The sequence below is a fragment of the Nuphar pumila genome, chromosome 2 (assembly GCF_984573655.1).
Source record: "Nuphar pumila chromosome 2, dmNupPumi1.hap1.1, whole genome shotgun sequence".
NCBI lineage: Eukaryota > Viridiplantae > Streptophyta > Magnoliopsida > Nymphaeales > Nymphaeaceae > Nuphar > Nuphar pumila.
The window spans coordinates 112,088,260-112,157,021 of NC_143250.1; the positions used below are offsets into that span (position 1 = coordinate 112,088,260).

At 36.7% G+C, this 68,762-nt stretch overlaps 1 protein-coding gene across 6 annotated transcripts; it reads right to left on the reverse strand.

Annotated features, from left to right (window-relative positions):
• Nucleotides 1-571: 571 nt before the first annotated feature.
• Nucleotides 572-46,047, reverse strand: LOC149846761 (oxysterol-binding protein-related protein 1C-like). Of its 6 annotated transcripts, none has more exons than XM_089996546.1 (11): nt 45,086-46,047; nt 43,805-44,161; nt 41,116-41,215; nt 16,174-16,622; nt 14,298-14,453; nt 7,121-7,288; nt 6,898-7,038; nt 6,230-6,454; nt 6,015-6,128; nt 5,660-5,681; nt 572-1,056 (listed from the first exon to the last, which is right to left on the reverse strand). In XM_089996546.1, exons 1-11 carry the CDS (start codon nt 45,668-45,670, stop codon nt 977-979), a joined length of 2,397 nt encoding a protein of 798 aa, XP_089852672.1. In that variant the 5' UTR covers nt 45,671-46,047; the 3' UTR covers nt 572-976. The 6 variants fall into 6 exon arrangements, 4 of the variants coding, with proteins under 4 accessions (XP_089852672.1, XP_089852671.1, XP_089852668.1 ...); XR_016430314.1 differs by lacking the exon at nt 572-1,056 and adding an exon at nt 4,891-5,120 and having other exon boundaries at nt 5,427-5,681; XM_089996545.1 differs by lacking the exon at nt 572-1,056 and having other exon boundaries at nt 5,104-5,681; nt 16,174-16,581; nt 41,116-41,211.
• Nucleotides 46,048-68,762: the final 22,715 nt, after the last annotated feature.

Below are 68,762 nucleotides of genomic sequence, written 5' to 3' on the forward strand. Positions count from 1 at the left end.
GGAATCAAGTTTAGACAAGCCGAGCCCCAGCTAGCCCAGCTAATTGTGCAGCCCTAACCACACGTGTGGGTAGTAATACTCATACAACTGGCAATGTACTCACGTCAGGTGTTGATGTACGTTGGATCAACTAGAACTCTTTAGTGGACATTGTTCCATCTCAGAATTATCTTATAAATTCTGTTGTACACATCATACTTGGTATGCCGTATGGAAAAGGCCATTGAAAGCCTGTGCATCCAACTGTAGCTGCGGTCCATCTCAAGCTCCTGTGATTGTTGGTCAGGACCAATGTTGTTAGTATCGGTGCGTATCGGTCTGTATTGGCAGATATTGTATCACTTCTGAATCGGTTATTTTTTAATAAATGCAAAAATTACTATAAATTAAATTGTTAATATTTTAAAATATTATTTTAATAGTTTTAACACATATCACATTCTGATTGACATGTAATGTTTTTTTTTTGGTCGATACAGAACAATTCGTATCGGTATCAGCCTATACAGCTGAATCATTGGCCAAACGATTCAAGGCCGATACTACAACATTGGTCAGGACCATTAGGACCATTGCAAATAAAGGACTCATCTACGGGACAATCACTTTATTGTAGGAACAGTGCATCATTGCAAGGCTGCGTGAAAAGGAAAAATCCACAAGTTACCCATCTTATGGTTCGTACCCAAGGGGAGAGAACAGTGATCACTGATCACGGTTACAAGGACTAAAAGCGTATAAACTGTTGAGGGTCCCTGTTGGTTTATTCTTTGCCTGTACTTGGGCACATGGTCGAGGCAGAGGCTGTTTTTTTTTTTTTTTTGATAAGGAACCTTCACCGAGAACCGAGTCACTTAATGGGCTTGCTCCCCTGTGAGATAAACTACAGGTGGGGTCCGACACCCCAAGCCCTTATGGAGTCCACCAATTAAAGGCACCCTTACACCCGGTGAGAATTGAACCTAGGGTGAAGGGTTCAGCACCTCCCCAGGCCCTCTGCCGCTAGGCAACCCGAGTAGGTGTGGCCGAGGCTGCCTGTTAAAACCCCAAATCTCTCTCTCTCTCTCTCTCACACACACACACACGTGCGCACACACACATACTGCATAATATTACTAGACTAGAGGCATGCTAATCTGATGGTCCCGTTTAGAATCTGGTATCTGGGATGGGAAGTGAGGCCCTTTCTCCTTTGTATTTATTTAGACTAAAGAATGGATTTGGCAGCTGCCGCTTCTTCAAATGCATAAAAGCACATGATTCCATCCCAGCTACCTGATGCCAAACAGGGCCTCATTGCTTACACACCAAACACTTACTATGCATTTCATGGGTGGTTAGTATTTGCTATCGCCGCAACGGGGTACAAACACTTTTATTCTTTTGTTATTTTTCAAAGGAAAATTTACAAATACCTTCAAACACAGGCTTAAACTTTGAAATTTTACAAATATAGGCTTGAGAAAACAATTCACAAACACCTGCCTACCTTAACCTAGTCGGTTTTACGATGGCAAAGCACGGTTAGTCATAAAAAATTGCTAAATTACTCTTCCCTCTCTTTTTGCCCATCAAACAAATTTTAAAGAACCCCATGTATTTCAAAATTGGGTTTCTTCCCAACCTCCTGCACATCGACTCCCTGGGGCTGGAGCTCGTTCCTCTGCCAGCTTTTCGTCATCAAATCAACAGCCATGCTAATCTGATTGTCCATTCCCCGCGCGCGCAAACACACACACACTCTCTCTCTCTCTCTCATATTTGGTGGCCGTGTGATTTTGGTTCTATGGATAAGTGAAGATGCGAGAGAATCGTTTACGGTGGTTTGGACATATTCGGCGAAGGCCTAATGATGCTCCAGTTAGAAGGTTGGAGAAATGGGAAAATATATTAGTTAAAAGAGGTCGGGGTAGGCCTAGGAAGACTTGGATGGAGATGATAGGAAAGGATATGAATGCTTTGAACCTCACCGAGGACATGGCATTGGATAGAAATGATTGGAGGAAAAGGATTCATGTGGAAGACCCAAAATGAATTTCTTTTTTTGTTCATATGGCTGACCCCAATTGTTTTGGGATGAAGGTGTAGTTGTTGTTGTTGGATAAGTGAAGATTTGTGCATCAAGTTCTTTCATGCTTTTTTTCTTATTCAGCTTCTACTTTGTTACTACGTGATTCTGTGTTTTGGTTGACTGAGGCTTTTCTTCGGTTTGTTGCATGCTTTGCTTGTTGGAAATGCTGTAAGGGACAAGAAGAACCGAATGATTCCCAAGTCTCCTGCCCGTAAAGAATGAGAAGAGTTGAGGAAACTTATTCAAGATGTCATCATTGCCATGGCGATGTCATCATTGCCATGGCGATGTCCTCTCTAACATCAATCACATCCTCTTCTACCTTGTTACCAAGAAGGCTGACAAGGCAAACAAGGCACAGGAATAAAAAGCAAAATCACAAATTCTTTTACTATCTAATAATGGAATTACGTTTCTTTCTTCACAAACAGTGCAGTAAGAGTCAATCATCGGTTTTGGCATCTTCTTCAACAAAAGTGCTGATATTGTTCCTCTATTGATCAAGAATTTCAATCTTCAGGAAGTATCTCAATTTATTCAAATGAATGATTTGAACACCTATTAATTCTAACAACTGATTGCAAAGTTTATCATTTGGACCTTTCAATTCATAAATGAGGATCTCAAACCTATCAATGAGGATATTCCTGATACTTACATAGAAAAAAATGACAGACTAAAAGAGAAGTGGCTTGGACAAAAATAAATGGTGACTTAGACAATCTTGTTTGTCTATCAAGAATTTCTTTCTTTTAAAAATATCATAAAATCCAAAAAGAAAGGTTTCAATTCATTTAAATGAACAAATTGAACACCTATAAATTGTAACAACTGATCACTCAGACCTTTCAATTCATATATCCAAATCTCAGACCTAGATCATCTAAAGGGATTCCCATATTTTCTCTACTTGTGAAGGGTTCATATCAAAATTGAAATTTACCTTACAAACACATTCCATAGAAACCTACCATGGAAATATTAACCAAACAAGTTAAATAATCAAAAGTAGCAAATGATTCCATATGAAGAATTCAAAAGCAATCATTAGCACAAACCTTGATTGCTCACTTGACAAAGCCATTAAAAGAGTGCCACTGATGGTTCACTTGTGGTCAGCCCAAGAAAAGAGAGAAAAAGAGAAAGAGAGGAACGACAAGCACTAGATATCTTTCTGGTGATTGAAGACCGATGCGGGGGGTGGGCATGAGCTCTGGAAGGGGTTGCCCGTTTAGTGAACAGGAAGAAGAAACCCTCATTTTGAACTTCTACGTACATGGTAAAAGAAAAAATAAGGAACATGGGTAATCTGGTACTTTATACGACTAACCATAGTTTGAGCGTGGCAAACAACCAAGTTAAGAAAAGCAGGTGTTTGTGAATTACTTTTCTAATTCAGGCAGGTATTTTACAAATCTCAAAAGCTAAGCATGCACAAAAGTTAGACAGGTACTTGTAAATTTTTCTTTTTAAAAAATCTAACATTATAGATGCCATCTAAGTGTTTGTTTAGTAAAAATCGGCACTTGGATTCAGTGGTGGAGCCAGAAGTTTTTCGTTGGGTGGGCAGACTTCGGGTCTCGAGGACAATGCTATGGTCTTGAAGGACGATCTATTTATTCGGACCAGTGGCGGAGCCAGAATTTTTTCGCCCACCCATCGTCAGAAGAAATTTTGGTTGTGCGTGGTAGATCTGACATGCTGCCTCCCTGGCCGGAGAAGGCGATTGCCATCAAGTTGATGATACCATCTGGTTTCATAATTCTGAGGGCCTTCATGGCATCAGCCTGCCCGTGGCCAGGCTATAACAACACACTTTCAATCCCTCTTTTCCTCCATTTAGTGAAGCAAGCATAGTGTTTTGCATGGCACCCATAACCACATTTAGGTTCCAGTCATCCATATCGCCATTCCTGTCATTAGGACCTCACCGATGCAAGTTGTTTTCATCAAATTGGACCCTGTGTATGTGATCTACATCATCCATTTAGTGAAGATCGACATTTGAATAGACAAAATCCAACTAATGTGCAGGACTTTTTGCTGATTCAAAAATCAATAACCATTAATAAAAACATGATTTTTTTTTGTTAAACACTCAAAATAAATTGAAAATCATGTTTTTTTTGTTACAGAACACTATCAAAAGATTGATTTCTATTAAATCAACAGTGTTGAACCCATCGATAGGGCCAGATTGATCAAAACAACTTAGTACCAATGAGATCCCAGAGGGAGTTATGACCACAACGGATGATACAGGGATTAGTGGAGCCGGCTTCCCCATAAATGTAGGTTACACGGTTTCACAAAGAACAAATAACAAAAGAAGAAGCTGGGAAAAAACACAGATCTTTGTTGAATATTCACAAGAGAGAACTCCAACTCCCACGAACTAATAACCCTTCTCTTCTGCGGTTTTTACACGATTCAATAAGGTGAAAAAAATTAAGGGAAAAGATTAGCACTACCATCGTCAGAAGAAAACACACATAGACACATATCCTTTCTTTAACATCGTCAGAAGAATTTTTTTTTTCCTGTTTCCAATTCTGGGGTGGGCGACCGCCCACCCTGGCTCTGCCAGTGCTTGGATTGGTCGATTATGACACACGTCCATGATTCAAGAAAGCTTTAGAAATCAATATATCAAAATGTATAATATCTTCATGACACCTAAAATCATGTTTTTAAATCACACCCGCGACCAGAATGCCAATACACTAGTTTCTATACATCATGCCGAATCCACCTATGAAGTCCACTTTATCAAAACAACCTGTGCAATACAGAGGTGTTTGTACATCATGTTACCATGATCAAATATTAACCCTTTACATTACATTTTGATGCAAAATATATCTATTACGATTTAATGAGCTTGTACAAGCCAAACACTTGTTAGTGTTCATCTTGCTCAACCAAGCTCAAAGCTGAACCGCCGGTAGCTTGTCTCATTCACCTGATAAAGCTCTAAACATGCCTGATCCCAACTTAGAACAAACCACTGAAGATCCATGGTAAGAAAGATCTGCTCGTGGTAATGCACCTACCAACGCTTCATTTATGAACAAATTTCAGTCATACACCACAGTTGCTGACAAGAAATGAAAGCGACTCACTTCCCATAACTTTAAGGGCATCTTTTTCACCAAAAAATAATAAGAATGAGCTGAAGCACTGTAAACCAACTATTTCCTCTGAAAGAAAAGGCCACTAATGTCCATATATATATATATATATATATATATATATATATATATATAGAGAGAGAGAGAGAGAGAGAGAGGGAGAGAGAGAGAGAGAGAGAGAGAGAGAGAGAGAGAGAGTTGCACTCCGCACGGCAGAAGCTCACATGGTAACCAGCACGGTCTTGCGGGCAAAAGCCGCATTAATGACCCCAAGGAACCCTGACGCCTCAGAAATTGGAGGAAAGGCGTCACTCAATCAGCTGATGGTCCACTATGACCTGTCCAAATATGTCCGGACAGTTCTCCCAACGACCACTTTCCCTAGCCTCCCAGTACCCACCAATGTATCTATAAGTGTCGGTGCCCTTGTCCTTTGCAAACCACATTGGCTTCCAACCTCTCTCCTGCATCTTCCTTGCCTGACACACACAACCCACCAAGAAAACAACAGGACATTAACATTTTTGAAACACCCTGACCCCCACAAATCCGCCTCGTGACAAACATAACACCTTTACAACACAACAGATAAACAATTATTGAAAGATGATCGCCTTCCAGACTAGCAAAGGAGGATATCATGCTTATTCCTCCCACTATATGCCAGCATGGGAGATGATGGTTCTGGGCCTTGCGGCAGTCGGTCAAGCCCCCACACAGAGTTGTGACTGCCCGGAGGGCAGCAGCTTGCCATTATTTTTGGCCACCAAGACAGCAGTACTCTAAATGAACTAAAATTTCGTGCTATTCACCTGCCGCTGCCGCTGCTCTAACCTAAGCTTCTCTGCATTTGCTGACTCGTACTCGCCATTCTCCAAACATCTTTGGTCAGGTCTAAGCCTTGAATCTGTCGGAGGCAGTTTTTCCTGTTCATGAAGGAATCAACAGCAGATGCATGCTCGATCAGTGTTCATCTGGTTCACAGGAATTCACAGGATGAACAGAGAATAGGCATCACAAACAGTACCTTTAGTCCTGGAGTGAGCTCATTCAACCTAATGGCGAAACGAGTTAAGTTATATCTAGTAGGAAACTCCGCTGGCTTGCTTCTCCTCCACAACAAGTGCGCTTCAGATAAGGGATCTTTGTTCTTCCCGGAGCAATCTCCTTTCACATAATGCATGCTCTCGTCCCATTTTCCAAATAGTGTAGCTACTGTTTTTCCATGCCTATCTTGAACAATTCCTTGGACCTGTCATTGAAATCATCTTGGTTGAAGCTCATGCTTCCTTAAAAGCAAAATCCTGCCAGTAATCAGACTAGCTACAGAATTCCATGCAATAATACAACATTTAACACATGAATCTTCAATGGCTAGTTTGAGAACGAAGACGACGGGAAAACCAGAAACATGGTTTCAATATACAGAATCAGAAAAATGGTGTCTTGGATTTGGTGATGAAATCACACTGCCTTAAGCTCGACTATAAGCACAACAGACGCAGTCGTAAAATGTTGGAAGGAATTTTGATGAATTTCAATTACGTGAATGAATAGTGCAGGTGTTAAAAAAAATGACTGAATAAGTTGCCCAATAATCAGTTAATTCCTTGTTTTCTGAAAAGAAGGCAACTTGCAGATAATTTTCATTAAAGATGACATTCATGGATCATGGAAGAAGCACCAGTCCCTCACCTGATGAGGGTTCCGATCTATGATGGACTGCTCCTTGAATTTTAGCTTACACGAAAACTCCCGGTTCCCTTGTATCCGCATAGTACCATAATGATCACAGTATAGCTTCCCCAAAATAAGGTTATAAATGGATGTCGTAACCTGAAATCATCAATATTAAATTTCAGCAACATGCACCTCAGATGAGAAAACATACGATTTTTTCACATGCCAAATCACATACCTTGCTCCAATGGAAAACCTCACCATCATCGAACTCCAAAGTTAATATACCAACAGGATCAAGCTGAATTGAACGGCCCCAAAATTTACTCTTGAGGTTACTGTCTCCCCAGAATTTCCATCCTCGACCGTCACAATGGCACGCGACGATCATGGGGTGATGACTTACCTGCAACAATAAGTTGATATGATGAATCATATACTCAAAGAGGAGAAAAATACAAGCCAATACAACCATTTAGAAGGATGAGAAAACCCCGAAAAGAATCTTTGGTTGTTATTCAGATCAAGGACCCATCACCCATGCCTTTAAGGCCATGGATAACTCAAACTAAAATTATTATAGCTTCAAAATTTACCACACTCCCTGTTGGCCTTTACTTGGCTGGATACTGTTGAGTCCGTGCAGTGAACACACACATGTTAGAGAATATGTTCAAACTCACAAGTTCTAGTATATATATATATATATATATATATATATATATATATATATCTTGGTTGTCAAAAGCAATGCCTAAGCGCCGCCTAGGCTTATGGATCAAGGCGGTAGGGCTCTGTTTTTCCACCTACACACATGTTAGAGAATATGTTCAAACTAACAAGTTCTAGTGTGTGTGTGTGTGTGTGTGTGTGTGTGTGTGTGTATAATTTTAGTACAAAAGTAGCGCCTAGGTAGGTGCAGGGCCAACACCTAGGCTTATGGGTCAAGGCGGTAGGGCCCTGTTTTTTCACCTAAGCTGCCTAGGTTGTCCCCGCCTAGGCCGCTGAAACATGGTTTTTATTTTTTTGTCTTTTTTATTTTTCTTCTTCCTCCCATCTCAAAAGCTTTCTTTTTTTCTCTCTCTCTTTCTCTTTTCTTTTACCTTTTTTTTCTCTTTTTTCTTCGCTTTTTCTTCCTCTTCTTTTTTTCCCCTTTTCTTTTTTCTTCTTCCTCCTCCTTCTCCCCCCACTCTTTTATTTCTCCCTTTTTCTTTTTTCATTCTTTTTTTATTTTTGTTGTTTATATGTATGTGTACAATTTTTTGTTGACGACACATATATAAAAATCTGCTTTTTCAGTTATCTATCTATCTCATAGTTTTAAAACAAAGTGACTCGTCACTCAGCTCGTCCATGACTGACTCGTCACTCGGCCGGGTCATGTTAACTATATAAAATATGTAATATATGTATATATTATGTATATTTTATAATATATCGTATATAATATGCATTATATGTTATTTTTATAATACGTTTAACATATACTTTTATTAATATGTATTTATGTATACTATACATAATATTTATATTATATTTCATATATATGTGAGTGCACCTTTGTGATTCCTATTTGGTGTCCTTAGTGACTTATGTGAGTGTGCTCTCTGTGGCTTGTGTTTGTGCTCTTAGACCTTGTGAAGTTCTCTTTGAGTTGGTGGTGATTTCATTACACAAATAACATGTTTGCCACTCACAGAAACCACATTAAAAGATTGTCAGCATATTACAAGAGGGGTATTACATTGATAAATCATATTTCATATTAGAAGTGAAATTTGAAGTGAAAAGAAGTAGCAGCACCATGTTTCTGTTCAGAAAAGTGAGAAAACTCTACCAGTTTGCACTAAATCACATTTATTTAAATAAAGAAGCTAACCATTCAACCAATATAGTTTGTGTAAAGAAAGAACCAGGAAAGAAATCCGGTGTCATTTGTTAAAGTATATATATATATATATATATATATATATATATATATATATATATATATATATATATATATATATATATATATATATATATATATATATATATATATATATATATATATATATATATATAAACTGAAATACCCAGTAAGGGTATTCCGGTCTTTTCACTGTAATTGGCATCAGCCATTTTTTTTTTCTTTTTTTACCTTTATTTTCTGTATTTTTTACCTTTTTACCTTTTTCGATTTTTGGGTCTTTTGGGGCAGCTCCAATATAGCTGTTGGAGCTGCTCCCAACAGTCATAAATATGACGGTTGGGAGCAGCCCAACAGCCATATTGGGCTGCTCCCATGTGGCTATTTCTCTATAAATTGGCCTCAAGGCCTTGGGTTGTATTATCCCCTCTAGAGTGAGGTTTCTTATTCAATAACAATCATTCTTGACCCTTGTGTCGGTGTTTTTGCTTATTCAATCAAGTGTAATGCTTGATTGAAGTGTGTTCTTACAAGTTCATAAGTGACTTTTGTTGGAGTTGATCTCTTTCATTACATGGTATCAAGGCTTTGGTGCTCGTGAGGCATAAGGTTATCTTCTCTAAAGGAGGATCGTGATAACACCAAAAAAGGGATCGTGGATTGCTACATCGGGAAGTGCACCACTTCATCCTTTGGGTATTATCCTTCTTATCTCTCTCTTGTTTTTTCTCATTCTTCTCTACTCTCGCTCATTATATTGGAATGGAGCATGAAAGGGAAGTAATGGTCTCCATTCCCGTACGCCTAAATGATACAAACTATGTGATGTAGGCATCCATAGTCAAGCACAAAATTTGGGAAAAAGGCCTATACGGTTTGGTGGATGGGTCCGAAAAGAACCAAAACTCATTCTCATCAAGATTGAGAATGGAAAAGAAGTGGCTCTCCAAGGAGAATAAATGTCTAGAGCTGTTTGTGACTATGAAAAGAAATGGAAAGAATGGAGGATGGGTCATTCTAAAATCATTGGATGGCTCATCAATAGTGTTGATATTCACAAATGTTCTAACTTAACGAAATTTAATTTCGGTAGTGACACATGAAAATATCTTAAAGACATGTATAGTCTTAAGGATATTGCTCACATTTGTAATGTTCAAAATAAAGTTAGAACTATGATTCAAGGAGATGAGCATTAGGGAATATTATAATGCTCTCTCTCTCTCTCCTTTGGAATGAATTGACTCTTCCTGAGCCAAAATGACATTGTCCTCAAGATGTAGAACTCAGTGAGAATCAAATTAAAACGAGCATTTCTACCAATTCATCAACCGGCTTAGACCCGAATTTAAAGGGACTCAGTCGGCCCTCCTTCATAGAAGAGGTGTACCATTCATAGTTGAAACTCTTGAGGAGTTAACTATGGAAGAAAATAGGTTGAAAAAGCCTTCCGCTTCAAAAAATGAAGAATCCGTACTTGCTATGTCAAAACCCGTCAATCATTTTAGAAGTTACAAACCTCCTCATTTTGTAAAAAAAGAGAATTGAAGAAATTCCAACTATGAAAGGAATGAGAAGAGGGGTGACCATGAATACAAAAGGATAAAAAAATTATTTGTTAGCATTCTTATGAGCCGGGACACATCAAGCATTTTTGCCCCCCCCCCCCCCAAAAAAAAAGAAAGAAGATCATAGAGACGATAAAAGAGTTGCTTCGGTTGAAGGCCATGAAGATGATGACTCCAAATGTATCGGTTCACTATCTTTGGCTCAACTAATGGAGGCACTACAACCAATGCTCAAAGGTCAAACTTCCTCTTTCTCAGGAGCGGCCGTATCTACAAACGGGGACTTTGGTAAGACTTCATGGATACTTGACTCCGGTGCCTCGTTTCATATGACTCCAAATGAGTCCATATTATCTTAATGTTATACTAACTCAAAAGATTTCTATGTTTCAACTGCCGATGAAATATCATTGAAAATCAAAAGTCTTAGAATTTTTAAAAATCAATCAAATTTTCAGATACCAAATATTCGAATAGTACCAAAATTGAATTTAAACCTTTTATCAGTTTTTCAAATTACGGATCATGGATATAAAGTTTTGCTTTCATCTAATGATTGTTTAATACAGGATCTCCAGTCCGAGAAGCCGATTGGGCGAGGCCATAGAAGTGATCTCTATATAATGGATAATCTTGAGCTATCAAAACTTAGTTTTTGTAATTTTGTGGAAAAGCAAGACATAGAAAATTGGCACAAAAGACTAGGGCATCTTAGCGTGTCCAAATTACAATTGTTTCCATTTTTCTCAAGTTATAAAGGAAAAGATTTTGTGTGTGAAGATTGCATTCTTGGAAAAATGAAATCCTTACCATTTAGACCAAGACATTTCATATCTAAAAATCTTTTTGAGTTAGTACATTCGGACGTATGGGGACCGGCTTCTGTGGTTTCTAAAAGAGGTGTATCTTATTATGTTATATTTGTGGATGACTATAGTAGACACTCTTGGATATTTTTTCTTAAACAAAAATCTGAAGTATTTGACTGTTTTAAAAAATTTCATTACTATATAAAGGCTCAATTTAAAACCAATATTTAAATCTTTAGAACTGACTCCGGAGAAGAGTTTGTATCAAAAGAATTCGAAAATTACCTTGGCTTACATGAAATTATCCATCAAAAATCCTATCCATATACTCCTCAACAAAACGGTCTAGCTGAAAGAAAGCATAGGCATATCATTGAGACAACGAGAATACTCTTTATCTCAAAAAATGTACCTAAAAGTTTTTGGGCCGAAGCCACCTTTACGACAGTCTATTTGATAAATAGAATGCCTTAAAAAACCATTGAAAATATTTCTCCAATTGAAAAATTATTTAAAGCATCACCTGATTATAGTAGGTTAAGAGTCTTTGGATGTAAGTGTTTCATTCTTACTAATAAAAATGACACTTTCTCCAAAAGCAATCCCTTGTGTTTTCTTATGCTATGCCGAAAACCAAAAGGGATACATATGCTATGACATTGAAAAAAATAAATTGTATGTTTCACGAAATGTCAAATTTCTTGAAAAAGAAAATGGTTTTACCCAAGAAAAAATCCAAGAGAGTTGTTATTATTCATTCCTTTTTTATCTTATCAATGAACGTGAAACATGTACTCATGATGTGCATAAGAGTGAAAATGAAGTTTTTAGTCATGAAGACATACCTTATGATAATGTACAAACTTATTCTTGACGTACAGAAGATCATCCACCATGTGCATTGGAAAAATATTCACAAAACCAAGATATGGATCCATCTAGTATTAGAAGATCCATAAGAATTTCAAATGCCCCTAGTAGATTTGTATCCTATGACTCCTTTGAGCTAAGGTACAGATCATGTCTTATGGTCATACATTCCTATATAGAACCAACTTCTTACTACGAATCCAAAAATCATCAAGAGTGGATTAACACAATGAATGACGAATTAAAAGCATTAGAAAAGGAAAAAACTTGGGAAATTCAAACATTACCCAAAGGTAGGAAAACCATAGGATGTAGATGGGTCTACAAAGTTAAAACTAGGAAATATATAAAGCTAGACTTGTATCCAAGGGCTACCGTCAAGAATATGGGATAGATTATGACGAGGCCTTTGCTCCAGTTGCTCAGATGACAACTGTCAGGACTCTGATTTCTATAGCCTCAATTAAAAAATGACCTATTTTTCAAATGGATGTAAAAAATGCCTTTTTAAATGGTGATCTGGATAAGGAAGTGTATATGGATCCTCCACCAGGCATAAGTTTAGCATATAAAAAAATTCTTCGGTTACGCAAAGCATTGTATAGTTTGAAACAAGCCCCAAAAGCTTGGTATGATAAATTCAGTACTGTGATGATAAAACTGAATTTTAAATATTGTTATACTGACACTGCATTGTTTGTTAAGTCTTCAAGTGCAGGAATAATGATATTACTACTTTACGTCGATGACATGATTATATCAAGAGGTGACAAACAGGGAGTAAATCAAATAAAAAATATCTTCAAAGACAATTTTGAAATGTCAGATCTTGGTTTTTTATGTTATTTTCTTGGAATAGAAGTGATTTACTCACCTCGTGGTTATTTTTTATCTCAGACAAAGTATGCAGCAGAAATCATAAAATGATTAGGACTTAAGGACGATAAACGAGTTGATACTCCAGAAGTTATAAATGCAAAAATGAAGATAGATGATGGAGAACCTCTGAAGGATCCTACTCCATAGAGACAAATGATTGGAGCCTTATCTTATCTATCCATTACTCGACCTGATTTTTCTCATGCTATTCATTCTGTTAGTCAGTTCCAGCATGATCCCACTACAGTACATATGAGTGTTGTAATGAGAATTATTAGATAGATTAAAAATTCTATCAATTATGGATTATTTCTATCATCCGCTTCCTCTTTAGAAGTCATTGCATGTTCTGTCTCTGATTGGGGAGGGGATGTAAATGACAGACACTCAACCACTGGTTATTGTGTTTTTGTAGGTGATTTTTTTATTTCATGGCGATGCAAAAAGCAACAGAAGGTGCCTCTCTCTTCCACGGAAGCTGAGTATCGTGTCATGGCAACAACCACATCTGAGTTGGTTTGGTTGAGACAACTTCTCGAAGATATAGGAGTTCATATCGTGGAACCATCAAAATTATGTTGTGACAACAAGAGCGTTGTATACATTGCAAGCAATCATACATTTCATGAGAGAACCAAACATATTGAAATGGATTGCCACTACGTTCGTGAAGAATTTTTGAGGAAGACCATCACATTGCCCTACGTTCCGTCCGAGTATCAACTAGCATATTTCTTCACCAAAGCGCTTCCATCTCCCCGATTCCACTTCCTTCTTGGCAAACTCTCGGTTGTGCCACCATGAGTTTGAGGGGGGTGTTAAAGTATATACTTATATTAAATTATATATATATATATATATATATATATATATATATATATATATGCTTGTAAACCGAAATACCCAGCAAGGGTATTTCGGTTTTTTCACTGTAATTGGCATCAGCCATTTTTTTTCCTTTTTATTTTACCTTTATTTTCTGTATTTTTTACCTTTTTCAATTTTTGGGGTTTTTGGGGCAGCTCCAATATAGCTGTTGGACCTGCTCCCAACAGTCATAAATATGACTGTTGGGAGCAGCCCAACAGCCATATTGGGCTGCTCCCATGTGGCTCTTTCTCTATAAATTGGCCTCAAGGCCTTGGGTTGTATTAGCCCCTCTAGAGTGAGGTTTCTTATTCAATAACAATCATTCTTGACCCTTGTGTGGGTGTTTTTGCTTATTCAATCAAGTGTAATGCTTGATTGAAGTGTGTTCTTACAAGTTCATAAGTGACTTTTGTTGGAGTTGATCTCTTTCATTACATCATTATCATTGCCTCAAACCAGAAGAATGACAAACCAAACATTCTGCATTCAAGCTGCTACAAATAATCATACCTTCTCAGAGAAGAAACAGAGTCCCTTGTCAGGATAGTCAGCTTCATATGTCTCTCCCAAAAGGGGATTAAACGGCTTGCAGTTTCTTCCTTCTGTAGAAGCATAACCGGACATTGCAAATGCTGCTACATTCAGGATCCTCATCAAACTATTCCCCTACACAAAATCATCAAATAAAACAAAGTGCTGATCATTGGCCAGTACCCATTGGGTGAAGAGAATCATCCAGTTCAATCAATAGAACAAGATAACAATCTTATATAACACACTTTCAGAAATAGTAATTGATATTTCGTAGAGTATAAAATTAATTCATGACTATGTTGTTGAGGAATGAAATATGTGTATTAGTAGACTTTGTGCTACCCTTCTGCTCTTGTATATATTATTATTTTAGAAGGGTATTCTTGTACTTAATCATGGGATCATGTAGTCAACTATTTTTGTCTTCTTGTGGGCAATGAGAGGTTGACTCCCATATATTGTTGTAAGTATTTTTCTTCATAACTTGACGAAAGTTTTCTTCTTCATTGCATCTTTTCTTTCTTCTCTATCTTGCTGACATATGTAATTAAAATCCATGTGACAGATGTGACCTATCTCAGAGGGGTCAATTCAACTTGTTTGAAACCAAGCATATTTCAATAAATCATCACTATGCACAAAATGTTTTTGTAAAACTTATCTATGAAGTTACCCACCTGCAAGATACATTTTGAAATTCATTCAACCCATTCCCAGTAATTTATACCAATGTAAAATCTGTTCACAATTTAGATTTTGATCAGAAATGCAGACAACAGCAAAATCATCAAGAATTTGTGACCAGAGATCAATAAATACATAAGAGATGACAATTTCAAATAAGAAACACCCGAGTCATGAGAAGCAAGCAGTTAGGCCCCAATAGGTGCAAGAGACAGTTAAAAGAGAAACATGAAAAAGCCAACTTCAATGATAGAAACCTATGCAAACAAATGAAAACACCAACTACAATGACTTTGACTTTAATATAAAAAAATCACGAGAAAGATAAGACAGCCTTTACGTGAGTAGGATGAAAGAGGAAATACTGTTCATGGAAACCTTATGAAGGAACTCCATATATAGTAGGAAATCCCAAAAGTCACGTGGAGTTTTGAAGGTTTGATCCCAAGTAACTGGGAAGCATAAACACCACAAATGAACAATAGATAAATAATAGATGGAAGCCAAAAATCTGAAATAACAGTAACCAAAACAAATTGCCACCACTAATTTGAATCAATTATCCATATCAGGAATCATAAATTCCAGGAAAACAAACAAAGATGATCTAAAAAACCAAAATAATGGCTACATTCTGAAAGTGAAAGCTTCCAACAAGAAAATCAAACTTACATAAAGATATTTCAACATAAAAATCTTAGGATGCATCAGATGCAATCCATGAATTTTTATGACAAAAATTGTAGTCCGAAGATAAGGACAATGAGATATTGCTATAACAAACGATAAATTATCATCTCAATTTCCTATGCTTATCATTGCCATATGCATCTCCTTCTCAACTAAGAAGTCAATGATGAGTTTACATCCAAAACTGACTGCATACCCATTTGGAACACTAAACAATGAAAAGAAAACTTGACTTCGGTTAAAGTTAACAACCAATCCAATAACTACCCAATCATGCAGGAATATGAAAAAGAACTTAGCAGTCTCTATTTCTGCAATTGCAAGGAAAACAAATAATGATATAAAATGGAAAAGATTGTCCAGCAAAAAAAGCATATGAACTAGACCAAGCAAATGAAAGAAAAAACACATTCCAAATTAAAAATTTTATTTCAATAAAAATTAATAAAAATATTCCTGTGTCTCATTTTTAACTTACCCTCTTACCCCATTCATAAGCTCGATCAATAAGATAAGAATACTCCAGATCTTCGAAACATTTCTGTAAAGAAGACAGGGGCTCATTGAAGTACACGGGAAGGCAAACCTTTGTAAGATCCTTCCCTATGTTGTCCTTAATCATTGACCAAAGGCTAACTCCCTTCTCCTTCTCAATGGGATCAGGCAATTTTTTTCGCCTCCTAACATGTGGATAATCAAATCCGACAGACTGCATGGAAGCATCGACAAAGTCATCAGAGTCAATCGGACAAAGTTCCTCTTCATCTGAATCACATGATGACCTTTGAAACTCGGATCCACTACTCTTAAAAGAACTTGAAGACAAAAAGTCACGCGTATCAAAGAATGCATTGTCTTCTTCATCTGTTTCTTCCTCTGCTGCATCCTGCCTTTCATTATCATCATCGGATTCAGTTATACTGCCCTCTGAAAAAACATCAATAGCAATAAGATCCTAAATATCTAATGACTTCTCAATGATATATGCGGTTAAGTTTAAGAAATCAAAAGGCATACAGATGCATTAACTTCTTAGAAGCAACCTTTATTTTGGTCCAAACACATAAGCTTGGCTTTGAACAAGTCAACTGAAGAGTCAAAATCTCAAAAAGTGCACAATAAAAGTTTTAAAAAACAACCAAAATCAGATGTAAGCCCAAACAAGTACATTCAAGACAACATAACCAGAAAGAATGTTCAGATTTCAAACTGATCTGATGCTCTGAAACAACTGAAGCCATGCCAAACTCAACCAAGTTACAGCAGTTAAGCAACCATTACTTGATCAATTTCACTTCATAACTTTATTCTACTATAACAAGCCATTGACACAAGCCCCAAGGGTTTGGTGTAGTGGGAGGGGGCCTTGGCTGCTAGGCAGCTGGTTAGGGTTCCATTCTCACAGACGTCAGCCCTTTGCATTATCAAGAGTAAGGGTATCATGGCCCTTGCTTATGCTGAAGCAAAGTGACCCCCTGGGAGCAACGGGTGCACCGTGGGATAACGACCGTAAGTATGGCAGGCATAGCCAGCATGACTAGGTCTCTGATCCTGGGGTTGGTTTTCCCGTCCCTCATGAAAAAAGAAAAATCCATTGACACAAGTACACAACAAATAGTTATGGGTATGGATAGCACAGATCCTGAATAAGATACCCTGCCATGGTGGTGGACCGGGGCGGGTGCAGGGGACAAGGTCTCCATCCCTGCACGGGTTTTGATTTTAACCTCCATCCCCGGTTCATTCCAGGTTTCATGTCCTCCATCCCCAGTCCTTTCGCCGCGGCTGCCTTATGCCGCTAAAGGAAGGAGAGGAGAGGAGAGAAATGAGAGCTTGTGCGACTCATTAAAGAAAGGAGAGATGAGATATTTGAGAAAGAGTTTTATGTTAGGGTTAGGAATATATATATATATATATATATTTTATAGTATGTATAAGGGTATAATAGTATTTTTCTTAATGGAGATTGGGGACGGGACGGGGCGGGGCAGGAGCAAGAGTAAGTCCATCCCCGCCTCCATCCCCACACAGGTTTTGATTTTAACCTCCATCCCCGGTCCATTCTCCGTTTCACGTCCTCCATCCCAAGTCCAAACGGGGCAAGGCGGGGCGGGGCCCCGTTTCCCCTCGGTCCACTGCCATCCCTATGGTGGTGGCAAAGGAAGTAACATAACCGTATAAAAGTGATTCATGTAGCGAGAAACTAAATACATACACTTGGGGTTCACATAGTTACAAATAATTTTTTAGATAGAGCCTATAGCAAGATCAACATAGATTCTCTATAAATTAGTCATGTACGACGAGTTGATTCTTGGCATCTGCAAACCACTATCACCAATATCAAAATATCGCGAGAAATACCGATATTTTAAGGTAGCCGATATTAAAGGGAATATCTCGTGATATTTTCAAAATATCGCAATATTATCATGGTATTTTTGGGAAAAACTCTTTTTTTTTTTAATTTTAAGTTTGAATTTCTTATTTTTTGTTTCTTTTATATTTTAAAACCTTTAAAACATGTTTCTTTATATTTTTGGAAGAAGAACCATGCAAAACTTATTATTTTTTTATCTATTTTGTTGTTATTTATATTTTTTCAATTTTTTAAACTCTCAAGATTTTCCCAAGATTTTTTAACTTTTGAAAATATCTTCGAGAAATATGCTCGCCGAGATAATACCTTGAACGATATAGGTGACAATGCTGCAAACTCTTTTAATTTATTGCAGTGTCAATGGAAAGTCAGTCATTTTTTTGCCTCTAAAATCTGTGAAATATCTGGAAACATATTACATATTTCCTTGCCTACATGTACTATCCTTACTGGAGCACATGACATCAATTTTTTATGCCAATACTACTGCCTTTTTATGTTATTAGTGTAAAATTGTCTACGAAGAGACAATACGCATATACGCACAAATACTTTAGAAAAAGAAGTGCACAAAAGCACTCTCACAACACTTGAACAAAATACGCAAAAAGCGTATAAATAATAAACATGCAATAATGCATGTATTTCATAAAAAGCAAATGCTTGAGACTCTCAAGCTTAGAAAATACAAAGGGGGAACACCCCTATTTATACAAGAAAGAAGGAGTGCAAGAGGGGGCTCCCCAAAGGAGTCGTTGGGGAGCTCCCAACAGTCACAATTGTGACCGTTGGGGGCTCCCCAACGACTCTATTGGGGAGACCCCCAATGCACTTTTTTGAGAGTGCAAAAAAGAAAAATAAAACAATAAAAGAATTACAAAAATAATGGGAAAAAGTACAGCATATTCCAAATGGAATATGCGCAAAATGTAAAATGACAAAAATACCCTTTCGGGTAAAAAAGGAGAAAAATGTATAAATATATATACTTATATATAGAGATACGTATACATATAATATATGTATACGTATCTCTATGTATATAAGTATATATATTTATACTTACAATGTTGATTTTGAGTGTATATTTTAACAATTAGCACTTCATTTGATGAAATCAAACCAACCAAAGTTACATAAATCGCAAAACTTCAGTCATGTTTAGGTCGTAAAATGGCTGATAGCCTACCAACCCAATCTTTAATAGTCTGTGCCCCGCAATACAGCAACATTTCTCCTACTAATAAATGTTAGACTAACCACTGTTAAAATGTAAAACACATATATATATATATATATATAATAATATTTATATTATTATATATATATATATATATTTTTTTTTTCTGTATTTTTATTTTATTTTCCTGTATTTTTTCTGTATTAATTTTTGTATTTTTTAGTGTCTAGTTCTAATAGAACTAGACTAACCTTATCTAGTTAAGTTCCACTTGGAATTTAACTAGAAAGGTAACCATTGGAATGGTCCAATGGTTACATTTCTAACTGTTGGACCATTCCAACGGCTAGCTCTCCTCTTCTTCCCTTTTTCAAACTTGTATATATAGGGGTGCAACCCCTCTTGTAAAATAGTTCCAATGCTTCTTAAGCATTTGATGTTTTTCATATCAATAAAAGAATATTTTATTTCTTTTGTTTCCCATTATACCCTTTTTTAAGAGTTATGCTTTAGTGTCTTTTTAGACACCTTCTCGTGCCGATCTAAGTTCGTGTTTGGAAGATCCTCATTTCATTTCATGGTATCAAAGCAAGGTTCATCCTACGGCGTGAGAATTTCTTGCATCGTTTTTCGTGCCAAGCTTACAAAGGTGTTTTATCACCTTGGTTGGGTTCTTTGAAGCCCCTTTTTGAAGGAAGGAGAAAAGAGGAAGGCTCATTGCATCAAAATCTTGTGTTTGCTTTCTTTTAATCTCTCTCCCCCTTTATTTCTTTTTTTTCTTCTTTTCTTCTTTTATCACCTTTGTAAAAGATGGATGATCAAGATAAATTCACCATCATACCCATGAAGCTAAACGACACAAATTATGTAATGTGAGCCTCAATAATGAAGGACCACATATGGGGAAAAAGATTATGGGGCATAGTAGATGGTTCAGATTCAGAACCTAAACTTGTCATCACCAAAATGGAAGGTGATAAAGAAGTTCTCTTAACCGAAGAGGAGAAAAACAAAGCCTTAGCCAACTTTGAAAAAAGTTGGAAGGAATGGCGAATAACGCATGCTAAAATTATGTCATGGCTAATTAGTAGTGTTGACATAAAGAAATGCTCTAGTCTCGCCAAGTTTGAGCATGCCGATAAGGCATGGGAATATCTCAAGAATATGTATTCTCTAAAAGATATTGCACATGTGTGCAATCTTCAAGAAAGAGTGAGATCTATGACCCAAGGTGATAAAACTATACGTGAATACTATAATGAACTATCGAAACTTTGAGGTGAATTGGCTATTTTAGAGCCAAAATGGCATTGTCCCGAGGACATTGAGCTTCGGCAAAAGCAACTTGACATGGAGCACTTTTATCAACTTGTAAACGGTCTAAGACCGGAATTCGAGTCGACTAAGTCGGCCCTTCTTCATCGGGAAAAAGTTCCCTCTATTGTCGATACTATAGAGGAATTAACTATGGAAGAAAACAGAATCAAGAAGAATACTCCAAAGACTGAAGATGATTCCGTTCTAGCTGTATCTAGACTGAGGAATCATGTACGATCTTATAGACTTCCTCATTTTAACCGACAAAGTGGTGACTATGACAAGAAAAAGGTTATTTGTTATCATTATCATGAACCTAGACATTACAGGCCTCAATGTCCCAAGCTTAAGGAGCTGAGAGAGAAAAGAGCTACGATTGCTGGATCGGAGCCCAAAGATCAGGATGCACCAGTTTCCATGTCTCAACTAATGGAGATTCTCCAACCTCTCATCAAAGGAGCCTCCTCTTCATCTGAAGCTTCAACTGGCGCAGCTGCCTCATCTTTTTCTGATCCAGGTAACTTTCCTTAGCTCCTTGACTCTGGTGCTTCTTTCCATATGACCCCAAATAATCTAAGTTTATGCGAATGTGTTAAAAATAAAACAAGTGTGTCAAAAGTTTTTACAGCTGATGAAACTTCTCTTAAAATAGAAGGAATAGGAAATTTTGAAAAAATTCATAAAACTAAGAAATTTTCTATCCAGAAGTTAGACATATTCCCAAATTAAATTTAAATCTTTTATCTGTATCTCAAATATCTGATTTTGTGTGTAATATTTTCTTTTCTTCTCATGGTTGTTGGGTTCAGGATCGCCAGTCATGAAAGCTGGTTGGGGAAGGCCATAGAGAAGAAGGACTCTATTACATGGATTTTTTGGAAATGCCGAAGAATGCCTTTTGCTATAACGTTCAGAAAATTGAGTTTGAACTGTTGCATAAAAGACTTGGTCATCCACATATAGCCAAAATCCAACATTTTCCAAATCTAAGGAAATTTTGTAACTCTGAATCATTTGATTATAAAAATTGTATTCTTGGCAAAATGAAAAGATTACCATTTTAGAACAAAACTTTTATCTCTTCAAGACCACTTGAATTAGTACACTCGGATGTTTGGGGTCCTGCACCAGTAATTTCTAAAGAAGGACTTGCTTATTGCATTATTTTTGTCGATGATTTTTCCCTACATGGATTTACTTTCTTAAATATAAGTCTGAAGTATTTTCATACTTTCAAACATTTCATAATATGGTTAAAAACAAGTTTCAAATGATATTACTTTTTTTCGCACAGATTCAGGGGGAGAATTTTTATCCACAGATTTTAAAAATTATCTTAATTTGCATAGCATCACATATCAAAGGTCTTGTCCATACACACCTCAACAAAATGGGCTGATAGAACGCAAACATCACCACATTATGGAAACCGGTAGGACTTTATTAATAGCAAATCAAGTCCCAAAAGTTTTTTGGGCAAAATCTGCCTTAACTGCCACCTATCTGATTAATAGGATGCCATCCTCTTTTTTGCAAAATATAACTCTCATTGAAAAACTTATGAATGTTTCTCCAGATTACTCTACACTGAGAATATTTGGATGCAAGTGTTTCATTTTCACCGACAAAAATGATAAACTTTTTCCTCGTGCAATTATTTGTGCCTTTTTAGGATATACTGAAAATAAAAAAGGTTATAGGTGTTTTAACCTAAAAAATAATAGATTATATGTGTCTAGAAATGTTTTCTTTCTCGAAAAGGAGAGCTTCTTTGATTTTGAAAAACCGAAGGAAATCACTGAGTACTCTTCTTTGTTAGATCTGACATCAAAATCTGATGAATATGATCTTGACTATAACTTCGATAATGATCAAGGAATTATTGATCTTGATCATAATGTTGGCAATTAAGAAGTTCATAGAGACACTAGTATATAGTATTCCAGGCGACGAGAGTCTAATCTTCCATCTGCACTTGAAAGATATTCTGACATTCCAACTAGACGGTCATCCCGAGTCTCGAGGCCTCCAGGAAAGTTTGTGTCATACGAGTCCTTCACACCTACGTATAGGGTTGTCATTGCATTAATTCACTCATACGAAGAACCATCTACATATCTTCAAGCAAAAAATGATGTCAAATGAATAAAAGCCATGAAAGTTGAATTAGATGCACTCAAAAAGGCTTCTACATGGACTATTCAAGATCTTCCTCCAGGCAAGAAAACTATAGGATGTCGATGGGTTTATAAAATAAAAACCAAAAGTGATGGCACCCTTGAAAGATATAAAGCCCGATTAGTAGACAAAGGGTATGCCCAAGAATATGACATTGATTATGAAGAAACCTTAGCCCCTGTGGCTCGTATGACAACAATCAGAACCTTAATTGCCTTAGCCTCCATCAAGAAATAGTCTATCTTCCAAATGGATGTCAAAAATGCATTTCTAAATGAAAAGCTAGTTGAAGAAGTATACATGAAACCCCCTCCAGGTCTTAGTATTCCTAAGGGTAAAGTCCTTCACTTGGATAAAGCCCTTTATGGACTTAAACAAGCACCAAAAGCTTGGTATGATAGGTTTAGTCGGGTTATGATTGATATTGGCTTTCAATTTTGTTTAACTCACACTGCTTTGTTTATTAAGAATTCTAATGCAGAAATCATTGTGCTTCTTCTCTATGTGGATCTAAGTCACAGGAACTCGGCAAAGCAGGTGTCGTACCCGCGTCGACGCGATGCGGGTGCGGTCAATGCACCCTGGGTCATTTTGGTTCAATTTTTCGGCCGTTAAAAAAAATGATGAAAAATGAGGATTAGGGCAAAAAATTTTTTGTTGCCCTAATCTCTCCTGCGCAGCTCAACTCGAGTCCTCCCGACGCCTCTGCTCGACACCATCTCCTCCTCTCCCTTGTCGCAGGTACCCTCTAGCTCCCTCTCTCTCTCTCTCTTCTTGTGTCGACAATGGAGGGGCCAAGCCCCCCTGCTCCCTCTTGTTCTCATGTTGGGTCGGCAGGGGAGGGGCCGACCCCCCCCCCCTAATCGCTCTCTTGTTGGGTCGGCAGGGGAGGGGCTGAGCCCCCCCTGCTACCTCTGTTTTTTGGCAGGGGAGGGGCCGAGCCCCCTCTCGCTCTCTTGTTGGGTCGGCAGGGGAGGCGCCGAGCCACCCTGCTCCCTCTGTTTTCAGCAGGGGAGGGGTCGAGTTCCCCCCCCCTCTCTCTTGTTGGGTCGGTAGGGGAGGGGCTGAGCCCCCCCTACTCCCTCTGTTTTCGGTAGGGGAGGGGCCGAGCACCCCCTCTCGCTCTCTTGTTGGGTCGGCAGGGGAGGGGCTGAGCCCCCCCCCCCCCCCCCCCCCTACTCTCTGTTTTCGGCAGGGGAGGGGGTCGAGCCCCCCTCTCGCTCTCTTGTTGGGTCGGTAGGGGAGGGGTCGAGCCCCCTTCCCTACTCCCTCTTATTTCAGGGGAGGGGTTGAGTCCCTCCCTGTTTTTGGCAGGAGATATAATATATATATATATATATTATATTTTTATATCAAGATAATGTTTGTATAATTGATTTGAAATTTTGAATGTATTTTTCTTTTCAGGATAAAAATGACGGATAAAGGGAAAGGACTTGCGTCATCCTCATCCCAACATTTGAGTTTTGCTGATAGTTGTAGTGAGACTGATGAGGTGGGGCCACTATGGGTACATGTAGATAAATTTGCAAAAACGGGAGAAGGTGGTGGAAACAAGAGATTTTGATGCAAGCTCTGTGAAAGAGATTTTGTTGGATCTTACACAAGAGTGAAGGCTCATTTGTTGAAGATACCAGGACATGGCATTCCAGGATGTAGAAAAGTTGATGAGGCAATACGAAGACAATACAAGAAAATACAAGAAGAATATGAGAAGAGAAAGACAATGAACGATTCTTGCGCAGTTAGTGTGCCATTTGCAAGCCACCAAGAAGATGATGAAAAGAAAAGAAAAGTCAATATAAGTGGTAGATGAACGATACAAGCAACATTCAATACATATGAAAGAGAAAAATTGGATAGAAAAGTTGGGAGGTATTTTTATTCTAGTTCACTCCCATTTAATGCAGCTAGAAATCCTTATTGGAAGGATTTAATAACATCCTTGGCAATTTGTAATTTGAGTGGCTATATGCCTCCAAGCTCAGAAAAAATACGAACTACACTTCTTGCAGAAGAGAGGGCAAATGTGAATTGGTTGTTGGAGATTAAAAATATTCATGGGAGCAAAATGGAGTTTCTATTGTATCTGATGGATGGACAAATATTCAAAGGCGTCTACAGATCAATTTCATTGCTTTTTTGCTTAGTGACCCAGTATTCTTGAAAGCAATTGACGCATCTGGAGAATATAAAAATGCAGAGTATTTGAAGGGGTTGTTTATAGAAGTCATAAAAGAAGTGGGTGATCAGAATGTTGTACAAATTATTACAGACAACGCTCCAGTTTGTAAAAGTGCAGCGTTGAGTTTGGAGAGTGACTATCCTCATATTTTTTAGACTCCCTATGTAGTACACAACTTAAATCTGGCCCTAAAGAGTATATGTTTTATGTTCATGGATTAAAGATTTAGAAAGAAATGTCAAAAGCATTAGAAATTTTGTTGTTAACCACCATCGTGCTAATGCTATATTTAATAGGCATTCTGACTTGAAATTGTTGAAGGTCACTGAAACACATTTTGTGTCCATCATTGTGATGGTGAAGATGATTAAAAAAGTAAAAAATGCTTTGGTCAGCATGGTGGCTGATGAAAATTGGACATTCTGTGGTGCTGATGATGATGTCAAGGCTCAAGAAATTAAGAAATTCACTGTTGATGATGAGTTTTGGGACAAAGTAGCATACTTTCTTCAATTTACCCAACCTATTTGGGAAATGTTGAGAGAAGTTGATAAGGATGAGCCCATGCTTCACGGAGTTTATGAAATATGGGATAATATGATTGAAAAAATACAAGTTGTTGTTTTCATGAAGAAAAAATCATGCATTAAATGATTCAAAAATTTTTAACCATATTCATTCAATTTTATTCAGAAGATGGGATAAGAGTAACACCCCTTTGCATTCTATAACACATTCTCTCAATCCAAAATATTATGCAAAAAAGTGGCAAGCAAGTGGTATTGGTCGTGTTCCTCCAAATCTAGACCCAGAGCTATCAAGACATAGAAATATGTGTATGATAAGACTTTTTCCTAAAGCATATCTTCTAAATCAAGTCACATAAGAGTTTGGAAAATTTTCATCTTCGAGATTATATGGACCAACATTATTCGCGAGAGAGGAGGATAATATAGATCCTATCACATGGTGGTTAACATTTGGATCAAAAACACCTCTTCTCCAACGTCTTCCATTACGATTGCTATCACAGCCTGCTAGTTCATCTTGTTGTGAAAGAAATTGGAGCACATATTCTCAAATCCACAACGTGAAGAGAAACAAACTCACAAGCAAGCATGCAAAGGATTTAGTATATGTTCATTCAAATATTCAACTACTTTCACGAACTAATGATGAATATAGGTACTAATTTGCTCTCTTAGTTATTTGATTATTTATTTTTAATTTTTTTTATTTAAATATACTTTCATTGTATTTAACATTTTCAAATTGGGATTTATAACGCAGATAAGGAACATCCAAATTTTGAGATGTAAACCCAGAAGAGTGTGACTTTGAGGGAGACCATGATTTCAACATGACAAACATGGATTTATCTGAGCCCAGTCTTCCTTCTAATAATGCATTTGATGATGAAGAAGAAAATTATTAAGATCCATTACTTTTGGTATGTAATTTAGTTCTTTTTTGCTTTACTTATTTGATCGATATTTAGGTTGATTTATGTAATTGCTTTACTTATTTGATTGATATTTAGGTTGATATATTATATGCATGACGAATGATATTATGACAATGTTAATTGTTAAAACTTCAAATATATATACATATATATTTACATTTTTGCCCTGTCGCACCACCGCACCCTAGGTTTTTGAAAGTACCACACCCCCACACCTGCACCCGCACCCATGTAACTTGGATATGGATGATATGATCGTCACCAGAAGCGATAAACAGGGAGTTGAAATGATCAAAACACTTCTTAAATCTCACTTTGAAATGACTGATTTAGGCTTATTGAGATATTTTTTAGGCATTAAAGTTGCCTATTCTCCAAGAGGATATTTATTGTCTCAAATTAAATTTGCTTTTGATATTGTTTCTAGGTCTGGTATTACTGATGACAAAAGAGTAGACACTCGAGAAGTTGTAAATGTTAAAATGAGGATTGATGATGGAGAACTTCTTGCATATCCTACCCCTTACAGACAGCTTGTCGGGGCACTTTCCTATCTATCCATTACCAGATCAGATATAGCACATGTTGTTCACACAGCAAGTCAGTTTCAACACGCTCCCACCTCTGTTCATATGGGAGCAATCATGCGTATTATCAGATACATCCAGTCATCTCTTTCACGGGGACTTTTCTTGTCTTCCTCCTCCTCCCTTGATTTAATTGCATATACTGATGCTGATTGGGGAGGTGATCCCAATAACAGACACTCAACCACTGGTTTTTGTGTCTTCTTAGGTGAATCATTAATCTCGTGGAGGTACAAAAAGCAGTAGAAGGTCTCTCTATCATCCACCGAAGCTGAATACAGAGCCATTGCAACCACGACTATGGAAGTAGTTTGGCTCCGCCGTCTGCTCGCTGACATGGAAGCTGAAGCAACAAAAGCTTCACAAATGTGTTGTGACAACAAAAATGCGATCTACATTGCAATTAACATAATATTCCACGAATGCACCAAACACATCGAAATAGATTGTCACTACGTCAGAGAGGAATATCTACATGGGACAATTGATCTGCCATATATTACTTCAGAATATCAGCTAGCATATTTCTTTACAAAGCCTCTCGCTGCTCCTCGTTTTCACTTCCTCTTAGACAAACTTTCACTCATTATACCGTAAGTTTGAGGGGGGTGTTAAAATGTAAAACATATATATAATAATAATATTTATATTATTATTCTATATAGATTTTTCTGTATTTTTATTTTATTTTTCTGTATTAATTTTTGTATTTTTTAGTGTCTAGTTCTAATAGAACTAGACTAACCTTATCTAGTTAAGTTCCACTTGGAACTTAACTAGAAAGGTAACCATTGGAATGGTCCAACAATTACATTTCTAACCGTTGGACCATTCCAACGGCTACAAGGAGAGCTTCTTAAGAGCACTCCTCTTCTTCCCTTTTTCAAACTTGTATATATAGGGTGCAACCCCTCTTGTAAAATAGTTCCAATGCTTCTTAAGCATTTGATGTTTTTCATATCAATAAAAGAATATTTTATTTCTTTTGTTTTCCATTACACCCTTTTTTAAGGGTTATGCTTTAGTGTCTTTTTAGACACCTTCTCGTGCAGATCTAAGTTCGTGTTTGGAAGATCCTCATTTCATTTCAACCACCTTTAGTATTGTAAGGTATGAGAAACTTGAAAGGACCATGCGTCTTTCAAAGGAACATAAGCTTAGTGTCCTAAGCACTCAGCCCTCTCTCTCCATTTGAAGATAAGTCACTAAGCTATATATTTTAAGGTTCTTGCATTCTGGGACAGGTGGTGGTATTCCTAAGTGTAAGACTTCAAATATGCCTCTAAAGAAACACACAGGACCCCGACCCACAATCAGAACAGGAGGAACAGACTTCTGTTACGGCATGTGCAACTCTTGTAGTGTTAAGAATAAGCTCAGGTACTTGGTGAATCAGCCACCATCAAGTAGACCAATCATCACACCATGAGATTTCTATATTTTAGCAAACTCCTAAACAAATTCTGAATGTGTATGCATGATTGTCCTGTTTCTGAATCAATCACAGCAGACTGACCCATTATGTGTGTAAGTGGGATCATCTCTTGAAGCTAGTTTCTGTAGACCACCTCCTTAATGAATTAAGAACTCGTTAATATATTTTTGCAAACCCTTAAACAAACTCTGTGCATGGATGATGGTCCTGTTTCTGTCTAGACGAACTGTTAAATCAATCATAAAGAACAGACCCATTATGTGTGTAAGTGGGATCATCTCTTGAGGCTAGTTTCTGCGGACCTCCTTGCTTCAATTTAAGAATTTATGCATGCACGATTGTTGTCACGGGCTTACTTTTTTCAATAAGCCAGTGTGGCACGACGGTCCTTCCTTACCGCCGCAAGTCTTTCTATCGCTGTCACGGGCATAAAATGATTCGCAAACCCGCAACGCGCCAAGCTATCCAGCCTAACGGCCAAAGGCCGCATACCAACACCTTTTCATGTGCTGAATCATTTTCATTGGCCTTGCGCACCACCCCGTGCGCAGCTGCCTAGCGGAAGCTGATCAAGCACATTTTCAAAATGCGTATTCTATGTAGTCCATGCCGCACGACACTTTATCACTTCCGTCCCATACCCGTCCCCATACCAGTTATCACTTCCGGAAGAGACACAAACTTTGCCTTAGCCTTGCATGCCATAGAGCGTATTGCGACTCCATGCGCACGACACAGCAAAACCTCGCCACCGAAGGAACAAGACCTTGCGGCCCCAGTCTGAAGACCGATTGATGATTGAACACCATAGCGAAGAGCATCACTCAGACTCATTCGCCGGTGCCTAGGCATTCACTCGCCTAGCCCCGAGTCACCATATTCGGTTGGAACCACCTAAGGTCATTCCTGAGGGAATTAGCCCTAACTCACACGCACCTCGATGCGTCCAACCGCTACGCGTGGGACATCTCTTGCAAGCCGAGAGGTCCTTAACCAAATCTCCAAAAGCAACATCCTCTGATCTGCTGGCACTGCTTAACCAAACAACGCTCTACGTCTGTGCCACCACATAACGATGAACTAATGACGATACTGATGCCTATCGCATGCCATGCTACCACCGCACGTCACCGATCAAGCGAACACATGCGGCGCATTCCTGCACTCGATGCATTTTCCACTCAGTAGAGCTCCGCACTGCACATACCCTATACCGAAAGATCGGCCCAGGACAATTGCAATGTCAAAAGAAAAAAAAGTTAAATCATCAACAAGCAAAAGAGTTATTCAAAGATACTCCTTCAAAAAGCACTGGACAAAAATGCTATTTCAAGCTACCGAGGAAAGTAATACAAGTCAAACTACATGTTTTCCACGAGAATTTGGACCAAGTTGAAGGTCAGACAGCATTCCTTTGTTCTTTTGCTTCTCTAATCCAAACAGTCACCTTTGAACTCTGCTAGCGGATGAAACACAAAGATGAGCTTGTGGAACTTTGTCATAGGTACCTCACTGCCATATGCCACACCACATACTTCACCTTACCAGCACATAACTCCTTCAGGAGCACTTAGGGCTGGGAAATGAACCAAGCAGCTCGTGGCTCAGCTTGGTTCAGCTAGCCATGAACTCATTCGTATTCGGTTTGTGTAGCTGGAGATCTGAGTCACGAGCAACTTGTTAAACATAGACGAGTTGAGCACAAACAAATGGTGCTTGGCTCAGTGCTGCTCGTAAGAATGCAACATATAGAATTTAAGTGCAATATTTATCACAAAAGTCAGTTTTGTACAGCTGGTTATAATATATGGCATGCGAGAGAGACAGAGGTCTGAAGTTCAGATCCCATTGTTGACAACTTGAGTTAGCTCGAGATCTAGCTCAGCTCGTCTAATTACGAGCACAAGTTGAGCCCAAGCTGAGTTAAATGGTGAACGAGCCGAGTCCGAACAAGCTGGTCTCAGCTCGATCAGCTCATTCATCATAGACATTCTCTAGACACCTACTACAAAGATTGAAACATTTCTCCCAAGTCCTGAGATGATTAGCATGCATATGATATATATGCACCAAAAAAGTGGTACTTTTCTCTGTTTACCTTTTGTAAGTCCTAATTTTCACTGAACAAACTATTTGTCTAATTTTCACTGAGTGTAGCTGAGATGCGGATGCTTAGATGGATGTGTGGAAATACAATAAAAGATAAGATTCGGAACGAAGAGATACGTAAGGTAGGTGTTGCACCCATTGAAAATAAGATGCGAGAGAATCGTTTACGGTGGTTTGGACATATTCGGTGAAGGCCTAATGATGCTCCAGTTAGAAGGTTGGAGAAATGGGAAAATATATTAGTTAAAAGAGGTCGGGGTAGGCCTAGGAAGACTTGGATGGAGATGATAGGAAAGGATATGAATGCTTTGAACCTCACCGAGGACATGGCGTTGGATAGAAATGATTGGAGGAAAAGGATTCATGTGGAAGACCCAAAATGAATTTCTTTTTTGGTTCATATCGCTGACCCCAATTGTTTTGGGATGAAGGCGTAGTTGTTGTTATAAACTATTTGTTTAATTTTTATTTCAGAAGTGGCAAGAGTAAGCTTAGTGTAACCTTAAACAATTTCCTCAATATAATGCAGATTCATTCAGCAAATTCAGTGGCTTATGCCAGTCTGAGGCCCGTTAAGGACAATACAATTATTAGCAAAAAGAAAAAGAAAAGACAAAACCAGAAACTGCCTAGAGTTGAAGAAATCAATTAATTAATGACACTTGAGCTAATCAGGGTGTTTTACAGTTCTAATTGGCAATCCAAGGATAATAAAACAGCATTCAGTAAAGCAATGAATGGCACCATCAAGATGTTAAAATATATGTATGTATGTATATATATTCAGTATTAAACATTTTTGTAATGTGTAAAGGCCTATAGGGGCATTTTAGTCTTTTTACATGTAATACAAAATTGTAATTAGAAATAGTTTTAATTCACTTTTTATTTTTATTTTTTTATTTTTATTTTTCTTTTTGATAATAGAGCATGGGCTCTCTGGTCCGTTGGGAGCTCCTCACAAAAGTGACTATTGGGAACTCCCCAACAGTCACAAAAGTGAATATTGGGAGCTCCCAAATGGTCTCCTTTTTCTCTCTTGTATAAATAGGGGTGTTTCCCCTTTCTTCATTCTTCAATGCTTGAAGCTCAAGCATATGTTCAATAAAATCATATTTTTTATCTTTTTGTGTTGTCATTATTGGCGCTTGTAATGTCCCATGCACAATTGTGATTTTATTATTGTAAGCCCTTAAGAGGCATTTGTTTATATCTTTTGGCATACTTGATTACATGGTATCAAAGCCATAGTGCTCTTGGTCTTTTGGGAAAGTGGTCAATAAAGATCATGATTGTGGGAAAGCATTCAAAAGTGTTTGTGGATTCGTAGTGCTTGCTGTAATACCCGTAAAATTTGAGTGATTTTATACATATTGGGTCCGGGATCCGTTACCCGGATCCAAAAGGAAATATATATATAAATATGAGTATTAAAAATATATATGTAATATTAATATTTAATTAAAAAGTAATATAATAAAAGATTTGGGTAAACGGGGTTTGGATCCATATTGGAGCCAACCAGATCCAATTTATGGATCCATTACCTGAATTAAGGTGGATCCATGTGGATCTGGTACAGCGGCACCGCGGGTCGCAGGACCCGTACCCGGAGCCGGACCCGGACCCGACCACATCTTAAAAGATTTAAAAGACAAAGAATCGTGCCGGGGGCGCAATTCTTGCCCAATACAGGAAGAATGGGGAAGGGTTACAGAGAGGCTGCAACCCATTTTTTCTGCCATTCTCGGAGAAGGAGGGGACCTTCGCTCGATAAAGGGGAAAGAGGACCTCGCCCTTCGGCAGATCCCCTTTCACCTCTCATTGTTCTCTCGCCTCCCTCTCGGCTCTTCCCTCCCACCTCGCTGGAGCCCCTTCTCCTCACCGACGACGATCTTGCGCTTGCTTGCAGAAGCATCGACGCCGGAGGAAGCCGACCACCTGCAACTGCGGATGCCGACACCTCCAACTATTTTTCATCCGAAAAGAGGTAGGATCCTGTGCTTTTTTTTGTAGGTATCGACTGACATCGGTCTCTGATTGGGTTTGTCAAGGGAAGGGAACCGGGTTTCCGCATGTCTTAAGCATCGATGGGGGTTCTTGGCTGTCGGAAAACCCAAGCCTGTAAGTTGGGGGTTCCGGTAGCTGCGACATCTATTGGGGTTCGTGTACATATGGTTGTATCGGATCAATCAGGAATTGGGGGTTCCGATTTCTTGTAATCGGACAAGCCCAAAATTTGGGGGTTTCTGACTCTTGGTATCGGATGATCCCAGATTTGAGGAAAACTCGGCAGCCACGAAGAACGAATGTAGGTTTATTACGTTTGATCTTTAGGTTGTGTTGGGGATCGAGCGTGGTGTGTGTGTGGGGGGTTTTGACATTAAAAGAATGTAGATTTTCCTGTTTTCCCCATTTCTTGTAGTTATTTCGCAGGTCGAGCATGGGGCTCGGGGTCTTCCCGATGGGGTTCTTGGCTATTGGACTACTTTAGATCTGATAATTACTTTATTCTTTCAGAAATTTTGTTTTGTGTTTTCTTAGAATTCTTTCCGTCATATTGAAATGAATTCCATGATATGTTCGGTTTCACCTTGTTATCTAATCAGCTTTCTGTTTGTGAAAATATAATGGACTCACATTGGGAATGCTCATGTCCCGACATGGTTGGGGTATGCTTCCATGGTTACATTACCACGTATTCTTGAATGTATTGTTTGAGCTTTGGTTATCCATGCTGGTGTAAGGCTGTCACTAAAGTCAAGGTACTTTTGTTTTGATAGCCCAAGGGGGTTGTTACACTCTAACCACACATCCTTATATTGTTTTTTTTGGACAGCCGAATGTGTTTGTTTGAATTTTTGATAAACCAAGCATCTTTGGTTAATATATTGCGCTGCATATGATTGTGGCTGATTGATGGTTTACAGTTGTTTTAAGTCTAGGTTTAACTCAGGAAAATTAGATTCATGTTGATTAATATCCAAGATAACTATATGTCATCTTATTGACTATATCAAATCAGTTTCAAGGTTGAATTAATAATGGTTATTAAATTTGAATACACTGTTTTTTGTCAGAAAATGTATTAATTGAACGACTAGAATGCAATATGTTAGTTGTGTTGAGGAATGGGGTTGTTATATTGGTTTCACACATATGATGGAGTATATAGTGATATATGGATATGTGCTTTGCCTAAGAGGGCAATATATGAATGGGTTACCCGACACGGGTACTTGAGTTATCGGCTTGCGTGCTATGTTAATAAAAGTGATGAAAACCTAATTGTAATTATTGTGTGCTTGATTGGTTTAAACTTTAAAAGCACCGAAGCACTCTGAGTAAGATTAAGAAATCAATATGGGAAAAAATATATGGATGGTTTATACACCTTGGTAAAATGACTAAGGTTGGGATCTACTGTTGTGGCAGTAGAAGGAAGTTGGGAAATGTCCTGAACTTCGGAAAAATGATTAACTAATGAAACCAGTTTTTGAGGCTTACCTTGGAGAGGGTAGGTGGTATAAAACTTCAAGGACTTGTGTTGTGTTTCGAGCGTGAAGCGGCTCGTTGGTCCCCGTCCTCGAGTTAGGGACCAGGACTACCTATGTGTCCTAGGTGGTAGTTCAACATCTTCTGCAGAAGTTAGGGATGCATCCTGTTTTGAGTTGAGCCCTTGGGAGATTCTCCCGGCTATTAGTCGCTCCCTTGGGGATTCAGTCTCAGTTAAAATGTTCAGGTTAATAAAATACTCTTGAATAATATACCCCCGAACGTCCTCTTCTGAGATGGTCACCTGTGCTCGTGCGTACCCGCGGGGTAAGATAATTTAAACACAATTTAGTGAAATTAGGTATCACAGTGAGTGGAAATATTGGAGGTATTGTGTTTATATTTTTTAACATGCTTTATATTCTGAGCTAGTGACGATATAAAATTGGGAAATGTGTAGATATGAAGTAGTTGAAGAATTATCTGAGAGTTGTACATGTTATTGTTATGACTGTTGCAATACACATTCACTTGCTTATTAATAGTGCACACGATGCTTTACTTGCTCAGTTATGGTTGTTGTATAACTGTTTACATACTCATGTATATGAATGTTGGCTTCGTTTGCATAAACTGCTTACTTGTTTAGATATATGTTGAGATTCACCTTTGACACCCACATCACATGCTAGATTCATGACATACCTGCATTAAGAGTTACAGTTTTCCTACTTAAACGTGGTAGTCTAATTTCTATAATTTTTACCATTTTCAGGTAAACAATTAGACTTATGAGCGGTTGCGGGACGAGACATTGGATCGAGATTGTTGATTTACTGTTTCATTGATTCCTTGGGTTTATGGTAAGTTAAATGTTCATATCATAATGAAATGAAATACCTGTGTGAGTTTTCTCTCATATGTAATGTTCCGAAATGCTTAACCTTATATTGGTTATTCTTTCCGCTGTTGTAAAAAAAAAATCACATCGAATTGGGTTAAAAATTTCGAGGCGTTACACTTGCGATAACTCAAAGTGGAGGGTTTCTTTCGTGTTCTTCCACGTTCCCTGTTCCCTCTTCTATCAAGTCAATATGGAGCATGAACAAAAAAATGATCTCTCCTTCAAACTAAATGGTTCCAACTAAATGACGTGGGCATCCGCAATGGAAAATAATCTCAAAGGAAAGAAATTTTGGGGATATGTAATGTGCACTATCCTGGAGCCTCAACTCAAGCTCATCAAGTTGGAAGGAAATCACGAGAAAGCCTTAGAAGGAGATGCTTGAATTAAAGTTATTTAAGATCATCAATCCAAGGTAGAAGATTGAGAAAGTTTGCATGGTTTATGAACAATGTTGAGCTCATAATATATGTTAATATTGCTAAATTACGTAAAACCAATGAGGCATGGTTATTTACGAAGTGTGTGTATACCCAAAAAGACCTTACAAGGCAATTTTCTTAAAAAAAAAAATATGAACCAAATATCTGCGATATTTTAGTACACTAGGACCTCTATGGGATGAGTTGTCTCATTGAATCCAAGTGGGTTGCTAGTAAAGATGTGGAGCTAAGAAGAAAACAAATGAAAAAAAACACTTTTTTCAATTTTTACATGGGCTTAAGCTCGAATTTGAATAAATTAAATCTTCTCTCCTCCATAGATCTAAACCACTTCCTTTGAAAGATGCGATTGCCGAAATATGCTAAGAAAAAATTCGTCTTGGTATGATTAAGAGAGAGGATGAAGTGTTGGCAGTTTCTAAACCCGACAACCATATGAAATCTTACAGGCCTCCACACTTTGGGAGGCAAAATAATTATAGTAAAAATAATAACTAAAGTAATAGCTATAAGAAAGCTATTTGTCATCATTGCCATGAACCGGGACACCTAAGACCCAATTATCTCAAGCTCAATGATACCTCCAAGAATAAGGTGACTTCCGTTGAAGAATCCACACCAAAGCGGGAAGAATCGATTAAAGGAGAAGATTATTTTTCACTTGCTCAAGTATCAGAGGCACTTCAACAATTACTCAAATCTTCATCAACTTCGGGGGGACGCGATAGCCTCATCCTCTCCTCCAGGTATGTGTTCTTGGATCCTTGATTCAGGGGCTTCCTTTCATATGACACCTCATGTGAATGGTCTATCTGATTTATACACTAACTCAAAAACTTTTCATGTTTTTCCTGCCGATGGAACATCTTTGCAACTTCAAAGTATTGAAACTTTACATTCTTCTCAAAACTTGTGTTCCAAAAGTTAGGGTTGTTCCCAAATTGAGTTTAAATCTTTTTTCGTTTCCCAAATTTTTTATCATGGATATGAAATCTCCTTATTTAAGGGTTGCACATTGCAGGATCTCCGATTCGGGAAGCACATTGGGCAAGGCCATAGGAGGGGAGATCTCTACTTCATGAACTCTCTAAATCTCCCTTCAAGATCTTTTTGTAATTATGTCCAAGATAAAGATATTGAAACTTTGCATAAAAGACTTGAACATCCAAGATATTCAAAGATGTATCTTTTCCGTTTTGAATTTTTTTTTGTAATAAAAAAGATTTAATTTGCAAAGATTGTACCTTTGAAAAGATGAAATCCATCTCATTTCCTAATAGAACTTTTATCTCTAAAAGACCTTTTGAATTAGTGTATTCTGATGTTTGGGGACCTCCTTCGGTCATATCAAAAGGAGGTTATTCATATTATGTTATATTTATTGATATGCATTCAGATATTTGGGGACCTCCTCCGGTCATATCAAAAGGAGGTTATTCATATTATGTTATATTTATTGATGATTTCACCAGATATGTGTGGATCTACTTCTTTAATTTTAAATCCGATGTTTTCTCTTTCTTTGAAAATTTTCATATGATTGTTAAAAATCAATTTCAAAGCAACATTTCCATCCTTAGATACAACTTGGTTGGTGAATACTTATCAAATGAATTTTAAAATTATTTAAAACAAAATGGTATTTGTCATAAAAAATCGTGTCCTAAAACTCCTCAACAAAATAGACTAGACGAAAGAAAACATAGGCATATTATAGAAACCACTAGGACACTACTTATCTCTAAAGATATTCCAAAAAGTTTTTAGGCTGAGGCCACTCTAACATCAACCTATTTGATAAATAAAATGCCCTTATCATCCTTACAAAATGTATTTCCATATGAAAAATTATTTGAAAGAACACTTGATTTCACTTTGTGTGTTTTTTGTTGTAAGTGTTTTGTTCTCTTACATACTATGTCACATAGGTGCGGGTGTGGGTGCGGATATAGGTGCGGGTATGGGTGCGGATGCAGCGATGCGACACTTTAAAAAAACTTGGGTCTGGGGTGTGGGGAGGGTATATATATAATTTTTAATAGTTTTAAGTTGACACTATGTGTATGTGTGTGCATGTATATATATATATATATATATATATATATATATAATATAGATAAAAATGGACTTGATTAAGGTTAACTGAATCTACTTTTGGATAGAAATGGACATCAGTGTTGTTGACTTCACCTAACACAAAGGAAGTTGTGTCCAAGTGTCGCACCCAACTGGGTGCGGGTGCGGTGCCCTGTTAGAAGAGTCTGTGTGACATAGCTTACATACAAGAGATAAATTGTCTCCAAAAACCATTGAATGTATCTTCATGGGTTATGGAGAAAACCAAAAAGGTTATAGATGTTTTGGCTTTAAAAATAACAAACTGTATGTTTCTAAGGATATAACTTGTTTTAGAAAAGGAAAATGAACTTAAGAAAATTAAGAAGAAAGAGAAAGTAGATTATACTTTTCTATTTGATCTCTTACCACAAGAAAAGTTAACTTATGATGTTTCCTTGAATGATAATGGTGACAATACTTTGAATCAAGGTTGTAAGTAGCGTATCGTTATTCGTATCAGTCGGACCAATAGTAACACCGTATCGTATCGTAAACGTATCATAAATTTTTTTAAAAAAATTCAAAAAAACTCAGAAAAAATAAAAAAATAGTAAAAATTCAAAAAAATCATAGCACATCAAATAATGATTTGTATTTTTAGGAGACTCTTTAATTTAGTGGAGATACAATAAGCAACAAAAAATTTCTTTGTCATCAACAGAAGGTGAATATCATGCGATGACTACGACAACTATGGAGCTTGTATGGCTAAGAAATCTTCTCAGAGACATGGGAGCAATAATCTCAAAACCTTTGAAGGTGTGTTGCAATAATAAGAGTGTAATTTATATTGTGAGCAACCACACCTTCTATGAGCGAACCTTAGTTGTCAAAGGCGGCACTTAGGCGGCCTAAGTGCAACCCCACCGCCTGGGCGATACAGTTTGGGCGGTAGGGCCCTACTTTTCCACCTAGACGGGGACTGCTTAGGTCAGTTTTGTTTAAGTCGCTGACATTAGTCAATGACTATAAAAGGGGGAAAAGGGGGGGCCCCTTTTCCCCCTTTTATTTGTGTGCTCCCCTCTATCTCTTGCAAGGGCACGAAGAAGAAGAACCTACAGGTATGCGTACCTCTCTCTCTGGCTCGGGCTCACGCTCTCTGGCTCTCACTCGGTCTCGGGCTCTCTCTTCCTTTCTTGATTCAATGCAAGGAAGAAAAGTGATTCATTTAATTTTTGCCTGCCCCTGCAATCTTACATGATCCAAGAAATTGTTTGACACGATTTTTCCTAATCTAGGTGGTGATATATAATTTCTGAAACATTGAATATGTGCTTATTAATACGTGAAATAATGTGCATATTTTTGTACATTGTTCTACTTTTGAAGTCAATTGAAATCTCCTACTGAGTTTAGATCAGTCACATATATCGGCAATATTTTAAAAATATTATGATATCGATATTTGTGACTATGGTTTAAATCTTCTTGCTCTAATGTGTATCATACTATGTAATTTTTGGCTTCTTTTGATTTCTCTTCTTGTTGTTTAACTTTTAGTGCATGCATTTAAAACTAATAACATATGTTGTTCTGATGCACCGTCCTGATATGGTCTTGCAATTCTTCCATGTTTTTTATTATCTTTGCTTGAGTAAGTTAAAAGAAACAATAATAAATTTATTGTTTGACACATCTTCACATTCATCAAGCATTGACCATCTGTCTTAAGGATTTTGAGTAAGCTTCTTGGTCTAATGTGTTCTCTTCAAATATTATATTATCACCATTAAGGTCATACTATGTTATTCTTAGGCTTCTTTTGATTTCTCGCTCGGTCTCGGGCTCAGACTATGAAATTGATTCTTATTTATTTGTTTTTGTAAATTTTTTTATAAAAGGCCAAAAGTATGTTTAGACTATTACTTAGTATATAATATATTATATATTTATATATATGTAATATGTGACAATGTATGTTTTTGTGAAAAGCTGAATTCATATTACAAATTTATATATATATATATATATATATGTAATATGTTAATTGTTAATTTATCTTCTTACTAGTCTTAAAGAATATGATGAGAGAAAGGCACAAGTACATGTAGCATTTGTGGGACAAAAATTGTCAGAGGTGGTCCCTGATTTAGAAGATGAAGATGACCCACCATCATCATCTCAAGCCACTAAACGATGCAATAAACGAGAAAATCATTGAAATGAAGTTTGCTATTGAAGAATGAAGATGACTTTTATATATAGACATATGTTTTTGAACTCTATGTTTAGTTAAATGTATTGTGTTGTTAAATGTTAAATGTTTTGTGTTGGACAATGTATTGAGCATGTTATTTAATATAATTGTCTTATAGTGTTTGATGACATATTTTGTTTTGTCTATTGTTTATTGATTTTATGTTGTATACATGTTTATTATTAATTTTAGTAGTTTTTTTTACATATTTGCATGGTTTTTTTATTTTTTTTATTTGGGGTACCGCCTAGGCCTCGCCTAGGCTTTTAAGGGTGTTCACCTCCTAGGCTCCGCCTATCGCCTATGACAACTAAGGAGCGAACCAAACACATTGAGATGGATTGTCATTATACACGTGATGAGTATTTGAGATGAACCATTGAGTTGCCGTATGTTACATCACAATATCAACTGGTTGATTTTTTCACCAAAACTCTTCTTGCACCTTGGTTTATCTTTCTCCTTAACAAACTTTCGGTTTGAAGAGGGGTGTTAAAATATATGTGTATGTATATATACTTATGTGTATATATATTCAGTATTAAACATTTTTGTAATATGTAAAGCCTTATATGGGCATTTTAGTCTTTTTACATGTAATACAAAATTGTAATTAGGAATAGTTTTAATTTCTTTTTTTTTTATATATATTTTTTTCTTTTTGATAATAGAGCATGGGATCTATGCTCATTTGACCATAGAGCCATTGGGAGATCTCAAGTGATCTCCTTTTTCCCTCTTGCATATAAATAGGGGTGTTTCCCCTTTCTTCATTCTTCAATGATTGAAGCTCAAGCATATGTCCAATAAAATCATATTTTTTTATCTTTTTGTGTTGCCATTATTGGCTCTTGTATTGTCCCATCGTGGACTTGTGCTTGTGCACTTTGTGATTGTGTTGTTGTAAGCCCTTAAGAGGCATTTGTTTATATTTTCCGCATACTTGATTACACAAGACAAGAGACACAAGATCCCAATATCAGGAAGAAACAATGCATGTCACAAGTTCATTCTGCATACAGGCAACCAAGGACATAAACTAAATAAAACATACATTTTACTTCAGTTATATCATAGATCCATGACCCACCAGAACACTTTGACAGATAAATAATTCTACTAATTCATAAAATACAAATCAAAAAGTAAAAATCACTATGCCTGTCTGCTGAAAGCACTCTCTTTGTAATAGTCAAACTATGCAGATCCCTTTCAAGAAAAATAAAATAAAATATATCAATAAAAAATCAAAACTACCATAGACGTATGTAAGTAGCAAATCAATGACTATCCAAGTCTTTTTCACTCCCAATATGCAAATAAAATTTTAGAATACAGATTTTGCTTCCAATGAGAGCTTGTTGTAGGATGACAGAGCAGACAAGACAAATATTCAAAGTATTAGAGATTCTCTCATAAGAACATACCACTATATTTGTCATTTCTAGGTATAAGAGATGCTTCATGCTCCAACAACTGTCTTTGGCTCTCATCCACAAGTGTATTTTCCAAATCAACTTTTTCTGTCTACAGGACATAATTCCATTTCTTAGACAAATCTGTGGCACTACCAAAGTTAGCAAATGGAAAAAGAAATCAATATAAGACCAGATTGGTAAATATAAAAGTTTACTGCCAAACAAGATTTTGTGCTAACACACAGGATACAAAACATGAGAACTGTGCAAACAATGCTGCTCAATAAGCAGAATATGGTAATTTATGGACAAATATTGGAGTGAATAGAATAAGTTGCAAATCTGAAGTTTTGCAAGTTAATTCTTTCTAGTTTTACCATGGGCTGACTGCTTGACCCTCTCTATTTCGCACTTGCTTTGCATTTTCTTCTTTAGTTTGCTGAAAAAAAAATTGAAGTATGTTCTACATCTAAAATCAGCCATAGTCAGTGACAACCAAGATCCCAAAATTTCCAAGAAGTTCATAATTGCCACACTTGAGAAAACAAGTAATTCTTATATACATATACACATTTCAAATTTGTCAAAATTGTTAACAACATAATTTGATTATTTTGAAGTACTGTTGTAAGAACGGGACTTAGCCGAGTACACACAGAAAAATAAATGAATAAAAGATTCGATACAAAATACTTAATATCATCTTCTGGGATGATTCATCTCATCACTTTTCCCTGAAGTATCCAACGATCTTGTACTTCTCATTTGATCTTGTTGGCACTGACTGACTTCCACTTCATGCATCTCCCTGTGCAGTGACTGGTTCCCGCATGAAGAACTGTCCCTATTCCCAGGGTTGTCTTAAATTTTAAGCATCCCATACGTCTTCAATTTGGGAGTTAGTCATGACTTCCGCCTGTGTATGACCTCCACATTCCTTTCCTGCTCTATCAAGTTTGGTTGAGTAGCAATCGATTCATGTGTCAACATTAGGACCAATATGTGCCATCAGAAACAAGTAGCATGTAAAATAAGGTACCTAAACCTAAAACTTGGCATTTTATTCCAGTATAAACAGAGGAGTGCGATTTTGTTTCTTAAATTAAACCTAGTTTGACAGCATAACAACAGATCCATGTCAATAGAATCCAAGAGCATATGTGGAGACTTTGAGCTGGGCTCTACTGGAGTTGCATTTCATATGCAATTTGATTCTCAAACTCAGTTACTGGATGGATGGCTTTTCATACAGAGTCCATGTTCATGAACTCCAATCCACTTCAGCAAGAGATTAAGATCTAGAATTTTGGGTAGCATATTCCAGATATTGAATCAGTCCAAAGTTCCAAACACTGGATTGTCAGTTCCAAATTCCAACTATGAGATTCAAAGTCCCACCAATCCAAACATTCTCCAATATGAACAGGTTAATGTTATGCAATATTAGATTTGTCTCTGTTAGTATCATAGTCACAAATAACGGTATCGGCTATATCTCAGCCAGGCTATTTCTCGCGATATTATCGGTTTGGTGATAAATCTTGGGAAAATATCGGGAAAATCTCAGGACTTAAAAAATTAAAAAATAACAAAAATAAGTAAGAAAATTTCATGTTTAGACAAAAAAGTAATAAATAATAAAAGAAATAAGTAAAATAAGAAAAACATATTTAAAATGTAAAAAATAAATAAAAAGTAAACCAAATTGATAATGTCATGATATTATCGCAATAATATCATGATATATACAAATTTCTGATATTTTGAAAATATCACGATATTTTACCTTTTATATCGTTTTTCCATCATATCGCGATATTTTCAAAATATTGCCGATATCTGTGACTATGGTTTGTATCATATAGGGGAAAGACACCCCCCTCTCCCCCACCCCCCAACCCCCCCCCCCCAAAAAAAAAACAAAAACAAATAAAGCATGCATTGCTTTAACAAATTGATGTCCACTGGTTCCTCCATGAAAGTATTAATTTTAATTACAAATTTACAAGCAGAAGATAGTACATTCTTCTCACCAGAAAGACAGGCAGGCTACATTTTTTTAATTGACTGCAATAAAACTTTTTCCTGGTTTGCTGTTTTCCAAAAAAGTGTCCTACATTACCTCACTCAAACCAATACAGGATCAGGTACTCTGCATGTTTTCTTGCAGCAGTTACCAACTTACCGCAAACAAAATTTATAATTTCACATCCTTTTGACTGATAATAAATGCCTGAATCCACTTACCAGAGTCACCTTTGGCACGTATGTGATAAACAGGACTAACTCAAGAAAATTTTAGCTGGAAGTCCTAAATTATCATAACAAACACTAGTTCACTCATGGAGAGAACAGACTGCTCACTAGGTAGTTCATTGGCAACCTCCAGCCTTATTTGCTGCAATTTCCATCAATACCTTCACATGCATATGCTTTATGGTGTGGTATTAACAAAACAATTCCAGCTATGACTAACCAAGAAGCATCACACGGAAATTCCAACAAAATGAACAGTATTTTCTAGATTTTTAAACAGTATGGAAATACTGTAGGGTGCAAGAACAGACATATTTCAACTCTTAGATGGATAATTTGTTTCCAGAAATAAAATCATAAGAACATGATCAACACAATACAACAAAATATAATCAGGTAAAACTTAAAAAACAGATCACTTTGTGAAACAGCAAAATCACACCTCTAGCTGTCGCAGAGTATCGAGGAGGAGAGACTGCTTTTGTTTTAGAAGAATCAGCTGATTTTGCAAAGCTGAAAACTCGGTCCTCATAATTTGTTCACAGTCCAGGATAGCAGAGTCATTGATCCCTTCTTCCAGCAATCGCTCCCTGAGCTTCTCCGTGGAAACTGCAGTCACATCTACGGGTGCCATAAGTTCACTGTTTGATATACGAGGAAACATCTCCTTCACAGCCTGCAAAGCCTCCACCCAGGCCGACCGATCTTCTCGTGTCTCAGCCCTCAAGTGCAGCCTCTTGGTTCCAGTAAATATTGAGAATCTCTTGTCATCTGATCTGCTCTCTCTGATGGAAGAGACCTAAAGAACACCCATCAGGATCAGAGAAGAAATAAAACATTAGAACAAAGAGGAAACCAAAAAGACGTTTGTGGCATCACTGGTAATTGCATACCGGAGTAACCAAAGAACTTAAAGACCATTACATCCAATCAGGTAAAAGAAAAGAGAAGACAATAGATCATCGCAATCTCTAAATTTCAGAAATTGAATGAAGTGCCAAATATTTAGTTGAATCACGTTGGTCTTGACTAATTTAACGCACCCTCTGCTCCAAAAAAAACCAGAAAGCGAAAAGCTGGACTTAGTAATCAAAACTAAGATCCAGGCCTGAAAATTAGCAACTAAAAGACAAGAAAATGAAGAGAAATACCCCTTCGTTTTTAATTCGTTCTATTCTTTTCTGGTTTAAATTTTTAATGCCTATACTTTTGAACGAACAAGATGACAACATCAAACGCCCCTTTTCTCCAGCCAACCCTACAAGAAGTTTTGAAAAACAAAAAGAAACAAATCCAGTGAAATCAAACCAGGAAGATCCTCGTTTTTCTTTTTTTAATCATTTCTGGTTTGAAAATTTTTAATGCCTTTGAATTGAACTTGCAAGTTAACAGCATCAATCATGCCCTCCTCCCTCGGGTCAACGCAACAAGAAGTCTTTTTTTGAAATACAAATTCCAGTGAAACGAAGAACCATTTAGCTAGCTGAATCATATGGAGTTCTTCCCGTCATTCCAGAGGCTTTGTCTCCAACTTGACGCTTTCCCCAAATGCGGGTGAGATAAAACCAAAGACCCCAACGCACATTTTACAAAACAACAATATCAATAACAACATGATCACCAGCAGCGGCACTAGGAAAAACACGGGAGATCTCAGAGACTCCGATTTATCCCATCATAACCAAAACACGAAATAAAAAAGAAAAGATTACGAAGACCGTGCCTTGAGATGAACTTCTCCAAAAGGTTTTCTCTGCGATTGCCAATCCGCGCTCTGGCTATGATTGTTCTGAGGATGATGATGGTTGTTTCGATGCCTGTGTTTAGATATCCACCGGTGCGATTCCTCCCCGATCACCTTGGACCCTTTTTCCGTCTCCTGATTCACCGCGATCTTGTGATGACCATGAATCTTGTAATACGAGAGCACTCCGTCCTGGAGAACGAACCACCGAGGCCTCCACCCCTTCCCGTAATTCACCCACTTGTGGAGGATCCCGGAGATCCCATTCCCGACGATGTTCTTGAGCTTCACCTCGCGGAGATCGGAATTCTCGTGGACCGACCCCCTCAGCGAGAAATCAGCCAGCCAGAGCCGGCCATGATCGCCCGCTGAAGAGAGATGGAACCCGTTACCGACATCCCCCGGTCCGGCGGCCGACGAGATCGAGACCGAACGCAGGGACGCCTCCCTGCTCATCGCACCCCGCTCCCCTCCGCCTTCCATTCTCACAGGCATCTCGACGGGATCCGTCGCCGGATTCCGCTCACCGTTAAGAGTGGACGCCACGCAGCAAAACGGATGCATTCATCCACCGCCGAATCCAGTTCCGGCACCTAACCGGCCGGACACCGCCGATCGCAACCGTCCAATTCTCCTCCACACGATAAAAAAGATAGACAGCGATGATTTGCAAGGAAGGACGATTCCGGGAGCCCGAAGATCGCCGGAAACCGCAGCCGCCCCCGTAATTGTCGGAAACTGGCCGGAGATTTCGAGACCCGTGCGGCGATCGCGCGACGGAGAGAGGTACCGAGGAGGCGCTTATATATACATCGCCAAGGAGGGAGGCGATTCCCTTGTGGGCAGAGAGACCGCCACGATACGGAAGCGAGGGGGGGGACTCGCCGGAGCGTTGGAAATTCCGTCCGACAACTTGCCGGGAAGCGGCTTTGAGAGGCGGTTTCGCAAGAGAATTTAGAGGGTTTTCTTTCTTTCTTTGGAGTCCGACAGGAAGAGGCCTCTGGCGTGGCGCCTGCCCTCGTTCCCCTGATGACAGATGGACCTCTCATGTTTTGCCACGTGTCCAATCCAGATCGGCTCGGCTACACGGCTTGGCTTAGCCGCTGTATCCTCGTTTTGAAATTTCTTGCGAGACATTTCAGTTTTTCCTTCTTTTTCGGCGAAATGAAAGGGGTTGTGAGCTTTGTACCAGTGAAATGACGAGATTGCCCCACACGGAGTCAGGTACCGAAATCTTTCTTTTCCGAATTCCAAATTTTCCTAGCATTTTCTCATTTCCAAACGTGTCCAGTCGGATGGAAAAAAAGATAAACCAAGTCTGCATTTGATTAGCTGGGCGGATATATTTTATATATGTAATTGGGTTGGATTATCTGCCAAATCCAAATCTGACTTGAATTTGGATTTAGATTTGAATGCAAATCTTCATAATAAATCCAAACCTGTATCCGATTATTATTCAATTGGGATTTTGATTGCTTTACTGAAGCCAACTAATTAGATTTGGATTACTTAGATGTCTGACCCAAACCCAAACCCAAACCCAAACCCAAACCCAAACCCAAACCCAATCCCTTGACATTCCTGTCGAATACAGGGTGTGAATAGTGAGAGATTAACCGGCTATCTGATTGAAATCTGACATTATTTATGGATAGAGATCCTAAAAGTGAGACCCAAATGTGCATTTGGATTGGATTCTGATTTACTTAATTGGATTATTTTAAAGATCTGTACTGTATTCAAATCGATATTTTAGACAGGACATATGTCTAGGTTTGTGTCAAATTGGATCCTTGGAGTTTTTAACGTGTAGAAAGCTTGTTTTAGACTTTTTTTTGCTGTTGGTATCCATCCTTACTTCACTGGATATCATTCGGACCCAAACTCTGGTTCATCACGTGCATTTCGGGTTCAGATAGAATTTAGTATGATCCAACACGTATCCAATGAGCAGTTTAACCATTGAAGTTGGTGGAAATGGAATGGAATTAGATTCCACTGCCAACTAATTCCATGAACACAATCGCCTTTGGATTAATAAAATTGGGCTCATTGGAATCATATTCTGCTAGGTCACATAAACACCGTTAAAAGGACATGAGACGGTATATTTTGCTTTATTTGATTCCTAAATCTTAAATTTTTGTCACATTCACAACTCTTTTTCAAAGAAAAAAAATGTTATATGCTTATATACATGAAGTTCTTTGTATATTTTTATAAAAATGAGTAGGTACTAGGTACTGTTTTAACTAGGCATTCTCTCTCTATCTCAAGACAGTTTTGCCATTTTAAAAATACAATAAACCATTATAATTTTTAATTGAGATTGCTGATGGGTAAATCTCAATAGCTCCCTATCTCGCTTTTTGGCATGCTATCTTTAGGTTTTTTAATAATATTATTTTTAGTTTTGAGAGTTTTGATTTTAATGAAATGCATTTCTGTTTCCCTACTCGTTGTCTTGTAAAAAAAAGAACGCGTCAGGTTACTGGTAGACTATTTCTATATTGAATCCGTAGCTAAATTGTTATCCAGTTCTAAATCCAGATCCGAATATAACAAACCATATGGTATGAAACAAACTTGCATTCAACCAATGGTCATATCCAAAAATTCAAGTGGGATTTCGTTTGGGCCCAGTTCAGAACCCTAACCCACTTGAACCCTTACCCAATGAGCCATCTATGCAATAATATTTTCAATGAATATGAGAAAGGTTCATGGCTCCAATAAAAGGTAGCCACAGCCGACCTACAAGTGCTTTCAATTTGACAAATCAACAAGTGGACTGTTATTAAGGGGAAATAAATTTTATTGGGTGAAGATTGGTAGGTAAATTTATTTAAGAAACAATAACTTAATTAAGCTTAACAGGACCAAATTTGACCAATCATAAATAAAGATATAAAACTTAATCGAGTGAAAAGAGTGTCGGTAACTTCATTAATCATAAATAGGAAATAAATTTTAATTTGACCAATCATGATATTGTTACAGAGTAAGGGAAGGGAGTCAATGATCATATCCTATATATGACACCATTAAGATGGACCCTCCAACATTTGGCAATGTAGAAGTTCTTGGTATTGTTGATCAAATATATACTGTGAGCATCAGCTAATACTAAGCTGTCACTACAAGAAAACAGGTCATTATCGATGAACGATAAATTATCATCATCAATAATAATTTAATCTTAACGGCATACAATTTTTATTGTAGGCTATGCTAGTTTTAAAATAATTAACAAAAAAACAAAAATTGGATATAGCCAACGATAAAAATCATCAGCTATATTGCTTATACTGACGATAATTAATTGTCGGCTATGTTAGTTTCAAAATAAAATAAAATTTTGATATAGCCGACTTTAAAAATCACCGGCTATATTTCTTATACTGACGATAAATTATTATCGGCTTAAAATCATATAGCTGACCAATATTTTATCGTTGGCTTTAAACTAACATAGCCATCCATAAATTACAAATAATCAACATATCCCTCACGATTTTTACACATATAGTACTAAAATCATGACAATCCTTATGAAAATCCCTTGCGAATTTCGTCAAGAGTTTCGCGTTGGTAGTTGCAAAAGTGTACTTTTAATGTGAGAATCATGAAAAAATTATAAAATTGATGGACTTTTGCATGCAGTCGACTTTAAGAGATGTGAAATTTCGTTTTATCATTTTAGCATCCGAATTTAGCTATATACGGAATTGTGCATCGCTATAAGTCGACAACATGCAAAAATCTTGATGGATTTTGCAAAAAATGTTTTAAGAAAGGAAATAATGCACTTAATGAATTTTGCATCAACTCATGCGACATTTAGCAATTTCCACAAACATTCATTGTTAATAAGATGATTATTTGTAATCTATTAAAATGATAACACATATAGTACTAAAATTGCGACAATCCTTGCAAAAATCCTTTATGTGCAAATTTTGTGAAGAGTTTCACATTGATAGTTACAAAAGTGTACTTTCAATATGAAAATCATGAAAAGTTTGCAAAATTGATGAACTTTCACATACAATTGACTTTAAGATATGCAAGTGTAACGACTCCAAACTGACCCTCAAAAAATATTTTTTTTTAACGATTGTGGAAAATATTCCAAGGACCCAGGGCATGTTACAAATTTAATATTTGCAAGCCATCAACCATTTCAGACATAGAATAAATTAAAACCATGAACTGAAATTGCATTTAATCAATCAAATAATTCCAATTAAGTTCTACATAGTTTTCAAATCAAAACAAAATCTCTAATGTACGTCAAAACCTGGGTCACCATATCATAACCCTCAAGCACTCTAGCCAGTCAATCCCTCTATCACGGTGCTTCAATACCTGAAAAAGATTTTTAAAAATGGGGTAAGAACTGAAGTCCTCGTACGAGACCCTCTCAAATTCTAATAGTAAAAAAATAAAATAAGGTAAATCAAGCGCAAGTTTAAAAGAGATCACAAGTAACATATCATTAAAACAATCTTACCATCTAAGTAGTTCAAGCAAGCAAATAGGAATTTCATGCTAACACAAACATTCTAAGATACATGAAATTGGTGCAACATGTATGAATATCTTTTAAGTTCATTAATCAATTTTTCTTTTGCATGCATGTCCTTACCTAATGCACACCAATATTTAATGTTCACTTTCTTAACAACCGGCAGATACTCAAAACAAGTCAAGTTTTCAAGGTTCAAGGCAATTCTCAATCGTAGCTTATCATACAATTTGTATTTTAATTATTGGGTTCTACACTTGTTTTCTGACTGATATCAGGAATCTACACCATCAATCGAAACATTAGAGTTTTTTTATCTAATATTGGACATAAAAGAAATCCACATCCATTGATGTCACTTTCTCGGTATACAATAACTTCAGCTGAGTCAACAACATTATCCCTAGGCAAAGTGGCTAAAATTTTTCTACAGCTGTGGTCGAGAACATGAACCACACATTGGGTTCTTGGGGACAACAATTTCACATAGTGTTTAGTATCCCCGCAGTCACCCATGACCGCCATCCAAGGTTTTCACCTTTTCAGAGAGATACCAGAAAAAAAATTGTTACACAATTTGATCTCTTTTACCATCGTAATTAATTAAAGGTCCTTCACATAAGAACAATTAAGCAAATCCATGTGCAATAACAATTTCAGGTCCTTGCACTGCCACATTAATAATGTAATTATTTCAAAACCAATTTTTTTAACAAAATCTTTGCAATGCAAATTATAATTTAACATGCTCGTAGCCTTAAAAGGCCCATCAATGATTTAGACATTACCACAATCAGATAGCATTGCAAGATTTATCAGTGACTATGAAACACTCATAAATAATCAACTTTTCATGCTCATAACACAATTCATGGTACGATCACAATAATTTAATGAATGCATATTGAACCATGTATAACAACCTTACCATACTGTCAGAGAAGTCAAAATAGTTAAAAATTCACAGATTGAATAACTGTCCATAATATACTTCTGCTGCGAACTCTATCAAGATCACAAACATGTGCATATATATACTCTCAAGATTGTAGGCATATATATATCTATGCTGCGAACACTGTAAATATAGTAGACAACTATACATATATATGTTATGAACATGCTCAAAATCGCATGCATATATATATATATATATATATATATATATATATATATATATATATATATATATATATATTGTGAACTCTAACTAGGTCGCAAACATATATATATATATATATATATATATATATATATATATATATATGCTACGAAATACAACCAAAATTTCATACATGTATACTATAACGACCCCAACTCGTACCCATGAAAAAGTGACAAATTTTTTTATTATTTTTTTAAAAGTGCAAAAATATTCCCAGAGACTTGAGGCCTTACAGTTAAAACACAACCACCACCACAAGGGATCTTATACTCATCTTTCATACCAAACCAAACTTTATTTAATAAAATGCGGAGTCTGAGACATAAGCAAATAAAATGTAAATAAAGCGAAAAGAAAGGTCACGTTGACCAAAAGAATCGGCCAAGTAATTGTGTAGTCCCCTCGTGACTCCTCTCAAAAGCAAGTCGCCTAACTGGGCATCTAAGTCTACGAAAAACACAAAAGTAGGGGTGTTAGAATCCAAAGAATCCTGGGTACGAATCTCTCTAATAAAATAAACAAGTAAAAAGAACATAAATAAAATTCATGCAATATTTTAGAGAGATGCAATTATGATAATTTCATAGCTCAATTAACTATTTATGAATAGAGAACAATTGTAAAGCAAGAGAGAATAATTAATAAACAACATGGATCACAAATTAAGCAATACAAATATTTAGCATGCATTAGGGAACAAACATCATGTATTCACCATTATATCACAATTCAGGGAACAAGTAAATATTCATGATCTAATATATAGTAGGAATATGCATGATTTCAATGCAATGCATAAACAAATTATTATCTTTAATCAAGTACTCTTCCACATGCATGTCCCTATTAAATGCACACAATTTAAGTTACACTTTTTATTATCATTGCTCGCGGATACTCAAAATGGGTAAGAATTTCTGAGGTCAAGTATGGTTTCCAAGGTAACTTAGTACACAAATTGTATTTTATTACTAGGTTCTAAACTTAGCCCTCATCCAATATCAAGAAACAACATCATTCATCGTAACATTAGAAATCAACATCTAATGTTAGAATATCAGAGACATCAACATCCATAAATGTCACTTTCTTGGTATACTAAAACAATAGCTGTGTCTACACACCACCCCCATGCAAAGTAGCAGATTCTTCCTAAAATCATGGCTAGGAGAAGAATCTCAATATCGTATTCAGGGGCAACAACAACGCACACAGAGTTTTAGTATCCTCAAGTTTTTTCCAAAACCGTAATGTCCAAGATTCCCACAATATAGAAGGGACATCAAGGAAACATATATTACACTGTTCTTTAATTTATTTTATCTTGTTATTAATTCAATTCTTTTAATTTGCAATTCAACATGCAGAATTAATAACATAAGTTTGCAAATCAACATGCGAAACTCTTCGCGGGACCACACCCCGTAGCAATATACAATCGTGCAATAAGAACAATAATATCAAGTTTTGATTTCTGCAATGCATAATAACATCTCAAGCAAAGAGCAACACACGCTCAAGGCTCACACAACCCATGGTGATCCATTTTGATCATCTATGCATTCATATGCAAAAATCATGAATAGTATGCCACTATGCATTCCTTTTAAATGCTTCTCAATACACATTCATTGATGCCAACCTAAAGATGTACAAGCAACAGTAATATTCATATGCATGTGCATGAGTTCACACATTCATGTTAAGTGTATGCTTTCATTCAATATATGTATTCATGTCAAATGCATGCTGTCATTCATAAGCTTTTTCAAAGTAAACAAGTGAACAACCATGCGATGATGCACGTGCCAAACACAACAATTTAATATATGCACATGCATAAGATACAACCTTGCAATATTGCTTTGATTCAGCGTAATATATCAAGTACAGGAAAGTGAAACATATCATTCTTTACGCGGATAGGCTAATTCAACCCTCACTTATGCATAAATTGAGCATGCAGACACATATGAAACTTGTATGTATTCTTAACATGTATTTAGAATACATACACTTACAAAACTTTAAAAATTTAAAATACACAACACATATTTTTTTGAAAGCAAGCACCTGCCCAGGCCGAGTGGCTGGCCTGGCAGGTCTGCCAGTCTTGCACTAGCCGAGTGCTTGGCCTGGCAGGTCCGTCAGGCCTGCCAACAGGCTGACCTAGCAGGGTCGAGAACTGCCCTAACTGAGCCAAGATTCGATTGGGCTGCGAGGCACCCATTGCAGCCAACAATCCCATATATATATTTTGTTGCTGATAGCATACCAGCCCTGCCGGGTGAATGGACCTAGCAGGGGCTGTCAGGCCAACACCAGTCCAGCCAAGTGGCTGGGCCTATCAGGCCAACCGAGCCAGACAAACCAACAGAAATACACTTAAAAAGATTTCAGAACATCAGGCATGCTTATGCATAAAAAAAAATCTCAGTATGCATGTATAGGAAATCCTTCATTTAGATATTCAAATATAAACCGATCCCTAGTCAACAAGGCATGTTTGCACAAATTTTCTATTCTTTACATTCAGATTTTTTTTTCATGAATCTAAAGAGAGAATAAGCATGCAACAACACATACTTGTAATGATTCCTACATTAGATTATGCATAAGTTTACCATGGAACATACAACCTAATATGCTATTTTAACATGGATCAAAATCACAATTTCTGTTTTATCATTGGAATAAACTTTACATAGAATTTGTGCTATCGACTCGCAAATCGCCATATAAGATTTTCTTATTTTAGAACAATAGCACTCTAGATCGACGATTCATCCAATATATATATATATATATATATATATATATATATATATATATATATATATCCAAAATAAATTTTGAAAGAGGTGAAATTACATTAGTTTTAACCATGAATCTAAGAGTAAATATTCAGATTTGCTCTTCCATATGGATTTCAACTAAAACACCATATGGAAATCGAATCCATGTTTTTTTTCTCATTCGAAACAAGAGAAAGACCCGTACCTTTATCGTAGATAAAAAAAAACAAGATTAGTGGTGGAAAATGTTGGACGATAAAAGAAGATAGCCCTCTTATTCTTCCTCTTCCTCTCCTTTTCCTTCTCTTTCTCTTTCTTCTCTTTCTTTTTTTTTGATCTATTTATAGAGCTTTAAATGGGCCAGAGAAGATAGTGCAACCCCAGTTGAAATTCTCTTCTCTCTTAGAGTTCCAAAAATTTTGAAACTCTCAAAGTGTTGACTTTTCAAATTTTAGTATTTTTTTAAAAATCTTTCTTAAAGCTTCTAAGGCATGAATAATGACTTTATAAAGACTCCTAAACTCTCTAAAAATAATTCTTGGAATCAATTAATTATTATTTATTAATAAATAAATACCTAAAAGCTTCAAAAAATTATATTATTGAACTAGAACACGTTTAAAGTGATTTTATACGGGTTTAAGGGCTCTACTTAGAGTCCTAAATAATTGTTAAATTAATTTTTTAGAATTATATTAAATAATATTAAATAATAAATAAATTTCTAAAAGCTTTCAAAAATTATCAAATTAACTTGAGAGGCTCCTTAACATTAATTAACTCAAATTTAAAGGTTTCTAATGAATTTAAAGTTGAAAAAATCATTGGGCATGGATCTAGATCCAAATTCATCTAAAAAATCTAAATGGGTCTTGGGCTAGATCAAATCCAGATTAATATGGGTCTTGGATAGAGTTCAAATCCATATTAATTTGGATCAAATCCATCAGATGCGGTCTCCTCAAACTCCTGATCCGAAGCGACAAATTGCTTAATTTTTAGAAAAGTGTAATTTTGGGCCAACCGTAGCCCGAATCAAGGAAAATAAAATATCTTTGCGCTCAGAATTTTGAGATGCATCCAACGATATATAATTTGAATTTTTTTCTAAAATTTGTTAAAAATAACCTAAAATTTACTTTAATTTTGCTTGAATTTAAAGGTCAAAAATAAATCTTTTTTCTCACGTTTCGATTGACTCATTTAGGCCTTGACAATAAGACATGGGCCAAGCTCAGATTCCAAAGTATCGGCCAAAAATTGAGAATCAAACAAATTTTTTTCTATACTTGGCCAAGTTTTTGAAAATCTCAAATTTAACTAGGTGTGAAAATACGCGATATTACATATTTATGCTACAAACAAAAAATCAAGATTTGCATACTAATATACATATATATTAGGACTGCGAACATAATAAAAAGCATGGAATGATATATACATAGTTTGACTGTGAAAATAATCCGAATTGCAGACGGTTATACATGTACATCAGTGTTGCCAAAATAATAAAATTGTAGTATGAAATACATGTATTTAAACTGGAAAAAACAACCCAAATCATAGGCCGATATACATGTATATTAGTGTTGCAAACACAAATCAAGATTCACAAACTAATATATATGTATTTAAGCTGCGAACATAGCCCCAATCACAAGCTCATATACATGTATGTCAGTGTTGTGAACATATTTAAACACGTAGACCGATATACATGTTTTTTAGACTAATATATATATATATATGTGTTTCACAACTTGCAAATGTGAACACCAACGAAAATCACATACTGATATATCAACCATAGGTAGCAAACATCAGCTAAATCATAGATTGATATATCAGCTGCAGATACAGTTCAAGTCACAAGTTGACATATATATATATATATATACTACAAACCTTTGTTCAAGAATGCAAAAAAATCATATTCAAGCATAAAAAATTTCAAAAATACATATTTTATACATGCAGAAAATTACTGACATTTTCAAGAATGCAAAAAATCATATTCAAGCATCAAGAACGCAAAAAATTACATATTTTATTCATGCATAAAATCCCAAATTTGATTTTTCCTTAAACTTATATGATTTAGCCCATGCTAAATCCCCGTTCTTTCGAGAAAAGAGAAGAATATATACCTTTTTGCTGTAAATACGTGAAAAGAGGCAGAAAAAAGGTAGAAACAGGTGTCGTTGACAAAGAAAGAAGAGAACACATTGGTTTTTCTCTCTCTTTCTTTCTCTAGGGCACATGATTTTTTTTAGCTCATCTATCAACAAGAGGGACTCCTCTTAGGGGGTGACACCCCTTATTCAGGGTAGAGTTCTACTTAAAAATAAAACTCTTCTCCAACTATCTCTTTAAAATATGTATATATATGCATATTTCTTTTAGTTAAAGTTTTAAATTGTTCTTTATTTTAAAGACTTATGGATCGACTATGGGTCTTGGCTAGACCTATGACCCAAGTTCAAATCCATTTAGATTTCAGTCCCTATATATATAGGTTTCGGTTAATATGTCCTAGACCATGTCGAGATCCATTTGACGTCAGTCCATATATATTAATATATATATATATATATATTTATATTATTTTTAATTTCAAACATTAAAAATATAATTATTTAATTAAAAAAATGTATTTATAAAATTTAAAATAAAGAAAAATTTATGAGATATTACAATGAGATTCCATTTTTATGTTTTAGCATGTGAATTTACCTATGTATGAAATTGCACATCACTATAAGTGGACAACATACAAAAATCTTGATGAATTTCACATAAAATGTTTTAAGAAAGTAAACGACACACTTAATGATTGCAAAATTCTCATGAAAAAAAATGAATTTTGTATCAACTCATGCGACATTTAGCAATTTCTGCAAAAATTCATTGTTAAAAAGCTTATTATTTGTAATCTATTGACGACGATAATTATCATCCTCAATATGTTGATTATTTCTGAGTCATTGGTTTTTAAGCCTTAAAAGATTCTTCTTATACATCATAATCGGATGATCCAAGCATTTGTTTCTATAAAATCATGCATCTAGATCACATCAATATGGTAAAATTTTAGAAAAAAAACTATGAAAATCTCGATGCATACTAGTTTACATATTTGATTAGTTTACATATTTTAGTTACTTTGGATCAAAAGAAGCAAAAATAAGTTAACTGATATGAACTAATATTTTCATAGATTTTTTTTACAAATCTAACCCTGCAGATGCAATCGGCGTGGTCCACTTGCATGGAATCGACTATTAGATCACCATAATCGGATCAAGAAATGTGATTTTTTATGCTTGCATATTTATAAAAAAATTGAGCCATTGATTTTCAAGCCTTAAAAGATCCTTCTCATACATCATGATTGGATGATTCAAAAGTCTGTTTCTATAAAACCATGCATCTAGATCGCATCCATACGGTAAAATTTTAGAAAAAAATAAAAAAAACCTATAAAAATCTTGGTGCATGCCAGTTGACATATTTTAGTTACCATGGATCAAAGAAAACTAAAATATATAAACTAACAAAATATATAAACTGGTATGAATCAATATTTTTAGAGGTTCTTTACAAATCTAACCCTGTAAATATATTTGGCATTGTCCACTTGCTTGGAATCGACTATTCGATCACCGTAATTGGATCAAAAAATGCGTTTTTTTATACTTGCATATTTATGAAAATTCTGAGATGTTGATTTTCAAGCCTTCAAAGATCCTTCTTATACATCGTACTCAGATGATCCAAGAGTCCGTTTCTATAAAACCATGAATCTAGATCACATTCATATGATGATATTTTAGAATTTTTTTAAAAAAAAACTATAAAAATTTTAGTGCATGCGAGTTTACATATTTTAGTTACCCTGGATCAAGGAAAACTAAAATATATAAACCAACAAAATATTTAAACTGGTATGAACCGAGATTTTCATAAAATGTTTTATTGAGCATACATAAGATGTTTGTGTTTGATAATAGTGCACATTCTTACATTTTACTGATTATTGATGGAACTTCTTATTGTGCATTATTAAAATTATTGTAATAATTGGTGTTATAGACTATTTTCAATTGCATATGTCTGATTATTTAAATTGAAGAGCAGTTTCTATAATAGCAGAAAAATCTAAAATTTGAATTGAAGTTTGAAGTATGTTTGAAATATTATGTAATAGCAGAGTCTGAAGAGTTATTTGTTTCTATAATAATCAAAATGTTATGTAATAATCGAATAACAGTTTTATTAAGAACAATGAAATTCACATGATTCCATGCAAATTTCTTAAGAATTGAATGGATTTTCATATAACTATACAAAATTTGTATAAAAATTCACATGATTCAATGCATATTTTCTTCTAATTGAGCAATTTTTCATCAAACAATGTAGAAGTTGTATGCAAATTCGCACAATTTTATGTGATTTTCTTTCTAATTGTGCTAATCTCCATCAAACTATGAGTAAGTTCTATGCAAATTTGCACGATTCATGCGATTTTTATTCTAATTGAGCAAACTTCTATCAAACTATACAAAAGTTCTATATAAATTTGTACAATTCCATGAAAAAATTGTGCCAACAAAAATATAACTTAAAAAAAAAAGACTTTTGCCAATGATATTTATCGTCACTTTTCTAATATAACTGACGATATTTATCGTCGACTATTTGAATATATATGACTTTTCAATATATGTACAATGATAATTATCATCAAGTTTAATACATACCTAACAAAATTTATTGTCGGCTTAAAATAATACATGAGAAGATATTTATCGTTGAATATTTTAACATATACTATTTTTCAATAGCTGTATGATGATAATTATCGTCGACTTTTAATATATGGGCAGCGATAAATATCGTCTCCTTTAATTACTATTATCGGCAACATTCTAAAGCGGATCATTTTATACCCACTATATCATATCGTTGAATTTATTTTTAGATACATGATGATATATAAACATCGTGTAAAATAATAATATAAATTATTGTAAAAGGCCAATGATGCAAGCAGCCATAATTATCGTGTTTATGTTGTTGGCTATCATAAATCATATATAAATATCATCAGCAATGACCTGTTTTCTTGTAGTGTGTGTTGGGTATCCAATTAACCTGAACTCATCCAATCAAGCTCCAAGGACCCTTATAAGATTGCATAATGAATCACATCCCATAAGGATCCAAACATGCAAAACCGTTGAAGATTTCTTCTTCTGACAAACTTGATTATTTGGTACAATTCTGACCTGAGCCGCGGTAATGTTCATAATAAATTAGCCAAGATCCAATTAGGTCACTGTTATACCAAAGCCCGTGCAAAGAACCCTTCACACCCTTAATTAGGGTCAAGGACCTGAAAGGCTTTAGCGTTTGGTAGAAGTTCCTCGGGTATGGATGAAAATGGGTTTGATCCAGTTGGTCTTTTAATACGAATCCAACAAACCATTGTAGGATATCAATCTTGAAGTAAGATACAAAAGTACATTAGATTTGGATTTCGAAGTACATCATCAGACTTTTTTGGATTCGGGTTGTTTAGTCTGTTGTCTGGTCTAAATGCAAATCCAAACAGAACCAATTTGGTTGTTGTTGTTACAAGTAAAACTACCCTTGTTTTAATGGATCCAACGTTTATTATTTAAAATTCGGATCCAAATGTAACTCCAGTACCTCGGGTCTTGTTCGAATCCAAATTTCGATCCAGATGTGTTCGACCCGATTGCACCACTGGTAAAGAGCATTATAAAGTTTAGCCGGCTCAAGCCGAGCCGAGGAAGAGGGCGGGGATATTTTTTTTTCATGTATTTATTTTTCCACAAAGATTCCACGAAGGCATACGATGAACTGGGCCCCACCACAACCCCCCTGCCGAAGTGGCCGAGCTCACCCACCATTAGACTACCAAAAGTTTGACTGATCCCGGTCAACGATTCGGCTGAGTTGGATCTCGCGTCTGACGTGGACCGCACGTGCACTGCAGGACACGTCCGAATCAAACACACCGGGAGGTACGCTCCCGAAACCTTTTTTTTCCTTCGTCGTCAATCAAAGAGAGCACCACTCCCGAGGTGATTCCTTGGCTCGGGCGGTAAGACAAAAGAGATCGAAGGGCAGTTTCGTCATTTATGATAGGGGCCCGCTTAGCTTAATAACCTAAACGACTAGAGAGGGATAGCGTGGGATCCACGCGGTTGAGAAGCGTCTGAGGACTCTTCGATCAAGTTGGCGCTCCCGCCGGAATATTCGCCGGATTTCTGGGTATCTCCATGTAACTAGGGGTGGCAATTTCTGACACGACCCGCCAACCCGCCTCTTAGGCGGGTTCGGGTTGGGCTTAGGCCAACCCGTTTAATAAACGGGCGACCCGCGTAACCCGTTTATTAATAAACGGGTTAGGCGGGTGAGTCAACCCGCCAACCCGCCAACCCGTCTGCCAACCCGATCCGTCAACCCGCCAACTTGACCCGTGAACCTGAAAACCCGTTTACCCGACCCAACCCATTTATTAAATGGGTTGGCGGGTCGTGTCAGGTTACCCGTTTATTAAACGGGTCGGGTTCGTGTTTGCCACAGCCGACCCATTTAATAAACGGGTCGGGTTCGAGTTGAGGTATGCTGACACGCCAACCCGACCCACCAACCCAACCCGCCAACCCGACCCGATTGCCACCCCTACATATAACTAAATATAAAAAAAAGGGGGTGCTAAGTTGTGCGGACCGTGGCCCAAATGGGTTTGGCATAGTAGGATGGAGCCTAAGCTGCTAGGCAGGAGGTATAGGTTCAAATTTCATGAGCACAAGGGGTAAGGTAAGCCCAGGGAGTTTTACGCTGCCAGGATAATGATGGTAAAAACTACAAGCTGAGTCAACGTGGATATGTCTGTTTCTGAGGGCGGTTTTTTCATGTACATATATATAAAAAAAAAAAGTTGTGCAGACAGATGTTGGTTTTAGGATTGATCCAAATCCATTTTTGTATTGTTTAATTGGTGAATCACTCCATCTAGCTAGTCCCGATCCTAGGAGGCGTGTTTAAAACCTTCATCATGGATCCCACCCATCCGTGACCAAAAGAAGGCATATAGCTTAATGGGACCTGGGTTGGGTAGAGATATTCTTAATCCAAGTCTAATTATCTTAGATCCAACTATATCCAACATAAGCTCGATCTGGAGTCCCACCCATTTACACGCCTATTAAGGCCGTTATTTGAAATATATTCAGACAAGGGCCGTTGAATGTAACAATGAAAAAAGAGTGTAACAGCTAAGTTGGGTGTATTTGTGGTTCTCTCTCTCTTTCTCTTTTTCTCTCTCTGTAGATGCGCCCACTTTTCCAGCAACATGAGAAAAGACAGGCACATAACTAGCTTGTTCACTTTTCTCCAAAAGTAGAGGGCTCAAAAGCCATGACAACGTGCCTTCATAAGTTCTCCAGAATCGTTCATGCAGAAACTAGAAAATGTCTCCATATTCCTCCCTGAGAACCATGCACCAAGACAAGGTGTTGTGATAGTGATCTCACTTTCTTTATTTCTCTCTCTTATATATATATATATATATATATATATATATATATATATATATATATATATATATATATATATATATATATATATATCCGTGCGTGTGTGTAGACGAGGCCTCCTTAACTCTCATTGAACGAAGCTGGTTCTATGTCCCCCTCCCAATACAGGTGTGCAACTTCAAGGGTTCAAATGAGCATCACATATGTAAGCATGTGGGGCTCGTATCCCTGTGTGTGTCAGTATCAGTTAGCATCGGAGTCTAGTGCAGTTGCAAAGAATTAAGTACCCTTTCTCGCCATTCTCACCATGAAACGATTATTCTAAAAAAAAATAAAAATATCCTCCATCCAGAAAAGGAAACATGATCTTTAACTCTTTAAAGTCCAAGCGTTCTGTTTTTGCCCTAAGCAGTAAACTCTTCTACTGTAATAAGAGCTCCTCACAATATTTCGCACTAAACATTACAGATTACCCTTTGACAATGCACCATCTACTGTAATAGGAACTTCCTTTGACAATGCACCCTTTACCATTGTGTGCTGTCGTCGGAGCACCTTTGCCGTCGTCTGCTATCGTCGAAGCACCCTTTGTCGTTGTCTACTACCGTCAGAGCACCCTTTGCCATCGTCTGTTGCTGTTGGAGCATCCTTTGCTGTCGTCTGCTTGTGAGAAATAGTTGAACTACTAGAAGAATCAACATTCTATCAATTGTTCATCATGATACCAGGGTGCAAGTGTCAAACTGAGTAGACAGAGAATAACAATTTACAATAAAGATAATGGTGACAACGTCAAACTGAGTAGACAGAGAGCAACAATTTATAATAAAGATCAAATCAGAGAGTAGCGATTTACAATAAAAATAAGATCAAAAGTAACGATTTAGAGTAGAAATCAAATAAAAAAGTAGCGATTTATAGTAGAAATCAAATCAGAGAGTAGTGATTTACAGTAAAAATTAAATCAGAGAGTAGTGATTTACTGTAGAAATTAGATCAAGGAGTAACGATTTACAATAGAAATTAGATCAGAGAGTAGCGATTTACAGTAGAAATCAGATCAGAGAGTAACAATTTACAGTAGAAATCAGATCAGAGAGTATCGATTTATAATATAAATCAGATCAAAGAGTAGTGATTTATAGTAGAAATCAAATCAGAAAGTAGTGATTTACAGTAAAAATTAGATCAGAAAGTAGCGATTTACAGTAGAAATCAGATCAAAGAGTAGCGATTTACAGTAAAAATCAGATCAAAGAGTAGCGATTTACAATAGAAATCAGATTGACGCTGCCACCATTATCTCTGTTGTAAATCGCTATTATCTGCCTACTCAATTCGACGCTTGCACCCTGGTATCATGATGAACAATAAACAAAATGTTGATTTCTCTAGCAGTTGAATTATTTTTCACGAGCAGACGACGACAAAGGGTGTTTCGACGACAATAGACGACGACAAAGGATGCTCCGACGGGAACAGACGATAACAAAATGTGCGCCATCAAATAGAGCTTCTGTTACAACAGATGGTGCGTTGTCAAAGGGATCCATATCGTTCATGATCGAATTCATTAGTAATGGCAGCCCACTGCACCATTTTTCTCGGACTGAGGCTGATTCTTAGAAACTCTAACAATGATGTACTCTTGAGAATATGCTTTACAAACTTCAGCTCAAGCATTGTTCCCTTGAAGGAGCCAATGTGCTACATGAGTCACTGAAATGTGTAGAGTTATTTACGAAAAGACATTTCTGTCAAACAAATATCTATTTTATGGAAGGACATTTCCGTCAAACACATATATACCTTTTTTTATATGTTATTTTATTATAAAATTGTCATGAGTAACATTGGCATATGAATTATCGTGGGTCCCAAGATATTTCTCCCTACACACCAGAACACACGAATTTGTCTTATAGTGAGAACACACAACACCCTCCCCTCTCCTCACCGAATATGCCCTTTTAAAAGCATATTCAAATATAGGAACGGCAATACAGTCCATTTGGTACCACTCAGTCAGCTTGTGGCTGCTAACAATAGCGTAAATCCCTCTAAAAAGCAATGTTGAGAACCATGCACCAAGACAAGGTGTTGTGATGGTGATCTCACTTTCTTTATTTCTCTTTCTTATATATATATATATATATATATATATATATATATATATATATATATATATATATATATATATATATATCCGTGCGTGTGTGTTGACGAGGCCTCCTTAACTCTCATTGAACAAAGCTGGTTCTATGTCCCCCTCCCAACACACAGGTGCATCTTCGAGGGTTCGAATGAGCATCATATATGTAAGCATGTGGGGCACATATGTGGGGCTCGTATCCCTGTGTGTGTTAGTATCAGTTAGCATCGGAGTCTGGTGCAGTTGCAAAGACTTAAGTACCCTTTCTCGCCATTCTCACCATGAAACGATGATTCTAAAAAAAGATAAAAATATCCTCCATCCAAAAAAGGAAGCATGATCTTTAACTCTTTAAAGTCCAAGCGTTCTGTTTTTGCCCTAAGCAGTAAACTCCTCTACTGTAATAAGAGCTCCTCACAATATTTCGCACTAAACATTACAGATCACCCTTTGACAATGCACCATCTACTGTAATAGGAACTTCCTTTGACAATGCACCCTTTACCATTGTGTGCTATCGTCGGAACACCTTTGTCGTCGTCTGCTATCGTCGAAGCACCCTTTGTCGTTGTCTACTATCGTCAGAGCACCCTTTGCCATCGTCTGCTACTATTAGAGCATCCTTTGCTGTCGTTTGCTTGTGAGAAATAGTTGAACTACTAGAAGAATCAACATTCTATCAATTGTTCATCATGATACCAAGGTGCAAGTGTCAAACTGAGTAGACAGAGAATAACGATTTACAATAAAGATAATGGTGACAACGTCAAACTGAGTAGACAGAGAGCAACGATTTACAATAGAGATCAGATCAGAGAGTAGCGATTTACAGTAAAAATCAGATCAAAAGTAGCGATTTATAGTAGAAATCAGATAAAAGAGTAGTGATTTATAGTAGAAATCAAATCAGAGAGTAGTGATTTACAGTAAAAATTAGATCAGAGACTAGTGATTTACTGTAGAAATTAGATCAAAGAGTAGCGATTTAGAATAAAAATTAGATCAAAGAGTAGCTATTTACAGTAGAAATCAGATCAGAGAGTAACAATTTACAGTAGAAATCAGATCAGAGAGTAGCGATTTACAATAGAAATCAGATCAAAGAGTAGCGATTTATAGTAGAATTCAAATCAGAGAGTAGTGATTTACAGTAAAAATTAGATCAGAGAGTAGTGATTTACTGTAGAAATTAGATCAAAGAATAGCGATTTACAATAGAAATTAGATTAGAGAGTAGTGATTTACAGTAGAAATCAGATCAAAGAGTAACAATTTACAGTAGAAATCAAATCAGAGAGTAGTGATTTACAGTAAAAATCAGATCAAAGAGTAGCGATTTATAGTAGAAATCAAATCAGAAAGTAGTGATTTACAATAAAAATTAGATCAGAGAGTAGCGATTTACAGTAGAAATCATATCAAAGAGTAGCGATTTACAATAAAAATCAGATCAAAGATTAACGATTTACAGTAGAAATCAGATCGACGCTGCCACCATTATCTCTGCTGTAAATCGCTATTATCTGCCTACTCAATTCGACGCTTGCACCCTGGTATCATGATGAACAATAAACAGAATGCTGATTTCTCTAGTAGTTGAATTATTTTTCACGAGCAGACAACGACAAAGGGTGCTCCGACGATAATAGACGACGACAAAGGATGCTCTGACGGCAACAGACGATGACAAAAGGTGCGTCATCAAATAGAGCTTCTGTTACAACAGATGGTGCGTTGTCAAAGGGATCCATATCGTTCATGATTGAATTCATTAGTAATGGCAGCCCACTGCACCATTTTTCTCGGACTGAGGCTGATTCTTAGAAACTCTAACAATGATGCACTATTGAGAATATGCTTTACAAACATCAGCTCAAGCATTGTTCCCTTGAAGGAGCCGATGTGCTACATGAGTCACTGAAATGTGTAGAGTTATTTACGAAAAGATATTTCCGTCAAACAAATATCTATTTTATGGAAGGACATTTCCGTCAAACACATATATACCTTTTTTTATATGTTATTTTATTATAAAATTGTCATGAGTAACATTGGCATATGAATTATCGTGGGTCCCAAGATATTTCTCGGTACACCAGAACACACGAATTTGTCTTATAGTGAGAACACACAACACCCTCTCCTCACTGAATATGCCCTTTTAAAGCATATTCAAATATAGGAACGACAATAAAGTCCATTTGGTACCACTCAGCCAGCTTGTGGCTGCTAACAATAGCGTAAATCCCTCTAAAAAGCAATGTTGAGAACCAACTGGTCTGGCCAACACTAAGACAGATGTCAACTCAAACAACTCATTAATACTTGTCTTGCTACCTTTTTTTTCCTTCTCTTTCTAGGGAAATTCTTGGAACAGGATGTGCAACTTGAGGACCTCCAATTGACTCACCAATCACCATTCTTTGTGTGTCTGTTGGTGGATCAATTCATGTAAGTTCTTGTGAGATCCAGTCCATAGTCCATAGATATGTCCCATCTTTCTTACCTTGATGTCTGTAGTCGACTAAGGGCAAAGTTTGTCGGCAAATTTAGCGTATAGCACATAGTGAATCTACGGAACTAAGTCACTCATACTGAGATAATAAAATGGGGCTTGTTTTTGCACTTTGAGTACAGGCATAGAAGAACCTGGTAATCTTTCAATAAAGCAGATTACAGAGTTTAACTGCAGTAGAACTACAGTACTCAGCAAGAAAGGAATTTAATATAGGTTTCAGAAGCTCCTTGGCTCACAAGATACAGATCCAAAAGGAAACATTTATACATGGTTCTGACCCAACCAATTATGAAACAGGCCAGTATGAATGAGCACGGTTGTTAATGACCCACCACATTTAATAATACCACATATATAGGCTTTTACAGTAATAGTAGAATTATCATTAATTCCTTTAACAGTTTAACTTACATTCCAAGCCCAAGTAAGGTATACCTTGCAAGTCTGGTACAAACCAATTTTTTATTTGAATTATCAAGGGAACATGTGGCAGAGAGATTCAGTTGGGTCATCTTTGTTGAGCTAATCCTCAAATATTGGATTATTATATTATGATTTCTTATGGATATATCTATAAAAGCCAACCAATGGTCCACTACATGCAAGCAATAAATGAAATATTGCACAAACATTATTTCCTTCTACTTAAACATCAGGGTAGCTATATATTCGACACTTTGCGTTGGGTCCTGCCAGATTCTCACATGCATTGCTTCAAGACAGATGCATGCAATGCAATGTAGAACTCCCAACAAGAAAACACAAAGGACTGTTTCCCATTGCACCCATCGTTGGATGGTCTTTGTTTACAGACTTGACCATGATCTAATCCAAGCAGAGTATCTTGTCTCACGCCTTCTCGTGTCACATATATATGACATAAAGTCAACTACTAGGTGTCCCTCTCTACTTTCAAACAAATAGACAAATTATGTTTGATTTTTTTTTTTTATATTTACCAGAGACCTAGCTGCGCTGGCTTTGCCTGCTGTCCTGGCAGCATAAAACCCCGTGGACTGACCTCTTGCCCTCAGGGAGTTGCCACGGCTTGCGCAAGGGGGTGACACCCATGAGATTAGAGCTATACAACTCAACAAGATGGTTGTCGGTTGGGTGAAGGGCTGGCAAACGAATTGAGCAGCGCGTGGGTCAGCCCGGTTCAGCTCGTTACTAAGCGGTTCATCTTGTGTTTGTACAGCTGGCAAGCTGAGCCACGAGCAACTCATTTAGCTTAAAGGAGCCGAGCATAAAAGGAGGGTATTGGGCTCGGCTTGGATGAGCTCTATAGAGAAAAATATATAGGCTTTAAGCATGACCATGCCACAAAATGTAACATAGTACAGTCGGATAGGGTATATGGTTCAGGGTTCAACACTCATTGGTTACATAAGCCAGCTTGTGTTCAGTTCATCTATCTTGAGGTCGAACTTGAGCTTCGCTTGGCTCGTGTAGAGACAAGCCCGCACGACCTCAAACACCTTTTAGTGGTAAATGAGCTGAGCCTGAACACCTAGTGTTTGGTTAGTTCAGCTCGTTTACCACCGTTAGTTAGGTGTTTTCCATAACAAGCACTAAGTTTCAAAAACAAAAAAAAACATACAATGTGATTTTAAAGTGGTTAAATCATCTTTCATAGGCACTCCTTTGTTTGGCACCAACAATACAAGTTCCCCTATTTATATTCGGTATTAGATTCCCTTTTCCACATGTTTGGCTTTTCATGCTGCAACATGCTCTCATTAATATGTTCCATGGCAACATAATGCTTAAGCATCAGATAGCTAATGAGTCATTCATCCTAATCTTCTGTCAAACTTTTAAATAGACCTGAAGACCCCACATAAACTGTCGGCTTTTATGAGATGATGACCAGTTAATACTCTCAACTTTGTTTCCTCACTTCTATTAACTTTTTAGTGCAAAAATTTACTATGCAAAGTGGTCATTTAGTTATTTATCAATTCAAAAGAAAAGAAACTTCATTCCGATGTTAATGGATGCTGGTACCTTATTAATAGCCAGATTGGTGGTCAAGCCATTAATCCAACCAAGTGGTCTTCATTTTTTATCTTCACCAGAGCATGATGGCCCACTCAAGTCAATGTGAAGATAATGACATTGTTGCTTTCACCACCAATTCCAGCAATTATGCCTAAATGTGAAAAGTCTTGTCGCCAGCTTCACTCACACTTATATACGAAAAAACAGCCAGGCAGTGCACCAAGCAATTTCCACTGGAAGTCATCATTTTTGTCTGAGTGCAGAGAGAGATCGTCTGTTATTGGAGTGGACAATGAAGATCTAAATTTGCCACAATTGTTTGTGCATGCAGTCTAATAGAAATCATTATTAATCGTTATTTTTTTTATGTAATATACACAATTACTTTAGTAGAAAACAATTTTTGGATCATGTTTTCGCAACATGTAAGTAGGGCTGCTAAACGAACTGAATGCGACAAGCTTGAAGTGTTCAAGCTTGACTCATTCATGTGGCGAGCCGAGCTGAGTTTAAGCTCATAGTAAGACCCAGTTAAACAAACCGATTTCAAGCTGGCTTTTTTATAGGAAAAATATATTGTTTTAGAGATGGAAAAAATAGGATTACAAGAAAATACATGTAAAATTTATATAAAATATATTTCATACTTCAAGCCAAGCCCAGTATCTATTGTTCATATTCATCTTGCTCCTTATTTTATGAGTTTGAACAAGCTTTTTATGAGCCAAACATGAGCTGAGCCACGAGCCGCTCAGCTTGTTTCCTTGCCATACATGAAAGCTTATATTCCAAGGGCTTCAAAAATCAATGGCCCCCCATGTACCAAAAATTTAATGACTAAAAAAAAATTATAATTTTACATGAAAAAAAAAGATGACAGTGCGATACCTAGCAAACAAACTATACTAAACACATCCACA

Excerpts from the sequence above, each read along its gene's own strand:
- LOC149846761 (XM_089996542.1), bottom strand. The coding sequence starts at position 45,670 with ATGCATCCGTTTTGCTGCGTGGCGTCCACTCTTAACGGTGAGCGGAAT. Across the intron at positions 6,455-6,897 it reads TAGATCGGAACCCTCATCAG|GTCCAAGGAATTGTTCAAGA; the intron begins GTGAGGGACTGG and ends TTTCAATGACAG. Across the intron at positions 5,682-6,014 it reads TAGAGCAGCGGCAGCGGCAG|GCAAGGAAGATGCAGGAGAG; the intron begins GTGAATAGCACG and ends TGTGTGTGTCAG.